We start from the raw sequence: 71514 nt of genomic DNA, 5'->3' as shown, positions 1-71514 counted from the left end.
ACTTCTGGGCTGTGATAGGAACCTAGAAAACAAACTAAAATGGTCATAGGGAAAGGAACATCTTCATGTTAACCTTTGAGATGATGATTTCCAGTTGTGAGTTTGCACTGAAGCAGAAGAGAGCAGAATTTATGAATCTGTTTCTTCAGTATTGACATGGGGCTGAAAGGACCATAGCTACACCCTTCAGCAGCAGAAACTTCTGTTTTCTCTTCCCCTTGTGAGGAAAACTGAGCAAGCAGAGAGGGGAAATGGCCCTGCTTTGGCTCTTCTGTGCAACCCTCAAGCCCCAGTGAAGACTTGCTCAGGTTTTTGGTGCTGATATACTGAGGACTGGCAGGCAGTTCAGTGTCCTGTTCTCTAAGTAGGTACAATGGGAAGGAAGAAGAGGCACTACTGCTTAGTTAATTGCTCTTTATGGACTGGCAGGGCTGTACCCCTTTTTAGTGGTCACAGGGATAAGAGCATCTCAAAGTTTTAGGGGAAAGATGGTACCAGAGACCCACAAGTGGGGAACAACAAAGCAATAAACAGTGGTGCAGCTGCCCTTGGTTTTTCATTATCTCCACACTGGCATTAGATGCAAAAAGAAACCATGAGAACTGAGCCATCAAATAAAAATGCTCATTGATGTAAATTAAAGCACAATTAACCACAGGTGAAAATTATGCTTTTTAACTGTCCAGAGAGTACTGCTATTGATGCCTAAGCAGTTCTTGTGTAAAAGCAATAATGTCCCAATGTGTTTGATTAAAGAAGGAATGTTTGCCAATAACAACAGATACAAAAACTGAAGCCAAAAGTTTTAAATGGTCACACAATATTTTCAGATATGAGAGCCATGTTAAACTGTGACTTAAAATTGGCAACAGCTATTTCTTAAGGACCCTGTCTCTTGGTGACATTACTCATTAACTCAGTCCTTCACTGTTGACTCATTCAGACTGTCTAAGCAGGGAGAAGCTTATAAGCTTCTCTTTTCAGCTATGAAATGTAAACATTTTCATGAAGGCAGAAATTGTGGTTAACATGCTACATGCTTGAAATTACATTAGAAGTCTCATGACTTAGCTGAAAGTAGCTGACAGGAAGCAGAAGAAAATGAGAGCTCCCTCAAGGCATTAAATATCTATCTCTATACCAAAGGTATGCTTGTGTATAGAAGTTATTCAGGCATGAGGTCTCAGAAGAAAAAGCCAAGTGATGCCTCTTCAGTTCAGCAGAAAGCTTTAAAGTAAGTAGTAATCCAGTAATAAGGACCTCACCTGAGAGATGAGGAAACAGCCTAATATAGAGAAGGGACAAATTGTGTCTTCCATCACTTAGTGAGTGTCCTAATCAATAGGAAATAGATGATTCTAGGATTGGAGTTTCTCCTTCTGTAGCAACTTCTGTTGTGATTCAGATAGTAAATATGGAATTGAGAAAGGCAGAAGGAGTCAGGCCTTAGAGCTAAGAGTGGTCTTCAGGAAGTCTGAGACTGATGACACTCTGGCCTTCTGGACTCTGGATGCAATCTTGCACAAAGCTCTCTTGTAAGCCAGGTGAGTACTTTGACTACCAGGCCTAGACTTACCAGATTCACCTGGAACATACCTATCCTGTCCCATTAATATTGCAATATTGCAACATGGGATTTGGTTCATCTGCACCTGCATCCTAATGGGCTGTTTTCCCTCTGACCTAGTTACCAGACCTAAAACTTTGATTGTCTAGGTCAAGCTCAGATGAAATTGGAAAATCTAAGCATGCCATTAAAAAAAAAAAAAAAAAAACAAAAAAACAAAAAAACAAAAAAACAACAACAACAACAAAAAAAACCCCCTTGCTTTCTGGAAAGTTCATGGTTCCTTTTGATACAAAATGCAGAAATACCTTCAAGACTTCAGAAATTTTAATGGCCTTTTAATGGCAAATTATTTCCTTACAGTTATAGTGCAGTTGTGGATAACTGTAACAGAAACACTGAGAGTGGTATGAATGTGAATTGAGTATGGAAATTCTGAAAGGGACCCAGCCACCACACTCCCAGCCACCATCTTCCTAGGGCAAATCAGGAGCACTCCAGGAGCTCTGTGTCACTATTGCAGTGAATGAAGCCTGCCAGTCCTAGGACTTAGATCCAGGCATGTCTGCAGGCACCCATTTTTCAGTCATCTTGGGCATATTCATCTCTTCCTTTACCTTAGGAAAACATTCTGGCCTACTTTGGCCAGAAAATGTGTGCATCCATTCTCTATGCTGTCCCTCAGAATTCCAAAAGCAAAAGTTTAGGTGCTTGACTGTAGTGAATCTAAAAGAAGACAACTCTAATAATCCAATGGATGACTAAGGACTGTCTTAATGTAATAAATAAATAATGTCTTCAGTCTTAGCTCTTTGTCATGCACAACAACCAGTAGATGGAGCTTATTTACCAGCACTGGAAGAACCAAAAAGCCTCAATTCCAGCATTTTTTGGATGGTAAATAGCAGCAAGTCACACCAATGACAAATTTATGTACTGTGCCTTACAGTGCACATCTTAATGTACAGCACTGGCCTTGGTTGTGGTATTTTGTCAGTCCCTGAGTTTAAGAGACAACCCCTTGTGTCATGGATCTCAAGGTCCCCAATACAACTGGAAAAAGAATTACTAGATTAATGTACCTTAAAATGGCCTTATTTATACACTCAACAAAAAACATCTGTCAAAGATGAAATGTGTATATGGACTAAGACATCTAAGCACTTGTGTGCAAAATTTTTAAAAATGTGTTTTTTAAATGAAGTGTTTCTTCCCTCTTACCATAGTTTTCTGGCTTTCAAGAACCCTTTTCTTTCTAAATTTTCTAATTCCATTTCAAAAAAGAACTTGTATAAGAAAATCTGTTTAAAAAGGAAAATGCAAAATAATTAGCACATTTCAACCATCTCATCTAAGAATTCTGCAGATTTTACTTGGGCATTTCCTGCCTTGAAATCTGCTTTGGCATTATCACACAGAGGTGAGTAATCTGCTGACAGCACTTCCTGCTCCAAGAGTCCCTCTGGGCTATGAAGAACTGGTTTAGGACTGACACATTGGCTTTTCTCCCAGCCCCAGCACCCAGGGAAAATCAGAAGCCCAGCCAGTAGTCACTAAGCTTGGGGTAGTCTCTGCTTCACAGCACCTCAAGAGGGGCAACACAAATGACCCCAGCCCTGGGGAGCTCCAGCTCACACTAAGAATTGTTGTGGCCCCTGCAGGACTCCAGAGTGTGGCCCCAAAGGTAATTGGACAATTTTGCTCCCGTGCCTGCAATCATTCACCTCTTGCCTGCAGTGCACAAACTGAGTAACAGGGTAAAATTCTTTAGGTTCCTCTGCAGCATTAAGCTATAGAAACAAATTTTTTTTCCCTGTGAAAACTGGATATACAAATCAAAACCAGTACTGCTGGCTCTTACAGATTCTATTGTAAATCACAGCCATCAGTCAAGCAATTACACAGTAAACACTTTCAAGTTTCCAGCTCTCATAGTGATGAAAACTCCAGAACAAGAAGCTCAGAAGACAGATAACATTTTAAAATGCTCTAAGGCTCTTAAAAAGAAAAATCCCATGAGTTTTAAGTCAATCATGATGCTAGGATCTGAGTCATGATTTTTGAATATTTAGCACAGGTGGGGAAATCACTGGTTTTGTAGCACTAAAAAATGGTGGGTGCAGTCCTGAATAAGAGTGGAGCACCAGCAGCCTTGTAGGAGCAGCCAGAACAGTGAAGGACAGCATACTTTGTAGATTTTTCAGCCCCTATGGCACTTACTTACAGAGGGTTTTGAGAGTGGCAAAATCACGTCCACCTCATAGCAACAGCACATCTGTGGAGAACTTCATCTTTGCTCCCTTAAAATTCCTTGGCTGGGTCATTGGTATCCAAGCAAAGTTTGCTTGACTGATGTATCGACTACAAGCTCTTTCAATGACTTTCAAACAAGGTGCTTCATTTTCTAAAATAAAACTGTTTCCAAAGTTTTGGTTAGAGACAGTTTAAAAGTTTTAACTTATGAATATTGAACCAGAAATTCCCGAGGACTACAAGTACAGTCTTAGAGATCTGTCACTTTCTGCTTTACATATAGGTACTCACTGGACATATCATCAGCTAGAATATCCCAAAGCACACTCTTGAAAGTGACACAGTAACAGACTGACTTGGATCTTCACAAGTTGTCTGGGGTTATTTAACCACTGGCATATAGCTTTGAAATGGAAAGTTACCTGTTACCTACTACAATTTTACCAAGGAAAGAACTTTGGTTACTTTGAGGGTCTCAATAGCTGTCAGTCACTAAAGTAAGAATTAGAAGAGAGCAAACATCAGAAAACCCTCTCCTTTCTCAAAAGAATGGCATTTTCTCTAAACATGCTGTGTTTTGAATCCTTTTAAGTTTTCCATTATTTCAAAAGCAAAAAATCCTTGAACTGCAAACAAAACAAATTAAAATTGTCAAAATAACCTTTGGAAGAAATGTGTATCTCTCTTTTCATGTGATTATGTGAGTGCTCACTGTCAAGGACCAGGAGTTCCTCAGCCAGGCAGTGCTCAAAGTAATCAGATCCTTTTAGGCATCTCAGCAGGCTTTAGCAATTGAATTGTTTAGTCACTGGAAAAGAAATATTAACTATGTGTGAGATGGTGTTGTGTGGAAAATCACACAGTGAAAGGCCAGTGTGCACAAAGGAGACAGAGGAGCCCTACAAGAATCAAGTTTATTCCAATTAAGGGAGAGAGGCCACTAGGCCATACCCCCATGGGGCCTCTCCTGAGTCTTTGGAGGATGCAGCCTCCTTTTATCCTACGTTCCCAACTGCATGTTGCCCTCCTCCTTTCCCCATTGGCTGAGGTTCTAGGAAGATACAGCCACCTGCTATATATTCGCCCTATAATATGTATCTCCCCCATCATGTATTCTGTAACCATTAAAATTTGTTCTAAGCCGACCCTGGGCAGAGAAGTTAATATTCATAAATCTCTTAAATCTGTGCATTTCCCCCCAAAGTTCGGAAGTTCAGCTTGTGCTCAGTTCTGCAACAAATTGTGCAGCTTGATTTTTATACAGACACAAAAACACATTCTTCCAGAACCTAACAGGTTCTTTCAGATCAAGTCACTTGTGAAGATATGAATACCCATTTCTCCTGTCAGTGTCCTAATGACTCCCTACTCCATGCTTTGTCACAAGAGGAAGATGATCCTGGCATTTCAAAAGCTATTGCATTTTTTCTTTGATTGAGGCATAGATACTTTCTTGGAAAAGTAGTCTCTCTGGAAAATAGTCCCAAAAGGAGCTGGCACTCTCTTCCATCTTTATTAGTGGCCATACATAAATTACAGATTGTGTTTCTGTTGCTTGCCTTCAGAGACACTTTTCACTGTGGCTGACAGTAGTTGCTGTAGTTTATATAGGAAAAAAGATAGTGGCATTGATGTGATTTTGGCTTGATGTGGTGTCTCTAGATCAGAGTTTAAAATCTGTGCCTGAGATTCTTCAGCAACGTGAAGAGGACAAGAGATTTCAGAAATGGGTGTTTTGTCCTCTTGGTTAGCATGAGTTAGTGAGAAGCCTCATTGTAGAGAGTGCTTTGAAGCTGGAATCATTACTCTGAGCATGAAAATCTGTTGAGAACTTTCCTCTGCCAGCAGAGGTCATGACAATATTTCCTTGCATGTGGAAATCTTTGCTGCTCATTTGCTAATTCTCTAGCATGTGAACATATGTAGTGTTGGTATCCATCTCCAGAAAAGTGTTAATTTCCTGGGATTCTCCACTGTCAGCCACCTCCTGCTAAGGATTTTTACATTTACTTAAAGGACAGATTTCATACCTGCCATGTGAGGTGAACTCTGGCTGCCTTTGCCTGCCCATATTTGTGAGGTTGCTGATGTTCAGTAGTTGCTCTTTTTAGTGTCTAAAGATGCCTGAGAAATCAAGGCCACTTCCTCACAGCCAGGTAGTCCTTGCCCCAAAGACCTTATGAAGCAGAAACTTTAGAGAGAGAAGAAAGAAGTTTTTTCCCCTGTTCTTGCTGACTGACAGAGTTTGGCTGACATAATACCTTGCTGTGATACGGACAAAGGGGAGCAAGAAGCTTAAAGCACAAACGTGGCTCTGGTACATGTAACTTCTTTATTGTGGGCAACCCCAAGAGTGACCCTGCCCTTCAGCACTGAGTGTGGCAGGACATTCACTGCTAACCACTTGTGTGCCTGTCAACAGATGGGGGTGAGAAACAGAAGATGGAAAGGAAGGCATGGATACAAAGACAAGGTAAAGAACAAAGTGAACTGCTGCAGAGCAGCAGCATCTTATGAAGTACTCCTGCACTTTCAGGGACACCAGGAGATACAAGTTGGTGGCCTATTTGTGTTATATAATGTGCACAGTACATCTAGGAAGTGACACTGTTGAAGTTACCACTACAGGAGCACTGTAGTTACCAGTACTTTACCAGCACATACATACTCATAAAACCCAGAAATATGGATGCCTTATAATTTATCAATATTTCTTTTTGGTCAAGTTTGACAACTGTATTAGGATGAGGGCTAGGAATCCTGATGTTTCTGTCAGAAAGAAAATCTGCTCACATACAAGTGAAGCCACCTGTCTTTTGTGAAATTCCAGTGCAAACTCCAGTTTGTAAATTGTGTAGTTGAATTTACACAAGATACCAACACAACCTTGATATACTGCTCCATGACACTTACCTTGCTCAATATGTTTTTTCAAATCACTGTGGGGAGCACTGAGAACACTGCAGCAAAAGGGAATAATGTCAGGAGAACTGCCTGGGTTTTGAAGGAACCTAGTACAGTATTAAGGAAACACTGGGAATATAATGACTTTTCTGTCCTTTGGTGTGATTAAGCACATAAATGCTCTGGGTTGAAAGGCACATTGGTAACTCAAATGTCCTGGTATTTGAAGCTGTAGTATGTATGTCAGTTTAAATCCAGATAGCCAGGGATTAATATCAAGGCTTATTTTAATACAGAAACCACACAGGATTAAATGAATTACTTGCTTTTCTTCTTGTACAGAGAGGGTGAAAATAACTCCTGAAGAGCTCAAGATTTATGCATCATTTAAGTCCTGTTCTGATGCTGCTAAGTAGAGCATTGTGATGTATGTCTGCATAAAGGTGACCTTAGCACAGCAGGAGTACCCCAAGGTGTTTATCTGGCCCCTGCCAGGACATGTGAGAGAACTGAAACTCTTCTTAAAGGCAGATTTATAGCACCAGTAAGAACCTGATTAGACCAACAATTCTCCAAGGGTTTTCTGGCAAAACCTTCAACATAAGTGTTTTATTTAAATATTTATTGAATTCTGTGTCTCATAAAAGGTATTTGTCTTATTTAAATGTCTTCTACATGACTACTTTTAAATCCTGCTTCTAATCTAACCTCTTTAATCAAGTTCTTTTTATTTTAAATTAAACCACTGCATTGGGATTGTACAGTTTATTGCTGATTTACAGCCTAAACCATTGGTTTTCGACAGTTTTCCAAAATAAGACCCAGGCTGCCAGAGACTGGCATGATGGAGCTCTTGCTGGAGCCTGCCCGCCAGCAGATGTATAGCAGTCTTCCATGGACAAATGAGATTAAATTCCCTTTAAGGTCAATAGCATTGTTCACCTGTGCTATTGAAACAAAATCTCAGTTTCAAAGAATTTAAATTCATATATATCAATTATGATGCTCTAGTCTGGTTTCTTTCAGACAACTGACCAAAGTAATCCAGGAATTCCTATTTAAAGTCCAGAGGTCTCCTCTGAAAAGTAGTCAAGCTTCTAGGAAGACATCCTTTCTTGTCACAGAAACTATGAACAACAGGGAATTCAGTAAACCCAACTATCTCTCACTGTTAAAAACATGCAGATACGAATGCACGAATTGTATCAAGAGTTTCAGATATTCATAACACACTAGGTCACTCACTTCTAGCTTTTTTGAGTCTTCCTTCCCATGGGGTTTATTGCAATCTTTGCATGCACAAAGGCTCTGATTTATTTTTTTTTTTACTTCTTATGGAAATTGTATTTTGACCAGCAATCATGACACAATAAAAGCACAGAATCTAGACACTCTGAGTTCTGTGATTCTGTGGGAGCAGAAAAAGGATACTTGTGGCTATGAATGACAATGTGGGACATTCAAGCTACCCTTCCAGTCACTGCTGCCTTCTATGGGTCCAGAGAACCTAGAGTCCATGGGGAAGAAAGCAGGAAGGAAAACACCACACATGTTAAATCCCCAGCCTTTTCTATCAGCATAGAAAATAGTCACAGACTAGCTCCTGACACCAGAATGCAGGATCAGTGCATTGCTGCCAGTTTGAGGGATGGATAAATGCCACACTTAAATATTCACAGAAGAGCTGTAATGATTTAGCTAAAAAGTATTGCAGCACATTTCTTTAGTTCAACGAGCGTGGCAGTGTGTGTACCTACATACTCTGTACCAGGATCAGGATCAGGAAGGTTTAAAGGGAACACAGAGTTAAACTGGTGCAATATCATCCCTCTAATGAACCTGATCCATTTCCTCTGTGTAATGAACTGGTTTTCAGACCCCACTGCCTTGTCTGCACCACCACTTACACTGACAAGAAAAGGATACCTTACCAAATCAGCGGGGGGATATTTCTTATCAGATCAAAAATTATCAAGGCAAAACCAAGGCAAATCTAATAATGACTTAATGTCTTTCCTGTTTGGTTTTTTATTTATAAATCAATCCAGGAAATGGCAGGGACTATAGGTCAGTATGATTGATCTCCCAAAGTCTATGAGTATGGGGGTAATGGCCTATTTGACATGTGTGTGTGTGTCCAATAGGTTTCTTTGCTAAGCAAATTCCTCTGTAAATAATCTTGTCAAATGACACAGTGACAAATTCTGTCCAGCCTGTACTTTATACACAAGCTGCTAGCAATTCTAGGACTCTGTTTCTGTAGATCCTAGTGAAATGAAGTCTTGTCCAAGAGTTCACATGACTACTACCATCTTACCAGGTACAGTGAAGGTCCTTGCTGCATCGTCCTGTATAACAGTGCTGGAGCAACTCTGGGATGCTGCAGCACCTGGATGTCCTGCTACTGGAACAGCTGACTCCTACCCAGCTCAGAAAGCTACAGTCCTTAGAGGCTGGCAGCCTGAAGAGGCAGAGAGCACTCAGAGGATGCAGTATTTCACAGACTTACCCCTGGAACACGGCAGGGATCAATTATGCGTGTGACACACACGGGTAATGCACCGCCTCTGCAATTGCTCTGTGCTGCACTGTTAGGGAAGGTGTTAAGCTGTGGAAAACAAAAGGCAGGAGGAGGTGAAAATTGAATGAAGGTCTATTTTATTTCTTTTATACGATGCCAGAAAGGTCTAGTTCCTGGCCTTTGCTCCTTTGAGACCTCCCATCTGAGACATGGGCTGCATGGAGAAGTACATGCCCCACAGACAGGCAGCTAGCTGTGAATAAGCAAAGATCTTATTTGTCTAAGAACTCTCCTTCCTAAGTAGCACCAGTGTCCTGTGGATTGGGATTGTACAAGTTCTTGCCCTGCAGTCTCTCTTTCGCCCCAGGAACAGGGAGCCCAATGCATCTGCAAGATTTGAGGTAATCAGAGGCCACAATGCCATGCACAGACAGATGAGAGGAGCTGGGATCTGTCACAGTCCATTTGGTTGTCATCTCTATTCTGATACATACAAGAAATATTATCCCTTGCTTTGTAAGAATAAGCTTATTTGCTCAGGATTTGTATTTGAGGCATGACTCTAACGCTGTCTGCCTTAGTCATTCAGCAGGAAATCTGCAGTCTCTCACTGAAATTATAGCAAGTCCCATATTTGCTCTGTATATGTTATGTAAGAGTTACTATTCTGGGCTATGCTAAATTTAAAAGAGAAATCTATCAGGGACTCCCACCAGCAACTTGGGCATTGAAATGTTCAGGAGAATCTCCTTCTTTGATTAGGCAGATTGTGAGCAGAAAAGCACAGTTTGAAGCTTAATTTACATCCCAGTTCAAGTCAAAAGAGAAAATTGTAAAGCCCTAGACAAATTGTCAATGATACTGTAATTTAATTTACCCCCAGAATAAAATTTCAGTTACAGTGACACACAACATTTATAAGGGGGCATATCCTGAGGTCCCTCACCAATAGATTAAAATCCTTTTCTAGACTGTACAAGTGTAGTGTACAAGTGATACAAACCATGGATAGCCTATAGTCAAGCCATGCAGGCTTATTAGAACCTTGTGAAAATAAGCTCTCTTCACTCCTGAATGTTCATGGCTTAGGTGGGGCTCACACACAGACCTTGTACTGCTTTACCTCCTAGAAGTGATTTTTAACTACTTTTAAGTAGTTAAAATGTCAAGTGAATGCCACAGAATTTGTGATAGATTGTTTGTTCCTTTCACCCTACCCACATTCTACTAAACAGCAACAACAATTGGATAACTTCTTAATTTACCAGCACTAAGAAAATTATAAGAGGGAAGAAATAGATAAACACTAGGAGCTACATGTTCAAATGTTTACTGGCACCTAAACGTATGGCATAAACCTGTAGAAACCTAGATGTTTTGATCAATGTTTGTAACATAATGAATATACATTGTCTCTGAAAATTTTTCATTTAATGATATAAAAGAGTAGATTGTAAAAAGGCTTGAATAACTCTTTTTGGAAAGCTTTAGCAAGAAGGCAGATAAAGTGAGACTCCCCAGAGGATGATGTTTGATGTGACAAACAGGTCAATACCTAAAACCATGACTGATCCCACTCTGCTCTCTGTCCTACTCCAGGCAATCTCATTCAGTTCAAATCCAGCTCCAAAGGCTAAGAAAGGCCTCAAGAGGTGCACGAGCTTTCTGTCCAGCATTTCCTGAGGTGCTCTGTGCATGGCAGAGGGGGAAGCCTGTTCCAACCCGGGCTAAGTCTGTTTGCTCCACCAGCACCAGGGTGACACTCCCGACTGCCACCTGCATTTGAGGAATGATGGAGCTGGCCAACAGGTTATTTTCCCCAAATACTCGCTTCCAATTCAACGTTTTACCGTTAAACACCTTATCATGGGCCAGGCTAGGTGAAAGAAAGCCCCTGAGGTTTTTAAATCTCGGCGAAACGCTGAGAGCTGTGTTTTTAGCTCTCATTCAGGAGGAGTTGAGCGCAGGCTCACCGTGAACAGGAATGGTTCATATTTATCACCATGGTTTTTCACATGTTTGGCAACGGGTGTGTTGCAGCGTGAACAGCAGTTCTCTGCCGCTGATGGGTTTCCACCGGGAAGGTGCCTTCCCACACGCTGGGAAGGAGCTGGGGCTCATTGAGACACCCGAAAATCCCCATCTCCACCCAGCACAGGGAGGCATCACAGGTGGGCTACTGAAACTGCTGCTTGCTGTGCCGAGAATCAGGCGGCCGTACAACACTTTGAAACGCTTGTACTTCTCCCCATAACAAGAAGGACAACGTTCCCCTCAGCCGGCGCCGCTCCAGGGCCGGCGGTGCCCCTTCCCCCCGCCCGGCTCCCGCCGCCGGCCCTCAGGGGCCACAAGATGGCGCCGCGCCGTTCCCAACATGGCGGGCGCGGGCGGCGGGGTGGAGGTGCTGCGCTGCCGGGCGCTGCTCGTTTTGCCGAGGGAAAACGCGGAGCCTCGGGTGTGACAGCCCTGCCCTCGGCCTCAAGTGCTACGGAGGGGAAAACGCGGGGCCGCGGGTGTGACAGCCCTGCCCTCGGCCTCAAGTGCTGCGCAGGACACGCAGGGGAGGAAGGCTTGCTGGGGATGAAGGCTCAACCACCCCAGCACACTCCAAGGGACTACAAGACCCTCGCTTGTGGTCAAGTAGTAATACTTGACACATGTGCGGCACACATGCACACTTCTTCCTGTCCGCTGATTTTCAGATTTTAATTTTCCTTTGTGTGAAAAACGCCAATCACTTAAAAAAAATTTATAAGTTTAATGGTAATAAAATGGTTATAAAAATAGTAATACAATTCGAGTAATAATAATTTGAACAATTTGAATTAGGACAATATGAGACAATAGAAACAAAGAGTTATGGATGTCCGGGTACCTTTTTCTGGGCAACATAAGCCTGAAAAAGGACCCCCGTTAACAAAGGATTAACCCTTAAAAACAATAGCCTGTTTCACACCTCATACACGATGCATAAATTCCATTCAAATACAGGATTCTGTCTGGTCATCGTCAACTTCCTCCTATTCCTAATGGCGTCTCCTGAGCGAAGTTCGTTTCTCCTGGTACTGGGGCAATAAAGTCTCTTTCTCTGAAAGATTTAGGTGTCCTGTGACTGCTATCTCAGTGTGAGTCCTTTCTTTTAAAAACGTATGCTACATATATCATAGTTTCTATTTTAACATTTTGTTATAACCTAAAGCTATATTTAACACACTACTTAAGAGAATTAATGCAGCAGTACTTTCTAACACAACAGATATAATATTAATTTTAAGGTTTGTGAAAAGCCAATCCTAAAATACGCATTTTTCACACTTTGTTTAAGAAACTAAGTAATTACACAAAGATCTTCAACAAAGTCCTGCAATGGGTCAGGGACAAAGCAGGGCAGGAGCAGCAGGGCGCTGAGCTGCTGGTCCTTATGGGAATGCTCGTGCTTCAGCTGGGATACTCCACATAACCACTGCTCCATGCAGCCAGAGCTTTTCAAGCCAAGACCTTCATGGAGCTGAAAGCCAAACGTGACTGAAACCCCCTGTGTATCAAAAGTGGAGAAATCCCAGCCAGTTCTGGTGCGCTGTCAACATTAACGAGGCTAAGTGGGGTACTACAGGTCCAAAGAATCACCACTGCTCTTATAGGTGAGAATAATTGTACCACATTTCAATCCAGCACCAGGACAAAGAAAAGAAGGCTTAGAGGCAAGTAGTTGTACAGAAAATTCTTAGTTTTTCTCTTTTGGTGAAGCTATATGGAAAATTTCAGGTCTGTAGTCCATGAATAGCTGCTAAGTGCAGCCACATTAGTGAGAAAACTCTAAAATACACAAAAATCTCTGCACTTTTGGAACACTTCCCATTGGTGTAACTTGTAATGGGGATCAGTGCCAACTCTGGGATTTTAATTCAGGACTTCTCAGCCAGCTGGGTTCCTGTGTAACAGTGCTGTGATAGAAAATTATCCCCATGGAGCCAATTGCACCTTCAGAAATTTGGAAAAGATGGGCTTCCCCTTCTTGCTGAAGTGGTGTACAGGCTGTTGAGAGAGTATCATACTGGGTTTTCCTCCCAGGACCCTTCTGGGAATTGCATAATTCAGAATCTATGCCAGAAGGAGTGGATGTACTTAGGAGTTCACTCAGCACCCCTGGAAAATCTTCATAAAGTTATATATTCTTCCTGGATGTTCAATCCTCCTGTGAAATCACCCTGCCAGAGCATCCGGAGTGGCTTCTGGGACAGCACCAGGGCAGAGATGGCCTCCTCGTGGCTGCAGCATCTCTCCCAGATCCCTAGAGGACATCAGAGCTTGCAGCAGCTCCACTCTCTGCAGGGTAAACCTGTGAGGAGTCATGGAGGCTTTTCTTCCCTCTGCTGTGCCTCCTGCAGATTTTTCCTTGGGAAGGGATGATCTAAGCCCATGTGATTTGGGATTCAATGTTTTTACCCTAACAACAACCGTAGCGCACCTCCCAAGCAGAGCTAAAGAGTTTTGCTTCTCTGCCACTGTTGAGCAGCTGTTAATAGCCTGTACAAAGTGTATCTCTGTGCCAAAATTCAGGCTTCTCCTTTAAGTAACTTACAAACTAGCCTTCTGGAAATGCCTTCTGCTTATTTAAGTGCCAGCACTGCCCTCATCACTGGGGGAGGAGGGGAGAGAGCTGAAATATGAGGTCATGCTCTAGTCATGTGACTGCTGCAGCATCTGTCAACTGTGATACAAATACTAAGCCATAACTGTGCATTTATGACATTCAAACCTGCTCAGCAAAGCCTCTCCTCCTGTCTGGTGCCTTTGTCCTTTCTCTACTTAGGGATCCTCTTAAAGTTGCCCAAGCAAACTTGCACCACAAATCACATAGCATACATTTTGGTGGTCCTGTTGTACTGAATATTGCATTGTACTACAAAAATCACATTCTAATTAAATCCTTTCCCTGCAAAAACCTTCAGGGCAGTCTCTTGGGTGGGACAGTTTGGAGTGGCAAATTTAACCACTGTGTTTCAGGAGAGCTCTGAGACTGTTAGGCTGAGCAGGAGTGAATGCAGTCCCCTGCCTGGAGAAAATGGGGTTTCTGACCTTTTTCCAAACTATCTGCAAGATCCTCACCTCAGCTGCAGTGTGGCTGTGAAGGTTATGCAATCACTGGATAAAGTAGTTCAGGATTTGGTTTTTTTTTTTTCCAGTGACTGTATTATGACTACAGGGATAGCCATATCCATTGTGGGTTACGTCAGGAGGTGCAGCAGCACACCACTGTTTTCTCTCTCTCTGCAGCCTGCCTTCTGTATTGCAGACTCAGAAGCATTGCCAGCACAGTGTGGACACATTCCCATTGTTTACATGTTTCCATTTTTATTTGGTGAGCCATGGCAGAGAAGAATGAATACAGATTGTGTACTGGGTAACCCATGAATTATTAGAATCACTGGATTTAATTTAATGTAATTTGATGTATTTAATTGCACAGGATCCAGCAATATCCAACAGTATTTGTTGTGAGTAGTAAATTCATCAGAACTGTACAAGGCCCTATAGATTACCCCTGTATGACACAGATTACTCCCTATGTTAGCCAAACATAGATTTTTTAGGAAAAATATAAGAACATTATGCCAAACCAGAATTCAGCCATCTCAGCAACTTAACATCAACAGAGGCCAAGGTTGATGCTTAGGGAACATTTATCTCAGAAGACTGTTTTTTCTCCCAGAACACTGTAGCTCTTTTTGGCAAAGTTGAACGGTTTCCTGAGTCAGAGGTGGCATTTGGATCATCATATTTAATAGCCAAGGGTGGAATCATCCTTCACAAATCTTTCCAATCATTTTAAAGCACGCTCACCCATTTCTGCAGCTACAACTGGTGGTTATGAGTCACAGCAGCATTAAGCACCATGTTAAAGCATTTATTTTCTGATTGTTTAAAACCTGCTGCCTGGTAATTTCCTTACTTTTCAGTTCACATTTATCTCATCTGCTAAGCACCATAAAACCACTGGTCACATTTGATGAGTTATAAGCTGATTCATGATTCTCTCCACACTCAGTAGAGAATCAGAGAGAAAAGTAAGCAAGCTACTGAAGTGGTGGGAAGAAGGACTATGATCCTGGCTGGCAGCATTTGGGCTGTCTCTGACAGCTAGAGGTGATGTGGGAGAAGAGCTGTACTCTGTAGCTACCCTACAAAAGTCCTCACGTACCCCAGAAGAAATCTGATAAAGGGCGAATGCAGAACCTCTAAGGCTCTTGTAGCTGTTCATTGGAAAAGGCGAACAAAGGAGAAGAAAAGTTCACTAACAATTCCCCTCAAAGCTTTGAGTCCCTTCTGTTGCTGCAGAAAGAAACCAGACACTCAGCTCTATGCTCCTGCCCATATTCCCTCAGCTGAAGAAGATGCTTACCCAGGTGACAGTGATTGTGAGGCTAAGGCAGCCTTAAGATCCCAAGTAGATGAACTCTAAAGATGGATTTAGATGGATTCTAAAGCATTCTGAGAATGTGTTGGCCAATAATGCTTCAAATTGAAAATCACAATCTCTGGGAAATTTGTGATCCATGAATAATTTTTACAGAGCTTACAAAAATTGGCAGATGCTAATGCTAGCAATGGAGAAGTTACATGGATCTTGAATGTAATTTGCTAGCAGAATCCTTAGTGACTAACCCAGCTCTGGCACAAGTATCAATAACAGCAAGAGTGACACCATCCTTTAGATATACTCAAATTTGAATTGGCCTCATCCCATGCTTTAGTGTTATAATTAATAGCTGTGCTATGAGTGTGATGTTTGTAACCAAGTAGGGACGAGACTTATATCATACCCCTTGACAGAAAATGGAATTGTACGTCTGACATTGACATATGAGAAAATTCAAGGGAAGAGACCAGTAGAAGACAAGGGCAGGCTTCACTTTCACTCCTAGGTATTTAATGAGTTAGGAAGTGCTGTCAGGCCCAGCTTCTCACTTTGGAAGGTGCAGCACAAGCTGAAGGCTGTGAGTTCTGACTGTCAGCTGTAGCAGTTCAGGTGCACTCTGCCCTCTGCTTCTCTGCTGGTACCTTCTGACTCTTGCATTTGGCATCACTGCAGGAGCTAGGCTTTTCAGACTGAAATCTCCTTGAAGACAGCAATATCTTACTGTAGGCCATAGTATGACAGAGCCTCTAACTGCAGCAGGAGCTGTGTTACTATGAATGTCTTTGTTTGTATATGTCATATTTTGCATTTGATAAATAAGCTCTGCAATGGGAGAGATTTCCAGATGCAAGAAATTCTCTGAGAGCTTCCTTAATAGAAAAAGCATTTGATGCTTGAAAGAGCATAGTAACAAGTTGGCACTGCATCTAAGCCTTTTATAACAGTTTAATTCACACCCTCTCTCCAAATGTAAATTAATCCAGATTGGGAAATGTTGAAAATCTGAAGCAATGTATGTAATTTGGTACTAGCATAGGGGTGGGGAGGGAAGAATAAGAGAAAACATCCTGCTCAAATCCTTGTATGAGCATTAAGCCAATGTTTTTAAGCTGCCTGGTCTTGAGACTAATAGCACTGCTGACTCCAACAATCAGAAACTGAACATCAGCTCCAAACTTCCCTCCCCGGACCTGCTGAAAACTTTTCTAGTATTTGAAACTTTACAGTTCAGCTTTCAGTGAAAAGGATTTTTGTCCTTTTCAAAATCAAGAGGGCAAAATTTTTAATGAAACCAAACTAAGTTTGGAAATTATTACTTCAGAGCATGGATTTTGAGGGAAAAAAAAACCTTCCAATAAAAACAATATGGCAGAAAAATATGATTCTTGCAAAAGAAGTACCTGCTGTGCATGTGTGGGAAAAACACACAGATACAGACTGAATCGTGTTTGGAAACACTTTTGTTCAGTTGCATGGCTATTCTGTAACATGGCTCCATTTTTTAAAAGAAAATTTTCCCCTCTAATTATTGATTTTTTTAAAACCAGGTCAACTCCCATTAAAACGTTCCTAGGCACACCGTAGCAGAGCAAAGGCTGGCATCCTGCAGCCAGTCAGACAGGTGGCAGGGCGCTTGCATTACAGCTGCCATTAGCATAAGCACTCCCTGGCTGCTTCTGCTTTTAGCACTTAGCCCTTCTCTTTGGAAAGGATGGGTGTATCAAGCCCTGAAGGTGGGAACCCTCTGGGGGGTGAGTCTGTGTTTGTGGAGGTGATGCAAAGGAGGTGGAAGGTGTTTTGGTTACTGCAGATTACCGCGTGAGAGAGGCATGACCTCAGGAACAGGACTTGCTCGCTGCAAGAGAATTCATGGAGATAGCAGCCTTTGAGTAATTAATGGAGATGGCAGCACCTTTGCATGCAAACACACAAAGCTGACGTCCACATAACTGTGCTGCATCCAGCTCTACTGCCAGGAAAGGACCTGAGGTGGTGATGTTATCTCTGATTTCAGAGTACAGGTTGTTCAAAATTAAGGGTGTTCATAAACACAGCGGTGTTACTATCTAAGGGGGAAGGTGGCCTGTATAACTTTCCTCTGATGACTTTATAATGTGCAGTTATTTCTGCAGATGCTTATGTCCCTATGTCTGTCTCTTTGCATTTCTTGTGGTCAGTAAGACAGGTTCTAGAGACCCCCACACAGGAAGTGTGCAGCATCTTTATCTTTTCCAGCAAGAGGATAACTCAAAGAGTGCAGTTCCATGTCTGAAAACATGAAGGAGAATTTTCTACTGGCTTTTGGGATAACATGAAGCTCGATGGTAAGTAAGGGAACTGGGATTTGTCTGGTGCCAACAGACAATTCTAGAACAACTCAACCAGCTTGAAATTAAAAATATTTACAACCATTACTCCCAGGATTTTGGCAGCCATTCTAGTGAACAGATGATCATATTACTTATTTCTGGGAAAGGAAGGGGGCACACATTGTAACATGTGAGGAGGTGGCCAGTTTCCTTTAGAAATTTGTGAATTCAAAAGCAAGCCTGTTTTGAACTGAGAAGAAACAGCTCTCTGAAAATATTTTGCATGGCTTCAATCTCACATAATCACTGGTTGCCACAGAAATCTTCCTCAGGGAGACCGTTGGAGTTGTCTGTGCTTGAATACCTTTTTTCCTCTCCTGCACCGCTCAACTGCACAAAGGCTATGTAAAATTTATTTCTTAAGCAAGATTTGCTTTGTTTGGATTCATCCAGTGACCAAATTCAGATATCACAGGAGCTGATGCAACTGGGCTGATTCATGCCACTGCTGAATTCGTTTCATCTATTACTATAAGCTGAAGTCTACATCAGCTTTTATCTCCTTGAGCTCTTGATATTGCCCAGCATAAATCACCACTTTTTGATGATAGTTTCATGCCTGGAAGGAGTGGTGAGTTTGGTGGCAGGTGTGCTCCTGCACATTCCTGAATATTCATGAACATCTGAGGTATTTCACCATTCTTAAGTTGGCACGATAATGTCAGTTTTCCCACGGAAAACATTTCTTCATGTTATTATTTGAAAATTTCAAATGCTTAAATTGACTTTAAAAGATTTTTTCTTTGCTCTTTCCACCACAGTGTTTTCCAGCCATCCTGGAAGAAGAGTTTTCACGTTGTGGAAACGAAAGGTCAAGAAGGTTTCAGTTACCCTCGAGAGGCAGCTGTGGTATACAAGTTTACATCAGAGGACAGAAGGGGTCAGAGGTGTGCATCCCCTGCTTCCACTGACACCGCTGGTCCTTCCTCTCCACTCTTCTGTCTGCATGAGTCTTTTGCCACAGCATTTCCATCCTTTCACAGAGCTCTGGAACTGAAAAATTCAGTAATGAGTTTGTGGCTGAGTTTTGACAGAACTTGAACTAAAGGATTGGATTATCTGGGGTCCTAGGTCAAGACTTAAGCTTCACTCTATCTATACACAGCTTGGATCTGTTCATGTACCTCACAAAGAGCTCACTCATATACTTCTCAAAACCCAGCTGTAAAATGTGCCAGAGAGATCCACCAAGTATTTTGTGAAAAGTATCCTTTTTCTTTTTATTTTTTTCCCTTAAGAGATAGAAGTTGATCTTATTTGAAAACTGGTGCAGTGTTTTAGGCTTCAAATACATACATTTGTAAAAGCTGGTTTCTCTGTATATACCTGCAAAAGGGGGCAGCTCCTTGCTTCTGACTCTCATTAAAAACAGATCCCAGGAGATCAGTAAATGAAATAGCAAAAAGGTGGTGAACACCATTCACCTGGTATAAAAGAGTTAGTCAGCAGAAAAGTGTTCAAACCAAACTACCATCCCCCACACAGAAAAAAACCCCATCCCAGTCTACCAATGCATCTAGTCCTTACCAGAAACTTCAGGACTCTTCAAAATTTTTTTCTCATCCTGAATCACAGACTGACACATTGCAAAGATGCTCTCTAAATATATTTTAAGAATCAAGGAAATAGTGAATATCAGATCTTTAAAGCATCTTTCTTTTTACTGACTGACAAAACCCCTTAATTAATGCCAAGTTAGGATTTCCTGGCAGTAGTTGGAGCTCTTATAAAATATCAGCTTCAGCAAAATTCAGATTTTTGAAGCCAGGAAATACAGAGTTTAGGTCAACATTCAAGCAACCTTTATTTTTCCCTCCTGGGAGCTGGCAGTGGGAACAGGGAACTGGCAGTATTTGCTGAGCTGATTAATGCTGTGTGAAATGGTAGAAAACTTAGTAAACTGATAGTAGGGGAAATTGGAGTCCATGCCTTCAGATGGGGCCTCAGCCCCACAGTGTTCATCACTTCTGTGGGTGGGATCAAAAGTGCAAAGTAAAGTAGGAAAAATATTCAGTGGGCTTAATATTATGTGTGCGACTAAATGGTGAGTCGGGGGAAAAGATAAAATTTAATTGTCATAGAATTTATATCTAGGAAATTGGGTCAGAGCATGCATGTAAAAGAAGTGTCTCTTTGAATACAGTCCACTTTTCCAAAGACAAGAGGTGCCTGAGCTACAGTTGTTATATACTATGTTCTCTGAAGTCACTCACTGAAAAGGTGAATTATTTCCATTGCAGGTATATAAAGGTTGAATTGAATATTGCTTTGTTATCCTCTGTATTTTCTGGTTTCTGAGAAGTTCAAATTATGCTGATATTGACTTCATGGAAGCAACTGAGGAGCTTTAACCATATGTCAGCAAAGTTTTCCAACAAAGTGATGTTTTTAATAAGGACTTTTCTTTTTAGATCCTGGAAGTTCTTTAGGTGCTTGTAGTTAATATTGCAGCAACAGCACTAATGAAATAAAATAAACATGTGACTCTGAAGCCCTGTTCTCTCTATGGTTATATGGAAGGAGGTTGTCACCACTCATTGAAATCTTTGGCATGTAAAGTTATCAACACCATGATGAGAGAATCCTCAGAAATTATGGTTCCTCTTTTATTCCTATACATACCTAAGAAGAAAATGATCTCTTCTCCCTCCCCTCCATTTCCCATCAGGACATATAAAACTCTGCCTGAGAAAATTTCCATCATGTTCTTTTCTTCCAGCCCTATTAAACCATCAGCTTTCTAGAAGCTATTAGCACCTAAGGTGTTTCTAATGTTTCACAGTGAGCTGCTTACAGCCCAAGCTCCCCTGCATATGCTGGATTCCCCAAGCCTGGATTTCTGTTCTCAGGTCTGTTTTTAATGCCCTCCAGCTTTCTCCACATGCCACATTACATGACAAGTTGTTGAAGAGGACAGCCAAAGAAGGAGCTATCTTTCCCTAGCAGAGCAAGGTGTGTTTGGGTCCCAAAGCAGCAGTGGGGGTACTGTGGGGTTGCCTGCCTTTCCACTTGTTTCTCTTGTTCTCCACCTCCATTTCCCAGTATCCCATCTACAACCATACCAAAGATGTTTGTATCACCATTTGGCTTTACAGTTGAATCTTACTGGTGTACAGAAGATTAACTCATTTAGGGACTTGCTTCTGTCTGTCAAGCAGATCTAGACTCAAATTCAGAGAACCTGTTGAAAGAAGTCCAAACTTCATGAAAATTCAGACTTGAATCCAGACTTTATCAAAGCTTGGGGCAAATCCAGATGTCGGTTTTAGGGTCAGATACATTTATAACAAATGGAATTTAAAAGGTAGTTTTTCATGCATATATATCTAGAGCTGGAAGATTTGTTGGTTGTTTTTTGCACAAAGGGGAATATTACCAGATTTACCAGAATTAATAAATAATAATTTCTGGTAAGAATCAAGGGAAATAAATTGCTTTGAATTAGTGGAGCTCAATAAAAATGAAATTTGGAACTCATAGGCCTTGCAATGCCTTGCAATGATGACATTTATCCTAGTAAATTAAACAAAGTCAGAGTATATTATCAAATGTTAAAGCTCAATTGCCAGGACTGTAACATCCCTAGAACATTCTTTGGGGTAGTTTTGAGTGCAGCAACAGCATGATTCTCCCAGGGAACTCACCAATGCCGCGTAGGAATCAATTTTAACTTTCCAGATTGAGATATTCTGGGGATTATTTTTGTTTCAAAACACAGGAAGGAGTCAATATTCCTTTCTCACATCATCTCCCATTCATGTAACAATATCTCTTTGGTCTCTGGCAGTGAACCAAGGTTTAAGATTTTATTTCATTCTCCTTTTGGTACACCAGGGTACGTAACAGCCATGCCAGACTATACAGTCTTGAGTGCTGGGATGAGTCAGGGATGAATCAGAGGTGGGTATTTCGTAGCACCTGTGAAAGGGATGCTCTGATGCTGTGGGGGTGTATGGAGCCATAGAGGTGGCATCAGCTGAGGAGGTTGAGTGCTTAGTGCTCTCTTCTGTGCCTGGGAATGGGGGTGACTTGTACAAAAAGCCCCATCATGATGCAGGTTTTATTTCCAACAAAATGTCTGGTGAACTGCAAGGCATTGTTATCAGGTTGGCCTGAGGAAAAGAATTGCTGCTTCTTGACACTTAACCCAGTGCTAAGTAGCTGAGTAGAAATTTAATTCTGCTCAGGTTCCTTCACTGAATATGAAATAGCACCAAGAGAGCTCTGGCATAATTTATTTTTTATTTTAATACTCTATCTTGAAATGCAAGATTTGTCAAGAGACCTGTGGGAGGCAGGTGCCCTAATCTCACCAAGTTTCCAACAGATTTATTCTCTCTGGTGCTTTAAATCCTTGTGTAGAAAACTGAATTTTATGTTGGCCTGAATAAAACACAAGATTAACTTAAGGCATGGGCCTGGATCTGTGGACTTTCATATTTGAAATTTAGTACCCTCTCAGAAGCTATCTGAACCAGACACTTTTGTTTCTTTTTTTGGTTGGCTGTTTCTTTTTTTCTTTTTCTTAATATCTCTTTTAACCCTGCCAGGAGTATGAGGAGAACATAAGCTGTTTAGAGGATTAAAGTTCACTTTTATGAATATTCTCGAGATTTGTCTTTGTTCTAATTAGCAATGCAATCTGAAAATTTTGCAATCCTTAAAAAAAAATCCAAAACTTCTGCGAGAAAATAAAGCTGATGGAAATGTTTAATGATGGCACGTTTTCATTTATGTTACACCATATGCTAACACTATGCTAACCTGAATTGAAACATAGTGATTTAGAAATTAAAATGTTTTACACTGAAAAAATAAAAATCGAATGCTTTGAAGCTGTCAGAACATTTGTAGGGCTTTCTTAAAACATTTTTGTGGAATTGACATGACTTCAAAAGGTATTCTTCTCAAAAGATATGATTTTTCAGAGAAGGTATTTCCACTGATGTATTTTCTTTGACCACTTTTAAAGCTCCTGTACTAGAGTTATTAAGAAAAAGCACAGAGTAGTGATTTTGACACTTTGCAGTGGGAAGTGCAAATTTATTTTTGAAATATTGTATCTCGTTCCCAGCAATGCATTCTAGTTTTGGTCTTGGTGCTACTATTTCACATTTGCTATTTTGCTACTATGTTGCTTTTGTGAGAACTCTCATCTCAGTTACATCCATGCAAAAAAAAAAAAAAGAAAGGAAATGTTAATACAGAATCACAAGCTGAAACGGAATAGCAGAATGAGACCAGACCTGTGCTTGAGCTTTCCAGGTAGGGAGCACGCTAGGTTGCTCCCTGAAGAGAACAAGCGATATTTCCCCTGTGTGCAACCTTCACCCCATTGGGACAAGGGGACCACTACAGATACAGTAAAGAGCCAGTGTGCTCTAGCAGATGACCTAAAATGTGCCATCCTGTCATTCTGATTTCACATAGTGCTTGCCCTTGCTTGGAGGTATCACCATGCTCTTGAAAAACATGAGGAAGGCAAACTCACAGCTGTGACCGTTTAAATTAGGAGGAAATTAGAGTGGAAACTGACATTCAGAAGGAATTAGATCTGCAACTATCAAATTGCCTATCCTTTTCTGGCACATTAGAAATATGTGATTTGTTTCCTCTGTATTAGCTGAGATACAGATACATTCTTGGCATTACCTAATCTTGGGCAGAAAAGCAAAACTGTAATGAGTCATAAACTGTAAAAGTGGTGTTCTCACCACTTATGAAAATTATTCTGACTAAAAACTAGGCTTGTGTTATATTCACTGAGGTGTAACCTTCTGCTTAGGGACATCTCTGCTTGAGGATGAGAGATTGATTGTTCTGAAAGACAATATGGTGCAAACGGGGCGTTCCGATGGCATCGCCCTTCCCACTGACTTTCCTAAAGACTTAACATTCCTTGTAAGTCTAGAAGGTTTTTTAGAGAACTAGAGAACCATGGCTGCAATCCTCCACTGGCAGGGATGCCTAGAAAAAAATTAATCCTCTGATGGACTGCATGGGAGTAATTTGGGTGTTTTTCATACATTGCTTTGAGCTTTGACTGGGACCTGGCATTTTCAGGGGTCTTTCCTCAAATATTGGCTGTTTCCATGAAGTCATTTCAGCCAGCATGGAAAGATGTCCACCTCTGTGGTGAGATGCATGGCCACATGCTAGTGGTGCACAACACCCCCTGACAAAGAGAGGCACTGCAGTTTATCTGGCAGCTGAACAGGGGAGTTGGGACAGAGACTTGCTGGAGTGTACTCACAGCACAGAGTGCACACAGTGGCAGCACAGTTGATGAAAGTAACAATATTGTGTCAATTTCTAGGTTAAATTCATAGATGGGTTAATAATGGACATGGACACATCCATATTTTCAAAATGTGTTTGATTACATGATTAATACCACTTATTTCCTGGTTCCATAGACCAAACAGGTCTTTTGCTGCTTGCACCAAGGCCTGGCTCCATTCCTTTCTCTTCTATGATCCCTGCTGCTGGTAACACAGATGAGGGATGTTTTGATCCTGCCTCATTGTCCTGTGCCAGACAATGTGCCTGTGCCTGTTCTCTCTTGAAAAGTCGGTGTACCCCAGAAAGTTCTACCAAGAAATGTTCAGCTGCACAATCATTATGGAGTTTCACTAGACTTGTGTCCTCATAGGCTTCCCATCATTCTTTAGACCTTCTCCTCTACATGCTTCCCCCCATTACTGACCTGAATTGTTTGGAACAGGACCTCTTTCTAAGGATAATCTAGTTAAATTTCTTCCTGTCAATGAGAGCTCAGCCTCATATGCATATAGTAACCTTACAGAAATCCTACAAAGCAAAATTTTAATTTCTTAAATGAAAAAATTGGCTGTTTAGTACTCATATGTGATACTAAAGTAACCATTCAGTGCATAACCTAGAACTACTCAGAACGTGTCCCTTTTGTGAAAATTAGCTGGAACTGTTTTCTCATTTCTGATCAACATTATAGCAAACAATGAGGAATAAAAATACATTTTAAGTATCACTAAGATGATAAGAATTTCTTTTTAACATTTCATACCATTTTATTTTACGACCTTATGAAAGAAGTTAAGGGGGAAAAAAGCTAGATTGGGAGTCTTTAATAAAGATATTTACAATAATATTTGTTATAGGCAATTATTTTAACACTGTATTTGTACTGCTGAAAAATGAAAGCATATTACCCAGAACAGATTGTTAATCTATGAGAAAGAAGGATGTGATAAGGTATCTGTTGTGCCAGTACAGCTGAATTGAAAACCTCCACTGAGGCAGTTGGTTGACACTGAGCAGATTCTAGCACATTCTTGAGGAGCTGCTGAAAGCCAGAGAAGTTTAAGACAATAAACAAATTCACAGGAACTTTTGAAATGTGTATTCTCTGTAGAACTGCGCCCTCCTTATCCCACTGCTGTGGGTGCTGGCTGGAAAATGATATCTGCAAAGGGTGAAAAACAAACCAAGTAATTATGCTGTGCATGAAACCAACAGTCCTACACCCCTATGGATGGTTCCATAGAGCCATATCTCTCTTGTTAGAACTCTTGTTAGGTTTTTCAAGGTCCCAGTCCTTCAGCTATGTGATTCCCTGGCTGTACAACCAGCCAAACTACTGAGGAGAGAGCCAAGGTGAGTGTTTCAGTTTGCCAGCTCTGTATCTTCATCTTCTCTAAATATTTAGTGCAGACTAATTGGCTATGCATTGTGTGAGCAAGATGGAGGACTGGGTGAGAATCATTTGGCTGAGATTGTGCAAGTTCCAAATGATGATTGCAGGATTTGGGAAGCAACACTAGCAATTAAGCAAGCAGCAGAGTGGAGGAAGTATACTTCCCACTGAATTGTGCAGACTGCAGCCTGGGCTGCTCTTGCTCAAGAATGTTTGTGTGGGGTACTCCTAAATGTATACATTGGCAAGCAAAGGGGAAGTGGATGTCACCTGGGCCACTGAGTATCTGCATGATTTCAAGTCCCTCATGGATACCTGGAAACCTCTAAAGCAGTTTTCCTGGATGAGGTGCCATAACTCACCCTGAAACAGCTACTCCTGCAGGACATATCTTCTCACTAGGAAAAGTTGTTGTCTGGGAGACCTGTGTGCTGAGTCCTGTGCTGGCTGCCAGTTGACTGACTTCTGGGTAAATCCAGCTTCCTTTTAGAGCTGGCATTTCCCAAGGGCTCAGGAAATACCTCCTGGGGCAGCTTCTGTCTCTTTATTGGTTTGATGTTCTCTGGATGAGAGAGCACCAGAGCAAGCAGTCTTGGATGTCCTGCTCACACCCTCTGTGGTCTGAAGGCACGAAAGCTTGATTGACTAAGCTGAAAAACTTGTAACGTAATAACTTTTGTATTTTGTCCTGGTTTGGAAATGTGTTTCATTGAATATTCAGATAAGCTTTGTGCAATGTGGGATTTGCATTTATTTTCTCCCTGAAGCATGTCAGATCAAATAGAAACACAAACTACACAACATAGAGGTCTCCTTGTGGCTTGCACTGTTGTGTGCCGTTTCTGTTGTAATTGGATAGGGCTTATAGCATAAATCTGGAAAAATTTTAAACTAAAAAAGGCAATTGTTTCTATCTGACTGTAGACATATTTCACATCACTTGAAAATGTGAAGTTGGAAACAGCTCGCTAAGGTGACAGCCTAGTGCCACTGAACAGTGGGACTTCTGCCACTGACACTAGTGGGAGCATGATTTCACTCATTTTTTCACGCAGCATTTCTTTCTAGGTCTTGTTCTCTGGTCCTTTAGCCTTGACACCGAGTATTCAAGCCTGTTCAAATGACACACGTTGGTTTTACTCAGTCCGTTCCCACTAGTGAATTTAGACCCAAAGCCAACAAACTCAGCGCAGAACAAAATCCTTTTGCCTCCCCTTGATTATTTTCACGCTTACCGGCACAGCTAGGGGCTAATAGCAGGGGATGCTGCCGGAGTTTCCTTTGTACGCGCAGGGCGATGGTGGGGGATCACCACAGAGCCAGCGCTGCTTGCGCGGGGCAGGGGGTGCCCGCAGCGCCCAAGTAACTTGCGGGGCGGGGAGGCGCGGGCGGCTGCCGTGCATGCGTGTGCGGGCAGAGGGGCCGGGGCAGGGCCGCTCTCCACAGCGGCCCCGGCCCTGCAGCCCCGCCGCCCGCCCGCCCCTCCCGGCCCGGCCCCGGCCCCGCTGCCGGGCGGGCGCTCCCTGCGCGGCGAGCGCGGCCGGGGGAAGGCGGCTCCCGCCGGGCCCAGCGCGGCGGCGGATGGCGGGGGGGCCGCGCCCGGCGGGGGCCGGCGGGGGCGCCCGCTGAGCGGCGGCGGCGGCGATGCCGAGGGGCCCGGCTCGGCGGGGCGCGCCCGCGGGGCCATGAGGGCGGGCTCCGGCCATGGCCCATGGCAGCGCGGCGGTCATGCTGAAGTGCGTGGTGGTGGGGGACGGCGCCGTGGGCAAGACGTGCCTGCTGATGAGCTACGCCAACGACGCCTTCCCCGAGGAGTACGTGCCCACCGTGTTCGACCACTACGCAGGTGAGCGGGCGGGGGGTCCCGCTACCGCCGGGGGCGGCAGCCGCTCTCTGCCCTCCCTCCATCCCCCGGCCTTGCCCTGCCGGGGGGGGCGGCACAGGGGTCGGCCGGGCTTGCCCCCCCTCACCCGCTGTGTTTCTCCCCTCTCGCAGTCAGCGTTACCGTCGGCGGCAAGCAGTACCTGCTGGGGCTCTACGACACCGCCGGCCAGGTGAGTGCCGAGCGCTGCCCGCGGATCCCGGCCCCGTCCCCCCGCCCGCCGGCGATCCCGGCGCTGAAGTTATTCGCAGGGCTGTGGTCCGGGCTGGGAGCTTCAGAGGAGGCTTGGCGGGGGTGGGGGGCGATTGATAAAATCCGGCTTTAAAAGAAAGCCATCGATCCAACCTCGATTCCCGAGGGCGGGCAGGAGGAGACGGGCTTTATTTTTAGCGGTGTTGGGGCCGAGGCGCCACGGCATCGCCCGGCGCTGGGCTGCGGGGATGCCCGGCGCCTGCGGGGCACTGCTCGGGCCGGGCATGGCCACCGGCCAGACTCCCTTGCTCGGGATGCCGACCCTCCCGCCGGCTCTCGAGGGGTAAATGTGCCCCGTTCGGCACAGAGGGCACACGCTGCCTCCGCCGCCTCGGGTCGGATGGAGAGCTAGGCTGCCGCAGCTTGCCTTGGTTGTGGTTTACAGCACTCAAATAGCTACTAAGAGTTGTTCGAACTAAAGGTGGAAAATAACAACATGTAATTCTCAGCCACTGCCTTTGAGATAACCTGGGTTTATTTTGCTGTCCCGTACAACTCAAGCGATTAATTTAGTTAAGATCATTACAGCCAGTTGTGAAAGATGCTGTGATGTCAGCATGGCTCTTGAGTAACTTTAATGATGGATAAAATACTGGATGTTTGGAGGGGTCACTGGTCTAGTGGTTTCTAAAGGGCTCCATGATTCAAATCATCTCTTCCTCAGCTTAACTTGCATGGCACCAGCCACGAGCCAGGTTTGGTCTCCAGGGTTAGAGTACTGTCTGGGGATCGCTTATTCGAAACCGTTTGTGAAGAGCCTGAACCCAGGAGGTGCAGGGCATATACAGAAACGCAGCATGGGTTTCGGTAAAGTTGTGTACTCCCTATATTAAACTTCTTCTTGCAGTGTGAGCATGTGCTTTGGTCTCACATGACCTCAGACATGCTTCCTTGTTGTAAAGAGCAACTCGTAAGACAATCTCGCTGAAGTCGCATAGACTGAGGCTGTAAATTTTAACCATGTTGTTCCTGTACTTAATTGAACAACTGCTGCCTGAACTAGTGTACCTTTTTAGATCTATATATAGCCTTGAGTTAGGGAATCAACATTTAACCAGTTTTATATCTCTGTTAGGCCTGAAATCAGTAAAAAAATTAATTCCATGAGAATTGTAGGAAACAGCGCCATTTCCAGAAAGATGATACCCTGAAGGATCAGACTCTTCCTACAAAGACTGACTTCATGCTTGTCATCTCCCTGATATAAACACAAGCTAGTCAAATTTATGCCAGCTAAGTGCATTTCTTACTACTATCATAGTCCTGTTTTTGAATAGTAATTAGTTCAGAACACAGCTTTAAAATGTTCTTTAAGTAGGTTGCAAAGTGAGGATCTAGTGCTCAGACAAAGCAATTGGTTAGTGTGCAACTATTTGGTTTTTTTTATAATGAGCATTGGAAAGTGTGAAAGTGAGCCTAGCACTTCTGTACATATGCATGGTTTATTTGGGGATGCTTGTTCTGGGCTTGTTGCTGTTAATGTATGTGTTAGCTCTGTGTAACCTCAGCTAAGGTGGCTTTGTGGTACCCACTCTGCCTGAATGTGCTGACTGCAAACACAGGTGATCTTTGGCCTCCTCAAAAGTCAGTAGGGCAAACTGGCCAGTTTACAACAAACAGCAAATTAACGTGTTCCTGTTACACTAAGAAAAACTTTTCAGTGTGAAATTGTATATAGAGAAAGTTGAGGTAAGCTTTTCCCCCCAGTTTTTGAAAAGCTGAAATCTTAATTTTGAATTCCAGGGCAGTTTTTCAGGCACCTAGAAATAGATCTTGTTGGCCTGATTCAGAGGACCCTCAGTTCACATAAGGTGTTTTAATGAGGCTACCTTTACAGATATATCTGGTCTTGGCAAAACTCCCCTTTTAGTCAGACCTGTGGTACTGATAAAATCTTTACCACTCTCCCCATCCCACTTCAGCATGTTTGGGGAACTGGTGGGTGCCAGAGACTGCCCACAGGAGCCCCATCCCAACGTCCAGTAAAACTAAAGCAATTTCATGCAGTCAAAAGCTGCTTTGTCAGAGCAGCTGAGAAGCCTGTCTTCCCAAAGCCACACAATAATAGAAAGCTTACATTAAAACATAAATATATAAAGAGCAGAAAAGACATGAGTTGATGATGTCTTCTCTGTGTTGGGGAAACGGCATGCTGTACCTGGTACATGCCTGCTGCTCCCACAGACTTCTGTATGGATTGGATACATTGCTGTCCAAAGCTAAAATTTCTATGCCAGCATGCATCTGTGCTTTTGTTTCTAATTCTGTCAGCCCCAAATAATTTTACTGTAAGATTTTGGCCTGATAGTATAGTTTTATAAAACTTGGCTGTGTGTGATCACTGTGGTATCTAAGCAGTTCACAATCATCAGCACGTTTGTGCTTCCAGCCCTGGACAAAGTAAATAGGTCCAATCTACAGATGTCAATTCAGGGGGAAGAGGAGTGAAAGGGGTTAATGAAAGTTCAGATAGTGACTTACTCCAAATGCAGAAAGCTGTTAGCAGAAGAAAGATTAAAGACAAGATTTTGATTAATAGCTGGTGCACAGCAGGCTCATCACCCTGAAATACTGGCTTATCAGTGTGTGGGTCTCTTTAACTTGCGTGGTTATGTATTTAGCAACTTGTGACAGACTTTGCTTTGGCAGAGCAGTTGCAAGCTTTTGAGTTCATCCAGTACTCACTTCTAGCTCGCTTCCTCACAACACACACAGGATCACATGTAGTAACTATAACGATGACATAAGGCCTCGTATCTTCGTGAGTTTAAAGTACGTTGAAAACAAACCTATTAAAATCCCATTTTTTCCTTGGTAATATATATATAGCAAGGAAAAATGCCACTAGTGGTTCACAAAGTTCAGTTTACACACAGGCCTTTGAGTGTTTGTGAGTTCAAGAAGGCTTTTCTCTGTCTGAAAATACTGAGGCCCTGGTTCAGCAGAAAATAGCCAGTACAGCTGCTGGGCTGTGGAGGCTCAGAGAGCCCATTTGGGCTTGCAGCTGTGGAGGCAGCCTCCCATAGCAGGGAGGTGGGTGGGAATTCAGTGCCATTCCTCCAGCAATTCCTCCCAGAGGTGGAGCTAGCAGCTCCTTTTAGCCTTGCTGTTTGCAAGGGTTTAGAGCAGGTCTTGGTTTCCCCAGAAGATGTGAGAACTGTGGCACCTACCTACACTGAAGACACATCAGTGCACTTGATATTTAAACATGAGGTGCCTGTGATGCCTCTGGCTTTGCAGCAGCCTCTTCTGAGAGACTGTGGGTCAATACTGCTCTTCATTGAACAGGGGTGCATGGCAAAATCAGCTTGGGAAGAGAACCATGGCTTCATCAGGGGTCTGTTAAGATCACCATGTTGGAGAGGTTTTGAACTGCTGGCAAGTGATTATCATTTTGCTATTCCAAGATATCAGAAGTAATACTGCCAGCTCTCAGGAAGTTAACATTTTTGGAGGATGTGGCACCTCTTTGTTAATCCACAAGCACTAACAAAGAGGTTCCACATGTCCCTTTGCCATGTCCCAAGTGGTCAGAATAAGTGGTAGGACACACAGGAGTTGCCTTTTGGGGATTTTGCTCTATATTCAAGGCTGTTGTTTAAAATGACAGCTGGAGTCTATCCTTCTGCCGGTTCCTTTTACTGCAGGATTTTAATTCATAGTGTGCCTTTCTTCCAGTGTGTGCCGAACACATACAGGAGGAAGCCTTGCTCTGCTCCTGTGTCTTTGCTGTAAAGGACGGTTGGGATCTAGAGGAAGGATGGGGGAGGCAGTAGCAGAGCCTGTACTGCTTGTGTTGCTCTGGGAAGAGAGATGCTGAGGCATGGCATGACTGTTTTGTGCAGATTTGGCACCAAGCCAGCATCTGGGCAGAGCAGGGTATGGTGAATCTTACTGTGGTGCAGTGCCTCATAATAACATTTATATCCCTCAGCATCACTTACTGTTGATACTAGAGGGGCCTGGTCAGACAAAGCTGAGGTGAACTGTGTTCCTTGGCTCTCTGCTTTTATATCTCTGCCCTAAACATGCTAATACAGGGTCTGATAAAATGAAGCTCTTGGTGCCTTCTCACCTGTCCCCAGAACAGTACCACAACACATGGTATTCACAAGCACAGAACAAGCCACTTCTTTGCACATATCAGCCCAGATGGTCACACTGGTTGCAGCCAGAGCCATCTTAATTCAGGTAAACTGATTTTTTGGCTGTAACAGAAGCCCTGATGCTAAAGCAATTTTATATTTAAGTTGATCAGGCTGCTGAAGTGTAAAAAGCTAACTCAGTTATTAGGGAGATGAGTGTCTGCATTAAGGAGAGGTGTAGAAACAAATGGTTATAAATGTGAAGGTGTCTGTATGTGAGGTGTGGTTATTAAAAATGGATAGTTCCCAAACCTGTGGTGGTTGCTATAAATAAATAGCAGTAATCCTTATACTCCTTCCTCTTTGTCTTGGCTTTGGTAAGTAGCCCTGGTCTAGCCCTAGGTACCACTCCAGTATCTTACTGAGAAGAGAGGCAGCTGCTGCTCTGTTGCAAAATAGAAATGTCCCTCCCCAGAGCACACTGCTCCTTCTGAGTTGCCCCTACCAGGCAGCCGTAGCTGCAAATGTCAGCCTGGAGTGAAGCAGTCTCACACAATGCAAAGCCTGCCACCCTTTGCTGCAGAGGTGTAAACACCGAGCCCTCCAACACGATTTTGGCAGATCTAAACGTGAAATGTCAGCAGCCAACACCCTGTCCCCTTCCTGCCCCCCCTGTGCCTCCCTCCTCCCACATGCATTTTGCCTCACTCCCTTTCCATGTCCCAGCCGAGCTGGCAGCTGGCACTGGGGAGGCTGGGAGCTCATGAGCTCACTCCCAGCCCAGCGTGCTGGCCTATGAATAGCTCAGCCTCCGCTGAAGCTGCTCTGTGCCTCAGGATGTTGCCAGCCACGTAGATTTAACAACTGGATGTATGCAGATAAAATAAAAACATGCCTAGATTCTCCCTTTGGAATTTAAGTTTTTCAGTGTAAGAGGAGGTGAAGTGCCTGAGCTAACAATCTGTGTTTAGAGCTCTCTAGATAAGGGTTTAAGCAAAGACAGACTTTCTCTTTAAAAGGAAAAGGACTTATACCTTCAGATTGGTTATTAAAAATGGCCTTGCAACAATAATACTGTCAGTGCAAAGCCTGCATCTAAACGCCTCTGCGTGAGCTGTGACTCATGCTTTGAAAGCACAGCAGCTTTCCTAGAAGGATAGGTAAGCACTGTTATCACCAGATAACAGGGGAGGTGCAGAATGGGAGATGGTGTTCTGAGTTCCCAGAAGCATCCACTAGATAGGTGCTGGAAACTCAAGACAGTTAACATTTCATTTTCAGAGTGCCGAAAGCCCCACGGTACTTCTGAATAGTGACACTGAGTTATGTTAAAATCAAATCTAAGGGATCCATTTGAAAATGTAGATCCAGAATATCTTTGCCACTTTAACAGCAAGTTAATGGCAGAACAAAATAAAGAACACAAAGCAAACCAAGTTTGACAGGTTCTCTGAAACTTCAACTTTTGATATCTTAGAAGCACATTTTTATGAAGACTACTGACCTAGGATGGACTCCTGCTAAATGGTTACATGGCCAAGTAAAAAGCCCTTTTTTCCCAGGTTAAGATATGCTTTAGTTTGTGACAGAGAAGTGTCTGAATTTGACCAATTTTTAATTTCTTTGAAACACAATGGCATCTTGCAATGCTATCTAAACATGACCAGCTAAAAAGGCAACACTGAATACAAACAGTTACTGCTCTTCCAGCACAATGTTATTGCGTATCCTCTTACTTCCCAGAGTTCATTTTAAGATTGTGCATGCACCTGCACTCAGCTGAGTATCAGATAATCTACAGCTGTGCTGCAGGAGGCAGGGGTGATGGAATGGGACAACTGGCTAAGGTAGCATGACTTGGGGAGTTTTTCTGATAGAGAACATATGAGACCCTGGGAATTTTTGTCAGGTCCATACTCAGACTTCTCCATTGAAATCTGTTTTCTTTGCAAAGAACTCTACATATTTTGGTAAATAGGAGAAATATAAAAAAATGCAGTTTTCATTTATAGCCTAACTCCTGATTCAGCCTCCAAACTACATCTTAAAAGAAAGTAAACAAAATTAATGGACCACTGTCTCCATAGCATGGACGTGCAATGTAAAAGGGTGTGTTAGGGTCTAATCCAAAGCTCTGTGTTAGCTGGCACTCTACTGCTGATTTCAGTAAACTTTGTTCCAGTTCCTTATTAAGAACACACGGACAAAGTGGATGTAAAACCTACTTCAGCAAAGTTTTGTTAGTCCTGGGCATTCAAAATGATGAGCCAGTTCCTCCTACCCACATATACCACTACCCCAAAAGTCTAGGAAATTTAAATGGTTTTGCCCTTTGCTGCATGTGGGTTTTCTTTAAATCTTTGGCCTTCATCTATCTTCATGTATCAACCTTTCTCTGCATCTGTGAGGTACTAGAAATTACTCTTTCATTTAAAGGTGAAAAGGATGTGCTTTTTCTTTATAGAGACTCCAGGAACCTGGTAATTAAGAAATAATACAAAGCACACTGGTTCAAAATCCTGCAGTTCTATTGTGAATAATAAACTTCAGCATCTCAAAAATGGATGCTTTGGGGCAGAACTTCAGGACTTTTTTTTAAGACTCCAAATTAGCACTTGCATTTCTAACAAAATTGCTCCTGCCCTAATGAGAAAAAATGCAAAATAAGAACACAGAGGAGAAGAACTGTGTCTTTTTACTGCTCTGTTCTGGGGTTTTATAAGCAGTCTATTTGTTTGAATTGGTGATTGGGTGAGTTGTGTTAAGAAAAATGTCTGAGTGCTACGTGACACTTTCAGCAGCTCTGAAGAGGTTGTGTCATTTGACACTTTACAGTTACTGTCCCCAGTCTGTTTTAATCCTGCTCCATGCTGCATCTGTGCTGTGGCACGTGTGCAATAATTCTTTGCTATGCCAGGCACTCGCTGGTGTGCACATAAAAATGCAGGTGGCAGCATTATTCTCCAGAGCAAAGCAACATCTGTCAGCATCCTAGGTGAGTATATTGCTCCACATGAATAAAACACAGATTCAGAGTACCTCAGGCAGCTTGTGCTCTAAATTAGATGTAGTCACAAATACTTTAAGATCATCATTAGGACTTAGTGCTACTTCCTTGTTGGTCCTATTTCCAGTTGGGATTCAGTGTTGGAGTCAACGAGGGATGGATGCCAGGTGTGACCTGGGATGTGTCTTTAGTTATGACCAACAGATAGGCCAGCCACAGGCAGTGAGATGGCTCAAAAATTCCTCACTTAAGAAAAACTGCCTGTGGTTTTTCTTTCAATTGCCTTAACATCTGCTAAGTGTTTTATCACATTCTTCAATGGGAGCTGCTAGCCCTAGCAAACGGGACTTGATATAAAACAAGGTGCAGAAGACTCTTAGGAACTCCTTTCATTCCAGAAAATCTTTCACTGTGATGTGTTCATTCAAGGTGCACATGATGGCCCTGGCACTCTCCTGAGAATTTGTGTGATGGGAGCTAACCTTGAGGAGGCAGCAAAGCTGTAATCTTCTATGTGCTCCTCAATACTGGACTGAAGAATGTGCTTTTGGGGTTCATTTGTAAAAGGTGAAAGGGAATGGGACACCTAACTGATCAGTCTTCTTGTCTGATCAGTCTTTATACAGGTAGCAAATGAAAAGACATATCTGATATTATATGGATAACTGTACTAAACCAACTCTACTCTGTAGGCTGTCTTGCCTGTGGCAACAGGTCATATTCTTCTGGGAAAATAAAGTCAGAGAACCTATCTTTCCAAAGAGCAGATTCTGCAGAGGATCTGTCCAGATCTCCTGTGTCAGGGTGCATTTTATTTTTTAGCTTTATTTGCTGCATCTATAAGAATAGAAAATCCTGATTGTTCATGGCTGCAGACACAACTGGGGTGAATTCCCTTCCTGGGGAAAATGGAAATCTGGTGTGGAAAAAATGCTGTTCATAAAGTCACTGACAGTGAGAAAAATGCAGAGCAGGACTGAAATTTCTTACGGACAAGGAGTGAAAGGGTTTGTCCATGCCAGCTACTCTGCCATTTCTTAGGAGCTCCATAGTGTGTAAACAACAGGTTTAGGTGAAGGTGTTCAAGTGAAACTGTGCCTGCAGTCAGCTGGATACATGTTCTGTTGATACAGATGCTAAAATAATAAGCCCTATAGGGAAAATTCAGGGACTTTCACTTTTAGAAAACCAACCAGCAAGTTGAAGTTCTCATGGTGATGGAGAGAAGGGAGTGTGCTATTGAGACCATCTAGGAAAGTACTTTGGCATCACCACATGGCAAGATGTAGCATTTGGACAGTACTGAATTCCATATTAAGTCTAGGATCAAATCTGATCACTTAAAGGCAATTTTGTATATAATAAAAGAAATATGCTCTCCTTCCTGTCTCTAATGATCTAAAATCCATCTTAACTAGGCTCCATCTTCCAGCTAGTTATTTCTGTCTATCCAGAAAAGCTTTTCAGAGATGTAAGCAGTTGCACAGTTCTCAAATATGCCAGGGGGAAAGTTTTGTTATTAAAAAAAAAGGTAATTCACAAACCCTGGGCTTTTTCAATGTATAATTCATATGTCCTTTGAACAGTCCTCCTCACAGGAATTCAGAAATGGATTTAGATCAGTTTACTTCATTTTTAGAATACAATGGAAGAGCACTTACTCTGCATACTTGCAGACTTTTCTATAAATTAAAAATAGATGCTGGGCCCAAACCAACAGTTTTTTGCACTCTCTGGGAATCCTGTGCTAACAAACCACAACAGGACAATTCTGCTTTCTTTAGCAATGCAAGCTATATCCTCAGAAGCCTGTGAAGAGACAGAGGGTCTGTAGTGCACTTTTCCCCTGCAGCCAGGGAATAATCACTGCATCTTTCTCGTTTTGCATGTTCAAAAGCTAGGGGCTACAGATGTAGACAACTGAAAAATCAAATGCAGTCATCAACATAGCAAAGCCTGGGTCGTGGAATTGGCTGAGCAGACAATGCACTGTCAGTCCAAACTGCAGCTTTATGCCAAATGGTCCTGCATTAGTGGTGCCTTGTGAGTGGCAGTGCCAGGAAACCAGCATCCTGGGGGACGCTCCACCCTCCTTCCTTGCAAAGGGTTACAGTGTTACACAGCCCAGACTGAAAAATCTGAAGAGTGTTTTTTAGCCAGAGAAGCAATTTATGCTTGGCATGGGGCAGTACAGGCCACTTCCCTCTCTCTCCTCCCCCACCAAGTGTCTTGTAGAACCAGAAACCACAGGGTGATTCAGCGCAGTGAAGTCTGGTTCCTGGTGTACTTTTGCAGCAAGCAGTTGCTTTCAAAACCTTTAGATAGAGGCTTTGCCTGGTGCTTATGGCAGAGCTGCAGATCAGCATTTAATTCCAAATAATTTGGGGGAGATGGCGAGATGTGTCCAGAGGTAGCTGTGAGTTGTTACTAAGTCCACATTTATGTACATCAGTCATTATGGTTCGCTGGTTATGCTTTCCAAAATATTACAGGGGGCCTTCTGAAACAGAAACTTATTTTCAGGGAGGAAAAGTAAAAAATGCAGTCTTGAAAGACAGGTTTGAAATGCATTTCAAAAACTGAAATACGGCAATTCATAATAAGAGAAGACTTCTGACTCTTGTTACTATGAAGTGGTTAGAACAGACTTTTACCAAGGATTTTACTCCGCAAAACTCTGCCTCACTGCACCCCTCTGAGCAGTAGTGATTACCCTTTGCTGCATGAAGGTTGGATTCCTCTAGCAACTCTGCCTGATGTCTATTTTTGGCTTACCCTCTAAAAACAGATGGCTGGGAGTGAGAACCTCTCCTTACGATTGCTGTTGTAAGCTGTGAAAGCAACAGATGGTTGCTAACACAGAGATCACAAACGCAGAGGTTTTGAGCTCTGGTTTTTCTTCCAGTGGTGCAAGCTTTATTTTGTTTCCACCCATCCACTTTATACCTCTTGGAATAGAAATAGGTTTATCAAGGATTTGTCAGTATAATTGAAGATGCATTGTTAAAATTTCATTCCTAAACTGCAAAACACATAAAATAATTCATTGCTTTGGTTCTGTCAGAACAAGACACCGACTGTGAATTAAAACATGATGCATCTTAGGCTCTTGTGTCAGTGTTAATGATACACCATAATTTGGTTTCTCCTATTTTCTTAAAAACACTAGCAAAGAAATAAAAATCAACCAGACAGATCTAGGTTAGCATTGTCTTCATGACTTGCAATGGCAGGTCTGAGAGGCCTGGACTTCCTCAAAGCGCTTGGTCAAGGTGTGGGAAGGTAGTGGCTGCAAAGGACTAACTGCTTTCCATCTCTCCAAAGTGGCCAGAGAGCCCCCAATACCATTCCAGATGAGCAGGAGGCCTGTGCTCTCACACTGCTGACAGAGGGGTGTCTCTGCAGACAGACTCTGTGTGTCCATCACTTCCACTGGAGCTGGGAGGAGCATGATACCATAAATCAGGGGAGCCACAAGGTCTCTACACACAGAACCTCTGTATGTCAGCGCCTCGCACCTCAGTGTTCTAATAAATATAAAGAAATAGTGCTTTCTGTGGGTCAAGAAGGTTGTCCAGAAATTATTATACTCCACTTTGTCTGAGTTTATTTTTTTAAAATATCCCACTGCACATAAGCTGTGTACATCAAAGGCTTTTGGAGTGCTTTGCAAAGACTAATGCATTATTAAGCTAGCAAACCCCTACAGATGGGAGGATGCAAACAGAGAGAGGATAATGATTTGCTCAGGACTACATACTGTGTCAGTGGCAGAATCTGGAATACAGTTTCCTTTTCTTTAGCTGTGTCTCAGCTGATATCCATAGAACTGGGCAAAAGTATCACTTCAAAATCAAATGCATGACTTGAAATGGGACACTGTGTTCTGCTTTTGGTCTGAGCAAACCCATGAAATGAAGAATATTTTAATGCTGTGGAACTACAATACCATTCTTCTGTCTGCATCCAAAAAGTTTCCCAAGACCTGTTTCTGGACACGTAAATGTTGAAAATAGCCAGATTTTGGACATGTTAGAGCAAATCCTCTTCACCATCCAAAATACAGTATTCAAACACAAGACAGCAAAAAATCTCAGGCAGATGATTAGGTACTGTAACATGGAAAAGGAGACCTAAAGGATAGATTTTAAGGAACCAAGATAAAGGCAATACTAGACATACCTTCAGCCTACCATAAGAAGACATAGCAATTTTAAAGCCTGAATTTCTATTGTCCACTTTAAAAACAAAACCCCCTGTTTGTAGTTGAGAAGCCAAGTCCTTAGCTCCTTCATCTCATCTCCTTCTTTATGTCTGTTGTGTACTAGCAGCTGTCCTGGCTTTCCACAGGGATACTAGGGAAATTATGAACAGCCCTGCTGTAGTGTCACATCCTTTAGAGGGATCACAGCTCCACAGAACATTAATTAAGTCAACATTCTTGTGTCCAGCTTTGTTTGAAGTTAATATAGCCCTCATATTTTCTGTATTCACCTGCTTCAGCAAACAATTTTTTTTAAACTATATAGTATGTTGGAGAATGAGCTGTTTCACTATTACAGCCTCAAGTTTTTGAGACTTATACTGACTATTTCAATCCTTAGGGGCTTTCTTGCCCATCTTATTCACATTCTTAAAATATTCCTGCTAATATCCTAAATATTTTTAAAGTCTAAATATATATGCAGTGCCTCCCCCAATCAGATTGTCTAATTAGCTAATTGCTGTATAGTGTGGTATGTACATACACTCAAATTGGAATCTATGTTGACTGGCTAGTATAATCAATTTTGCCATTGCATTTCAATTTAGAATAAACCACATTTATTTCCCTTACACTAGATTGAGGAAATAAATTATAGTTGAAGCAATAAGATTTTTCCAGGCTTCTGTAACATTCAGTCTAAATTAATTTGGTATTTCAGATTCTTCTACCAGTTGTAGCAGTTATGCTGGCCCAATAAATCAGAGAAAGTTTACAGGTTTTATTGCTGTTTTTGAGGGGCTGTTGGGAGGCAGAAGGAGTCTTTAAGCCCAGATGTCCTACTAGGTGCTGGCAAAATTTAACCAGGGTTTCTCCCAGGAGGACTCAGGACCAGTCCAATCATGGGTGCAGCTATTGGTGTCAATGCACACCTGATGTTCAGAGCACACACAAGGTTCAAAGGAGAGCCTGAGAGCACTGTCATGTTTCAAGCAGCAAGGCTGGTGGGTATAGCCAAATTCTCTGATAATTTAAGGAAGCTTAAATGCAGTGAAGCCACTGCAGCAAAGAGCACACACATGATGTATCCAATCACATTGTACCTGCCTTCTGTTTAACTCTTAACTACACTTGCCCACAGCTGGCCCAGTGCAAGTGGAACAGGGTATAAATCAAAAGGCACACAAACAAATGCAGGAGCAGGAAAGGAAAGGAGTTCAGACCGGAGAGTGGCTTTAAGAAAATGATTAATATTTGCTATGAATAAAAGGTCCATCTGTAATTTGAAACGGATTAACTAAAGAGCTATTTTAAGTTTAATGGACTAACAGTAATTTCTGGTGACAGTGAAAGGCTTTCTCCATTCCAGCTTTTATTGCAGGAAGTATTCTAGTTACCCTAATCCAGATATGAGATTTTTAGAAAAAGCACAGTATAGAGATGGCAGCTGTTTGGCAGTAGGAACAAATTACAGCTTTTAAGTAGATTTTAAAAAAATATAACTTATTCACTAATACCCCACATATGATTTAGAGCTGAATTTCAGAGCAACTGATGGGTCCACTGTGTATTTTCATGCAGATTTTGTACTCCAGAGAACAGAGTAATTGGTAGTTGAGAAGTTTCTTTTAGAATTTTAATCTCCACCCCAGAAAATAAGAGTGCAACCCTGAGCAGGATCTAGCTATATTCAGCAGTAAAAGTGAAACATAAAATACACTCTAAAAAATCTAACTGCATGCTAAAAGAGTTTTAACTTCCTGTGTTGGTGTTTTGAAGTTATTTCTGCTTTCTATGATGAATGTCCACACATTTGGAAGAGACATGGTTACTGTTTCTTTCTTTCTGAATCAGGGCAAGAGCATGACACTGGCAGGGAAAAGACCTGTCAAATGTTGTAGCTTCAAAGTGGTGTCAGTTACTGTGGTTGTGAAACTGGGAAGCTCTATCAACAATTAACATGCTCTAGCTAATTGACAAGCCTGTTTACAAAGCTAGAGTGGATACTCAAAATGGCATAAGAGTATGACAAGGAATGATCGCCTCCTTGCTACTGCAGAATTTCTGCCTGTGCTTATCTTTCCTCCAGTTCATGAGAATAACAGCTCTCTTCCCACAGCTGTTGACTTCCAAATGGAAAAATGAGCCAAGCAGAAAGGGTTCTGAGGATGTTCTCACAGTTTTTCTGAAATTCAAGTGACCATGTTTAAAACCTAACAAATCAATGAAGGGCGTTTCTGAGGGTGTGACTATAGGTTAATAATCTGGTAATGTGGCTGTTCCCAAGGAAACAAAAATTTAATTTTCTGTCTCATTTCAAACATGGACTTGAATTACATTTCTGCCTCTATGTTTAATGAATGAATCATTGCAATATTTGTGAGATTTAATTAAGATGGGGAGTTTACATGGGAAAAAGGGAAACTGCTGCAGCAGCCCTAATAAACTGGTGTTTACTGTGGAAGGTATAAATCCAGCATTTGTTAGTGTCACTGCAATGCCTGGCCTCAGTCTTAGTTATCTATGTTGCAAAAACCACCAAAACTCTATAGTAGGAATGGTAAGGCATTGGTTCACTGCCAAAGACCAAAGGAAGCCTTGCAGAGAGAAGCTCTGCAGAAGGGCATGCTCCCTCTGGCTGTTAGCTAAAACATGGGGCAAAAATCCCTTTCTCCCTTGCTAGAGAGAACTCTGATTTACAAGAGGGGCAATGCTCCTAGGTACTTGTCTTCCCACAGTGTGGTATACCCTGGCAGTAGGACTGCTGACTTTAAATGCTGAGGCTCTAAATGTCCTAAATAACCTTTTCACACTAACTCCTCTCCCACACTCCCAACAAACAAATAAACAAAGGCATTAATATTCCATAGTGTTCTTGATTCTGAATTTCTGTTCCATCTAATCCTTTGCTGGGCTTGCTAGTAGAAAGCACAGTCAGACAAAAGAGGTCCCTTCAGATCCTTCCTACTGCCCTGAACACTAGGAACAGGACTGTAAGGTTTCTAAGAAACAAAATTCTATGGAGGGCTTTAAATATCACCTCTGTGTATGATCCAAAATAGAAGATTTAAGTGCATCAAACAGCCTTAATCTAGTCTAGCTTTGTATAACCTGGATGACTCTACAGCAGTCACACCTGCTCATTTCTCTACAAATAGTAGTCTTTGATCTGCAAGTATGTTTGAACCATAAGTCTTTTGTTTTTTTCCTGAAGTGAAAACTTTTTGAACGGTAATCATCTGTATATTCTCACAGAGAAGCAAGTTTCTATCAGTACTAACACATTTTTCAAAATATTTACATTCACATATAGTTATCTTCATATGTAAATTTTGCTCTAACAGCGACACTAACTAGCTTGGAATAGTTTTAAACATTCAGAAAGTTTGCCTCAACAACCTTCATGAAATACAAATACAGTTTCTGAATATAACTGTTAAAATACAGGCAACAATTTAATATTGCAGATAACAGAATTTTTCTTCCTTAGGAAGACTATGATCGTCTGAGACCTTTATCTTACCCTATGACCGATGTCTTCCTTATCTGCTTCTCAGTGGTAAACCCTGCTTCATTTCAAAATGTGAAGGAAGAGTGGGTACCGGAGTTGAAGGAATATGCACCTAATGTTCCCTTTTTACTAGTAGGAACACAGGTATATTTGGTTCTGTTCTACTTTTATTTAAGCAATTAGGATCATTGTATGGTGCCTTTTCTCTGGGCTGGAAGTTGAGGCCCAACAGGACCTGAGCAGCACCTCCTTCTGCCTTTGGAGGAACAACCCTTACAGGTGGCAGAAAAACACAGATACGTGCTGTTCTCCAATGAGCTATCCCCATTTGTTAAAAAAACTTATGTCCATTGTAAACATGGTGGCAAGATGGGCTGCATGTCTCCCATGTGACTTTCTAAAAAGTCACAGGACTTATTGAATAAAATTGTCTGCTCATGCCCATGTTATGGAATTTCTTGGGTTTACAACTATTAGTCACATGCAATATTTGCTGAAGCAAAGGAAAAGGGGAGAAATGAGACAATTTCCTCTTGCTTCTCACGGGTAGTGGACTGGGCTTCATTTATGAAGTGACCCACATGTTGGTGTTACCTATGGGTTAATCTTTCTGCCACTGCATTTGGTGTTCTAAGATGATCACATCTAATTGAAGTGATGAATTACAGAATAAATGTTTCTTCCTTCTAGATTAAAGGTTCACAACTTAAATTGAGGGCTCTTGAATCAGGAAGGGTCCACAATCTGAATCATGCCATGACTCCATTTTTATAGTGATAATATTCCATTGAATGATTCTCCTTTAAAAAGAGGGTATCATTGCCTGCTGACTTTTGTTTAGAGAAAGTATTCCAGAATGACTTCAATCTTTCTTGCTAGATTGATCTCCGTGATGACCCAAAAACTCTGGCAAGACTGAATGATATGAAAGAGAAGCCCGTATCTGTGGAGCAAGGACAGAAGTTAGCAAAAGAGGTAAACTGGATACTCCTAAATGAAACCAAGTAACAAAGAACAAAACACCCCTATTTCTACTTGACTTAGTCTTCCTTTACCACTTTTTGCATATCTTTTAGCAGTCCACATATGAAATCTTGTGACTGCTTACCAGTTAACAACACTTACATTAATGAGTAGACCTATGTAATTATACTTTCTTGTCAGTAACAGTTCTAATTTTCAGTGTAGACACTTGTAAAAGCTATACAAGCTATGTAAATGTTACTCAAAGATAATTAAAATCCACAGACTGGTGGAGGTTGGAAGGGACCTCTCCTGCTCAAGCAAAATGTTGGAAGCATCTTTTAGACACTATTTGAGAATGTTATACTACCACTGTAACTACTGTGTGGATAATGCTTATCAGGACACTTACAGAGCATTTATTTTTGAAACACAAATGAGTAATGTAATAATTTTTTGCTCTTTAATTATCAACCATATCTTAGGCACCCACTGCCAATCTAGAGAACTTACTTCTTTCCCACAGAAACCAATCAACTTAAATACCTTCCAGATCTTTGGACAAAAGATAAATATTATTTTCTCCTACAGCGGGGTGCACATTCAGATAACTTTTTTCAGATTGCAGCCAAACATTGTAATGTTGCTATGGGGGGAGAAAAAAAAAGCAGAAGTGCTCAGATGGAATTGAACAGCTGAGACATACTGCTATTGAATTAACTTATTTTCTTGACAGATAGGAGCCTACTGTTATGTGGAGTGTTCAGCTTTAACACAGAAAGGACTGAAGACTGTTTTTGATGAAGCTATTATAGCCATTCTAACTCCAAAGAAACACACAGTGAAGAAGAGAATAGGCTCAAGATGCATAAACTGCTGTTTGATCACGTGAGAGACATTTGACAATGGCCAGGCTTACTGTGAAATTCTACTGATTTTAAATACAATGCATTAAGTACATAGTGAATTTGTTCCAGGTTTGAAAGTTAAACCTACGTTTCTGCCTTCTACAACCAGTGAAATCCAGAGGAATAAAATCAAACTCAATGAACTTGTAATAAGAAGCCACCACATCTGTTACAAATATTTTATTCAGACTGGAAGGTACAATCTCTCAGGGTTACACAGTCTAGAGGAAGCAAAAACTGCACCATGCTGAAATGGCATCTATGTGATTTTACTGAGTGGAGATGCTTGGCCTGAAATACTCTAACTGAATTTGGACAGTCTTCTGCTTTGACTATATATATATATATATATATATCTTAAAAACCCCCAACTTTTGCACAGCCTGTATGGAATCTGCACAAAGAAATACCTTGTCTCTTTTTGCTCCAGTTATCTGCTTTTGTATGTAAGCTGCTTCCGGTTCCAGTGTATCCACAGAGGTGCAATAATCAGACCAGCCATATAGCCAAAGGTAGCTCCGAGGGAACAAGAAATGGGCCATACCTGAGGGGAGAACACAAGGCAAAAGCAGACCATGAGGAAAAGGTCTGTGGTTTTTGTACTTCATGAGCACAAAGTGTAGGTACTGAAAGACAGTAGTCTTATTCTACTTTAAAGCTTGATGTGCTTTCCTAAAAATGCCAAAAGCATAACAATCATCTTCATGAACACTAAATGCTGTTGTACAGTTTTTAATTAATATGCATTAAAATGTAAGCAGGCTTCTGGCTATTGCAGACTTTAGTTTGATAGTCCAAAAGCTATGTGGAAAAAACCACCCCTTAGAAGTATTTATATCCCCAGAAGCATTCAGCTGACCTGACTTCCTACTCTGCTGTACACATTTGGGTACCTACGGATTTCTCAGCAACCTCTCCTTTCAATCTCTCATGGTGTTTTGAAACTTTCAGGTGTGTATAAAGGAATTAGTATTAAAATAAGGCCAGAGACTGAGATAGATAGAGGTTTGTTGGCTTTTTTTCTTGAAAAGTATATGAAAGGACAAATTTCCCTCTGGCTAGCAGTAGGGAGGGAACACAAATTTGGAAGCTGACTGAACATCTTGCACCTAGATCATCAAACTTGTAGTAAGCCAGTTATGTCAAAGAGAGCTTTAATTATATGCTCTATTTTCAACTATAAGAAAAGGAAGCCAACTCAGTAGATCTGACTCACTTTACCAAACCATCTATTACCCAGAGTAGTAATAGAATTCTTCCCTGCTCTTTTTTTTTTAATAATTGGTATTGATTTGCAGGGAGCAATGGCCAAACCAAGACTTAACCAGTTTGTCATCAGATGTAGCTTATAGTACCAGTCCACTACATACTGCATTTGATGAAAGTCTCAATTAGGGCAGTAATGAATTTATTTATTTTCGAATAAACAGAATTCCCAGGCCTCTTTAAAATTCTCCTTTGCTTTTCTTTTTTTTTTTGCAAGGACAGGTTTGTAGTTCCTGCTCTACAGAGCATATTCCTAAAGCAAGTATGGACTGGACTCTCCTATTCTTTTGTTTTTTAAATTAAGGGGGATATTTCTCCCCTCCCCATAGTACTTGAGACTGAGAAATGCACTAGACAATACAAGAAACATCCCTATCTCCAGCCTTCTTTTCTACTTCACTTTGACTTGCAATTCATGAATATCAAATGAACTTACTCTTAATGGTACTGGTTCCTCCTTTCATTCATTTTCCTAGCTCTGATTCTTCTCTTTACTTCATTATCACTTAAAAGAATATATTTATTCACATCCTTTGATCATGGGAATTTTAACTACAAAAAAGAATAATGTATTTTGTCCTCTGCTCTTTCATCTTCAATCTCCTCAGTTGTTTCATCTTCACATTCCTTAGCATTTACAGCTTTTATTTGTTATTTGGAGGTCTTAAGGAGTGTAGCAAAGATGATTACTAAACAAGGTGCCTTAGGTACTCTTTATTGACCTTGTTTCATTCTTTCATACATTCTGTCTCTGCTGCTTTTGTTGCTGAGTATTTCAGCAGTTGCCTCTCAAGCCAAAGATTTGCTTGTTTTCATTCATTTACTGTGTATAGTAGATCATCTATAAAAAGCCTTGAGAGGCTTTGGCATGGTAAGTACTACATGCATTTGAAACTCACATAAGTTTGTGGCCTTGGCTAAACTTACACTTCAGGTGGATCTTTTCAACTTTTAAACAAAATGTAATTATTTCTAGCATTTTGCATATTACACTTGTCTAAAGGACAAAACAATAAAAAAGTCTCTGAAACCCTTCTGCTCACTCAGTACTGTTCAGATGGAACACAAGTCATACTTTTTTATCCACTGATGAAGTCAAATACCACTCCAATATCCACAAAACTATGGACAAAGGCTTCTTAACTCGGTGGTGCTTTTACATCAGATTTGCTGAGTGATCAATGATCAATCCTTCATCAAATTTTTACCTACATTAGGTGAATTTGTAGTTGCCTATTTGCTTTCCAAAACTATAAGTAGATGATGGACTCTGAATTGATCATATTCCCCTAACTAGAGAGCAAATATCCCTGATGACCCAATGACCCTGTATATTGTGCTATTTTGTGTATAGTGGGTGATTATTGGTATGATTAAATACATATCTGATGATTGTTGTAGCCTCTTTCACCTGACTGAACTGCAACTTGGGACGTGTTTTTTCAATAGCTGTGTAACTTTTAATACCAATTATGCCTCTGTCTGTCTTCTAAAACATTCAATTTTTGCTTTGGTTTTTAAAAGTCAGTGTTACCTTACAAAGTTTCAAGCTCTCTCTCTTAACAGTTGAATCTCTGACCTCGGAACACTCACAAATGGCAGGTGGAAAAGATAGGGAACAAAGGGAAGAAAACATAAAACATGCCATCTCCCCATCCATGAATAAGACAGAAAGAGACACCACCTCATCCCTTCTAGTGGCATGGAACAGAGGGGTACTAGGCCAGGCACTTATTCTTACAGTGCTGCTTGGACAGCCCAAAGTAGTTCTGAGGGCAGTTTGGTCTTTTGAAAACTCCCTCAGCACAGCAGTTAAAAGCCTGGACTTAAGAGTGTTGCTGTCCTTCTGCCATTTTCTCTAACCCTCAAGACCTGGCAAAACCCCCTAACAAACAGGTAATAATAATAAAGATACCACCTCTGCACCTTTTGTTCTTGACTGATGGCTTTTAGGCTACATATAGCCTGAGGCACCCATGGGTATATCTAAAGCAGCAAGTTATCAAAGACAGATTAAGATATGGTTCTTAAGCACAGCAGCTGCACTAAAATAACACCACTTTCACATGATTTTGGCTGTCTACAAAAATGGGTTGTTTCTTTCTGTGGAAGTGGGTTGCTTTATTTTGTATTAGCTGCTGGCCTCGTTTTTCTGAGACCCAATCACTTTCTTCTGGACCTCTTTAAATGACTTTGACTTACTCAATTGGCCTGCTTTTGCCCCCTCTTTCATATTATCTCAAACTCGTCCTAAAGTCCTTGACTTGGTATGAACTGCCTGTAAGTGATAAAAATCTAAGCAGCAAATATCTGTCTGCCTGTTCCAAGAGATTCCATTCTGCTCGCTTAAAATATGAGACTTGTAATACACCCCTCTCATCCCCTGAGAACTTTCCAGCTCAGTTCCTCCTCCTCCCTTCTGCCTTGAGGAAGCTGACATATCCTGCCCCAGTACTGATGTCATGTCTGGGCTGGGTCAGCAGCAGGGGAATAAGATGTTAGGCCACATGGCCTAGCAAGAGTGCAGGAGATAGAATAGAACATTTTTCATGAAACTGTCATGAAATGCCTTATCTGTCTCAGCAGCTGGGAAGCATCAGCTACCATTCTCACAGCCTAACACAAGAAGAATCAGTTTTTTACATATCAAATGCATGGCGAAAAGGGCAATTTTAACAACCTGTAGATTATTACTAGGAACCTGAACAGCAGCTTGGCAAAAACAAATCTTACCAAGAACAAAAAATGTATTTTAATGGACAGAGCATGAGGCAGTGTTAAATGCAAAGCAATTCTGACTTCTGCTATTCGTTTAAATTCTCTTTTTGCCTTTTCATCAGGCAGCAGTGTTAGGACTTCACAGGAATTTCTTCAAGCTAGCTTAATAGACCTGCAGAACTGCAAGGTTTTTAGTGTATATTAGAACTCATTTTAAGAATAATGACCCAAAATAGGAATTGCCAACCTTTCAGGACATAAATGAGCTAGTTTTCCTCAGCACTCTTTAGAACAGCTAAGATTCTATGATGTGAGAATGCTTAGCATACTGCATGGAAAGCAGAGCATGTTGCAGGATCCCAGCAAGGTACCCAGCTCTGCTGGACTGTGCATGCCGCTGGCTAAACCAGAATTCTGACTGCATGACAGTTTTGTCATCCATTACGAGTCTTGCATCCCATGCAAGGGAATTACATAGACATTGATAAGGACACAAGGGCCAGATGCTTATAGACCAGAGAAGCAACACAAAGTTTTTAAAGATATTATGAAGTAAGCAGCTGCCTGCTGGAACTTTGGTTATACAAATGCAAATACAGTGGGGCAATCTACTGTACTTACTTTTCAGTAAACTTAAGAGTGTTTTTCTCATATTCCTAAACACAATTTTTTGTATGCTTACTGTTTCAAAAAACTAATTTCTGACTGTCAATTAGAAGGCTATGTAATAATTTTTGTTTCATTTTAAAACTGAATAAATGAGCACAATTATTTTCCCTTCCTGTTTCTAACATGCCTTAAATTCCTGATTGTTTAGTCTGTACTGTCTGAAAAACTTCAGTACATGCCTTTAATCTATTTTGGTTGCATGCACATGTTAACTACAAGTGTCTTATCACATTGTACAGAATGTGTGTGTTGACAAGCACACACCAAGAAGAAAGTGTGAGGCTTTTTTCAGGCTGGCATTTGTAACTAGAAGTTGATTTCATGGATTTGTGTTCTAAAGTTATAGCAAGCATAACAGCCTTTGATCTCACCATTAAGGTTTACATTGAGAAAACACATTATTAAATAAACAATGATAACCACACTAAAGTGGAACAAGCTTCTCCCTCTGTTTAAAACAACTCCAATTGTGTATTATCCCTTGTTCTCATATTAAGCAACTTCTCTTATAAAAAAACTTTCATAGTAGGAAGTAAATGCAAAAAGGAATACAAGAAGGAAACACTGTGAGCCGTGTTAAGAAGAACCAAAGTAGAGTGAAAGTTTAAAGTCCCATTTCAGCTTACTTGAGTAAGCACCAAGAACTGTACCCAAGATTCTCAGGATTATTTTTCAGGGTACAAATGTCTGAGAGCTATCTAAGGCTAATATTTACAGTCATATTGGCTAAATTACATGGCAGTCAGTCAGCTCAGGTGAGCTATATCAGCACTACCTATTATGCTTGCAGTATCCACTATGAAGTAGGAATATAGCAATTTTACTTCTACTTAATGATAACACTGTAAGCAGAATATTGTTTCAAAGTCACTTTTTACCACTAGTAACAGGTACTACAGATCAAAATTATGCTACCAAACAACCCTGGATGTATTGGAGGGCACGCACAGAACAAACACATTATTTAAAAGTCTGCTATCAAAACATGCAATAAACCCAGCAATTTCCCCAGTGAGCTAAATGCAGTTGTCAGTGGCAAATGCTGTACCTGAAATAATAGTTCCACCACATATAAAGTGTGCTGATAAAGTTGTGGTCTTTAACTCTACCACGTTGTTCTGCAACTAGTTTCCTCAAGCTGAGTAGAGAAAGCATGTGCCTAGTAACTCCTACATCATCCCCTCCTGTTTCAGTGGTGGTGTGTTTTGAGGTTCCACTTCTCAGTGACACATGAAGCCAATATCCTGATCACATGTGGTTATTAAAAGCACTCCATCAACGTGAAACAGGCAATCTGGAAAAACTAAACAACTGTAAGAACAGAAGTTATTTTCTATTTCTTTGTAGAACTGTCCTGGCTAACTGTAACCCTTACATACCCATTGCGCTTCAGCAGCCTAGAGGCATCTTGAGATGGATGTACAACTCTAAATTGTCTAGAACAGCCTTACTTAAATCATCACAATTAAGTATTGCAAACTGCTTTAAAAATTGCTGAAAAATAGGATAACAATCTCAAAACACTGGCAAAATTAGTCTACCAGTCTAACTGAAACATGCCTGGCAGAACAAGTCCTGGAAAGTTTTTTGTTTTGTTCTTAATACAGAAATGTAACTACTGTAGTGCCTAAACTGCATTTCTGTAAGGCATTTATCTTTACCTTTGTCTGAGATAAGCTGAATTCTAGACCTACAAGCAAGAATAACAACAGACTAGGCATCCCTGACCAGCTGTTTTGCATAGTTACAAAATTTTTCTTAAAGCTAGCAGAGGAGTAACATATATGGCATGCTTAAAAGATGCTTTAAAAACAACAGAATAATGAAAAAAACCCAAATCATAGGACACTCAAACTGACTTTCAACAATATATTTTATAGTTCTAACAGAAATGCTTTATATTTTTTTCATCTCCATTCTCAAAGATTATTCAGAAAATTAATGTTAGTTTATTTCTGAAACAATATTCTGTTCCTGTTAAGTAATAATTACTTAGCATAGAAGTTGTTGTATGCTTAAAAAATGCAATTAACATTATTATTTTTAAGGGTAGAGAGGCACATTAATCTGAATATCCCCTGTATGCAATATTTTTCAAACATAAACATGGAAAATAAAGTGAAGATTTTCTGAGACATCTGTATTTATCTCAGTTTTGTTGCATGTCACAAGATGTATGTATAAAGAAGCAACATGTTTCCTTTGCTTTGTAAATAACTAAGGATGAAATAGCATTTGGGCTTTAGTCATTAGCAGATGAATTGGAATTCTTCTTATGAAATTCATCATCAGGTTTACTCCCCAGAACCCTGAAGTACTTGGAAGTAAAAACAAATTCTAGTGAAAGACAAAGGATGGTGACATCTGATTTTCTGACCAGGTAAGACCCAGGTAATAGTACAAAAGTACAACTTCTACTGATACATCTCAGCCACAATGTAAAGCAACGACTACCAGGTAATTTTTCAGTTCTTCTATTAAGTTTGCAGGAAAATATGATAGACTCAAAACAGACTGCCAAGGGCAGGGAAACAGTAGCAAAAAATGAAACCAGTGTTGCTTTTTCTTTGAAGGACACAAAGCAGAAGAACTGTGGTAGGTGTGAGCATGGCAATTCAGATAAGTATCTTACAGAATAGTGCAGACAGCTTTATTTAATACTCTGCTGGGATTCCAGCATTCTCCAACTGCCTCCAACCTCTTGTTTGCTTTAGGTGAGTCGCTACAGACCACTTCCATTTGAAGACCTTTCTATCAACAAACCAGACTTCACAGAAGCAGCTTTACATTCCCCCATTTGTGAATGACTTTTCAATTTAAAAGTTGACTGCAGACACCAGATTTGATTAAGTGCTAAATTCCAATTAAGTGGAAAAATATGCCAATTCAAGACACAGTGAGTTTTTCTTATAGCTTGTTTCATATTATGTTGCTGTACCAAAGCTAAGTCAATAGCATTTTTCATCCCAAACTCACAGCACATTTCTGTACCAGCTGGATATTTTGTGGTTTTGACAACTTTTGACATTCCAGGGCTACCAACAGAGCCAAAGGTCAAAAGCAAAACCCCTTTGGTTTGCTTTATCAAGCGATATTTCTCAATAATTGCAGATCCATCCAGTTCATGTAGTACCAATCTCACCTTTTCTGTGACAATCTGCCAATAATGAATTGTCTGAAGCTACAGGTAGCAATGCAGCTGTATTTCTATTGCATGTTGTTACACCACAAATACTAACAACAATCAATACAAACATCAGAAACAGATTTTGGAATAAGCAGCCTTAAAGGCCTTAACACTGCTCTCTAAAATAATAATATCACTTCAGTCTTCCCCAACGAAAAAGATTTAAACCACATTTTCTGCTTTAAAGCAGAACCACTTCCACTACAGATCAAAAAACCAATTGTTTACAGCACAAAGGCTAAAATACAAAAAGGAAAACAATCACTAATGAAACCTCTTTTGATCTCAGAAGCTGGTCTTGAGTTCAAAGACTAAGCTGCTCCATTTAAGTCCATTTTTGGACAGGAAAAGGGTAAATCCAAAACTGTAATCCTCAAGCTCTCTGTTTTTAGGCTAATACGAGAAACAGCTGATGTCAGAAGCACAACAGCTTAATACTTCACTCATGCAGATGTCTAGAAGTAATTTGGTTTTGACTGGGTTCTGATTACTTCTAAGTCACATTAAGGTCTACATTTCTTTCAGACCTTGCTTGGGACTTAATCTGTAGGTGCTCCCCTAAACATTCCAGCTGAAGTTCTGTGGAGTTCTATGCAAAACATTAGTCCTTGTATTTGGGGGAGATTAAAAATATTATTAATAATAATCCTGCAGCTGTATTATGTGCAGATATTTTTATGTTCAGTAAGTGGTTAGGTCACTCAGGGGCAATCAGCACTAAAGATCATCTTCACAAAGTAAACAGTTATCTGCAAAAACAGCAGACTCTTTTATGAGGATCTTTCCTCTTTCCCCTGTATGAGGTTGAAGACAACACAGAAAGCACTTTTCCTCTTTTATTGTTATAGTGAAAGAATTCACTATGAGTTTCTGTAATCACCCGACATCAGGCATTAAAAGGAATACTCTTGTAAAAAGGGGCTTCGTGCCAGTGCCCTATGAACTTCTGAAGAACACAAAAGTCTCCTGGTTCTGAAGATTTCTGAGACAGCCATGCAGCTACTACATGCAATACCTGGGTTGCTGAACCCATACTGTTCAGCAGGAAGAGAAAGACAAAAGACATCAGCTGTTGCATGAAGTTGTGCTTCCCCAGAACCCGATTTACAATATATCTCTTGCCTGAGCTGGGCAAGCTGGGAAGCAGTGTTTCCTGGGCAAATACTGAAAATGCCTAGGCAGGACCCTGCCCCCACTTCTATGGTTTAGTGACCAATATTTAAGAGATCACCTTCACAAAAATATTAGATTATTAATAGGTCATTGAAAACTTCTGAGAGTTGTGAGCAGGATCCTTGACAAGCTATTTTAAAGAGGTTGATTTCTGCCTTGAAGATCTGTTACAATTTTGGTGCTTCACTGTGTTGCTCTGCTGAAAAACTGGACTTGTAAAAACTACATTACATTTTAACAAAAACTTTTTTCATCTCCCCTAATACAGCAGATCTCAAAAACTTAGCCTTTAAAACTGCAGTTTCAGACTGTTGGAGTGGCAGCCTGCAGGACTGATAAGCAAACTCTCTATGGCTGCTCTTGAACTGCCCACATCATTAAAGATCAAGCAGGTCAGACTCAAAGTGGAACCAAAAATTTCTTCCTCCATCCCACTATTCAAAACTCTATAATGTGTAAGATGGAGAAGTGAGGATGGGAAAAATGAGGGGAAGGGAAAGAACAACAGCAAATGCTCTAGATCTAGGCAAAAGATCTTTGATGTCGAACTTGAGTCATAAACTCTCCCCTGCTAACTTTGGTATCAGGAGTATGTCAGAAATGAGGGTGAAGGAAAAAGGAAATTGCAGACATACAGGGAGCACTGGGGAGTATTCACACCCAGAAACAGCCAGTGACAAGTTCGGGTATCTGAAGTTTCTGCAGATGCTTTACTGTTCTGAGGAGTCATTTAGTATCATTTCAGACGTTTAAGTGTAGATTATAGAGCTAAATTTTCAGTCATGTTTGTCTTTTATTAACTTGGAAGACTTTTCAAAGAGCAAAAGTTTTCAGACCATTATCAAAGTTGTGTCTCCCACTATTGGAACATGTGGGAATGGACCAAAAGCTAAAAACTAACTCTACCTAAAGTATCTGTCTTCAGCTATTAGTGTCTTTGTTTTGTTACTCAGAGCCCCCTGACCTAAGTTTTCCTCGTATCATTGGTGCATAAAAGGTGGAGGTTTTATACACAGCACATTAGCAAAGTCTGAGATTTTTGGGAATAAAACAACACCTGCCAGATGAGACATGCTATTTTAAAATCCCATCTGATTAAGGAAAAAGTGAGTGCCTCTCATCAGCACAGGGAAGTGAGAAAGACTTGGAAGGAGATTGCATTTCAGTGAATCCCTTGATTTTTGGGTTACATTCATGTCTGTCAACAATTAATTAATGTCAACACATACATATGCCAGATTGATGGTCAAATATCTAGCAAGAATAAACCAAGTGTTTTCAGGGAAGAAACTATTTTGCTTTAAATATTAACTTACTCCTCCATTATTTTTGAAATACAAATTGTACTGTCTAATTACACTACTGCAATGAAAGACTAATGGCATAAAGGCTGTGAGCTATTCACAGAAGACAAATTTTAAGTGCAGCTGTAAGCCACAGCATCCGTATAATATCACAGTGGAAAGTGTGCTGCCTGTTACACTGATTTCTGGAAGAAACCTCTGAAACCATCTGCTGAAGAACAGGCCTGTAGACACTACTCAGCCAAGAGTGAATGAGTTTGGTATTCAGACGAAGTTACAAAACACTGAGCACATGTAGGAAGAAGCTGTTACTAGTGCCATCATTTTATGGCAATTGCAGACTTCAGTTATGTTTAATTGAATCACTTCTCCATGCCAAAAAACATAGTAAGAAATTAGCATAAACACTGGAATTCATAAAGATAGAATTGCAATGCCAGCTTCACATTTCTTCTTGTTCAACTAAAAAGCTAATGTTTGCCTTCCTTAGAAATCACAAGTGTTTAGTACAGTGCTTTGGCTACACCATTTCCACAAACTGATCCAAATCCATTTAAAATACCTTCTGTTAAAAGCTTTTATGGAGGACAGGGGGGAGCTAAAACACCAGGAAAGCATTTCTTTCCCTACCTGTGAACAATAAAAGCTACTAGACTGAAGGCAAACTTGAAGCCATCTTCATCATCTCCCATTTGTCCTCCAGCTTGTCTAGCTGCTTCTTATCCAAATCATTAGAGCTCTATTCCATTATAAAATTTGCATGCAACAGACACTCACAAGCATGTAATAAAGAATCTATTTAAACTGGAAATAAAAATAATGCATTTTACTTCCTTACACCCTAAGCACAGATGTTTCCAAAGAGTTGTTAAAAGTTTGGCATAACTGTAGGAGCCGCTTGTGACCAAGTACAATACACCTGAACAGCTTCAGAGCAATTTTGTATAGTGTGCCTCTCCAGAAAATTAATATTTTGTACCTTTATGGTAAGGGTGCAGATACTAACCTGCCAAGGCCGATCCCAGTCAAGAGGAATAGGAAATGCTCCAAACCAAGCTCCAAGTATACTGCACACAGAAGTAATCTGTAGACTGCTTTCCCATATGGACATAGCTCTGTAAAAAGTGTGTTAGAAGTTTTCAACAACAGCAGAAGTTACCATGGCAGAGAGTTAGATCAGATTTCTCTCCAAATTTTTGAGGCTACAAACAGACATAAAAATTCACATATTTGATAAATAGCATGCAGGTTTCTCCTAAAACATACAAACTGGAAGTAAAAATCTAAGTTGCATAATTTATCTATAATTACAATCTTTTAATACCACACTTTCAGGATTTGTTTTTCCTTGAGATGTTTACTGCAAAACCTAATTTATGTTACTTTGAAACCATGCTAGACTGAACAAATAGATCTATCTCGATAGCTGTGTGCATTGCAGGGAGAGGCAGACATGGAAGTGTACTGTGGGACTGTACAGAATAGCACAAGCATAGTCACAGAGGACTCTGTGGTGTAGACATATTTGATGACTACAACAATTCAAAATTTAACACAGAAGTCCACTATGAGAATATTTCAAAACAAGTTTTCATCAACTGAAAAGAAACACTGCAAGTAAATGTAACTGCACATGGGAGCCCTTTGGTAGCAGTGCATCCAAGTTCAAGTACACTGGCTGCAGGATAAATTTTTTGCACACTAAAGAACTCTAACACCACCAGTCATGGCACACATTGTAAGAGATGTTAAATTACTGCAGTCCTCAGTTTATAGCCTTCTGCCACTGCTGATTTCAAAAGTTTTTGAAAAGCTGGATTTCTGCTAAACAGATGAGCGCTTACTACCATCAATGCACCAACTGATCGCTCTGCTCAGGCCATGAGCATTTGGGTACTTGGTACCAATTAAGAAAAGAGCAGCAGTAACTCAGAAGGCAGTAGGGCACAGTTTCAGGACAGCAGAACCAGACTAGTAGAATCACTACTCCAAATCAGTACAGCAGGAGAGCTGAGCTGAGTTTAAAGTTTGCTACATCTCAGATTATAAATGTACAACTGTTAGCTTCAGCTAACGGAGGAAAAAAAAAAGAGCATTTTTATAGCTCAAAGACTAGAAGCACAGTAAACTCTGAACTTTGCATGTGCTGTTTAGGTTGGATGACATGAACACTTGGTTTTGAAGAGAATAAAATTTCTTTACTTCCAAGTACACACTGCTGCACTTGCTATTGACCAAACAGCTCACAAGTTTAAAGCAAACATTTTTCAATATTTGCAGTAAAAAATGTCTTACAGGCTACAGTACTGACAGTGCAAGGTTGACATTTTGAGCAGAACTGTTTCTTATACAATAACATGAACCCTTTAACTTAAAATACTCCAGTTCACAATCCTACCAGTTTGAGATTCTTTTTACTGAAAAGTCCTGATGTAACTGGAAAACTGTTTAGGAGTCTGCACACAGAAAATTCTTTTGAATTATCAGAAGCTGAATAACTGAGCAGAGAGCTGTCAGGCAGAACAAGAAAGAGAACATTCACAACAACCTTAAAGCAGCAAAAGAGACAACAGAATACACCAAGGACTGACTGAGGTACAGTTATACCTCACAAGACATCTTGTGTGTGTGGCAGATTCACCAGAGACTGCTGTACCATATGGAGAGATCAGACCGAGTTCCAAATGCAAAACAACAGAATTAGCAAGGCACGGTGCCCAAGTGAAAAACAGCCATTGGCAGTTTGGCAACTATTTCAGCTGCTAATTGAACCCCTCTGCAGCAGGGACTGGCTACCCAAAGGCAACCTGACTTGTCCTCCAGCATCATCCTGAAGGAGCAATTACTTTTTAAAGTCATTACTTAAGTACTCACTTTTCTTCTTGGAATGACTGACACTTATTGGGATTTTTGAAGCTATAATTTAAACCATCACATAAACTCCTCATTTACATAAGACTGACAACTGCAGCAATGTCTATAAACTTTGCATTTTCCACATTTCTTTCATTTAAACTAAGATAATCCTGCAGACAAAAGTAGCAATGATTAAGATAATAAACGAACACTAGTGGCAGAAAGGTCTTTAAAAGCCTAAAGTAATTATTTAACCCCTTTAAATTACACAGTACATTCAGTTCCACATCAAATAATGTTTGAATTAAGAGGTTAGCTGACAAAATAATCTATTGAGACAGCTCCTTCATAGACAAGATTTGGAATTCTTGGCTGTAGTAGGACTAAATACTAAGGAGCCCTTGGTGTGTGATGATGGCCCTACATTTACAAGGGGCATTTAATGTCTGTAAGAATAAGTAGCTCACAAACAAAGTGATAAAATAGGCATAATGAAAACAGGAAGAAGCCCTAATGATGTGGGTTTTTTTACTATTTTTTGGCAACATCCAAATAAAATCTCTACCCTGATTACACCTTATAATTGCTATTATAATTTCAACACACTTTCTCAGAGCGGTGATTTGAAACAAACAGTGTCCAAGAGGAGAGAGAGGAAAAAACCCCAAAAACTGGTTTCTTGAAGACTGTTATGCAGGAGGCTATTTCAGCTAAGTTACTGAAACACCATTTAAATAACAGCCACATGCTGCCACGAATGCTGATAACCCTTTCTGCAGCTCTTACTTCCCTGTAACCACTCACAGCAGCACATGACAGAGAATGATCAGTGCCATGACCCTGACATCAGTCACAACTCTCAATGTCAGAGTAAGGAGCCCAGAGATGCTGGCGTGGGCCCACCCCTTCCCAAAGGCAGAATTAGTGAAAAGGGCCCTATTTATAGCTAACTAAGAATGGAAGGCTTTGTCATGTAGAATATACAGACTTTTTCTCACACATTCTATGTGCACAGAGGCTTAAGGTTACTTAAGTCTAAAGTGCACTCAGGTACTTAAAAACAATTTTTTTTTCCATACTAAGCTATACACCTAATCAGACTTTCAAGCTAAATGATCCAGTGCAATTCAATTCCCTAAATTCTGCTTTCAAGGAAAGCAGCTCTGTTCATTTCACCTAACCATCCTTTTCTTTCATTTAACTAGTCCCACCTCATTCCACATGGTTAAGTCAGAGACAACCTTTTAATGCATGTCTACACTCATCTTATGCCCAAATCTAAGATGTTCCAATTTCAAATGAAAAAACAGAAGATTATTTTTAAATGAGCAGCTTGCTACAATCCATAAAAAACCCTGCTACAATATTTCTTTGTAGTGCATATTCACTAAAAGTGTAAACAAACATCATTAATAATAAACATGTTTCTCACATAATGTCACATGGCTCACTAGTAAGAAGTACTGAGAAATCCTCACAGCTAAAGTGTCAAAACAAGACAACTGCTTCCAATGCAATGATTGTGCTGAAATTGCATTAAGATCTAGACAAGGAAAGAAAGAAATCAACAGGCATTCAAAATCTACCTGGCACAAAGACAGACTGATATTGTCATACATCTGTTCAATTCAGCTGTTATTTCACATGCAAAACCTCCAAAGATGACCAAGTGAATCAGCAAAGATTTATTTTGGCTAAATGACTCCTTGCTTTTATTACAGTATATTTACACTTCCACTGAAAATAACAAGTGTAAATGACTTGAATAAGGATTAAAGATATTTTTCAGTGCATTGAGAACTGAGATAAACCAAAATTTAATACCTGAAAGTAGCATTAAAGTCTCCTCCTCTAAAGGAGTGCAAACCAAAAATAATTCCATAGGTTAGCAGTGTAATACAACCTTTTGCTGTCTTCTGAGATGAGACTTCACCATTACAAACTATTAAAAGGGAATGCATACTAAAATCTCATTGAATCGCAAGCATATGTGAAGCCTCTTTATGTTTCAGTGTTCCATTCTTTCAACCTGCTATTATTTATGGAATGACAAAAGGCAGAAGAAATGGAAATCTTCTGAAAAATACATTATCATTGATAGATGCTAATGCCATGGCCACCACTGGAGGTGAAAACACTGTTAGAAGGCTTGTTTTACTTTAAACATACTCCTGAAAAGATTAATCCTTGAAAATTCTGACACTCAAAACAGCTTTCTTTGAAATTGAAAAAAGAGCATGCGTTAATATTACATAATTAAGAACAGAGCAAGTTATGTGTAATTTTCAATATTGTATCAAAATTTAAAACAGGGCTTGTTTTGACTTCCTATCCCTACTTTAAAAGTCATATTTACAAAGGTACTACTGGATCATGTGCAAGATTCCCCATGCACAGCTCAGTGTCAGGTCTCCCCTTTATCTGATAACCATCATATAGAACTGCACAATGTTTTTACTTCAGTAGAATATGTGCTGGAAACTTTACTTCCTTCAAACACATATAAAGTGAGATTTAGCATCTGAGCACCAAAAATAAAAAGAAGCTGTTTTTCTGAATCAGTGTCTTCAAATAAATCTTTCTTTGTCAGAAAAGCTTCCATATGTCTGTAACCACAAATACAAAAACCACCCATCATCCAGGAAGTTCTTTGCTTTCCAAAAATTCCATTATATATTTTTTACACCAATTCTGTCCGTTTCTATTCAGAGAAATATCAGAAACTTTAGATTAGGACTTACCCATTTTTACTAAATACCCGTATCCATGCCTGTATGTTTGGTCCCAGCAAACACAAGCATTGTAAAGTAGTAAATGTAGACAGAAGAACTGCAAACAAAAATGTCTCCGTCACTAACCTACAAAAAGAAAAAGAATATTACAAAATTAAGTGAGGTGGTTGCTAATGTTCTAAAAGTTCCAAGATTCAGGAAGAAAAAAGCCCCTCTAACACAACTTGTGAAAGCACGTGTGCTTTCTTAAACCCCATATTAAAGAATAAAATATTTTCTTCTTACTCTGTAGAATAGTAAAGGAAGCTGGAAAGAGTTCTGCTGTTATCTCAAGAGTGAGATGTAGCAATTTTTAAAAAACCACAGTTGTACTTCACACAGATCATTAGTTCTAAATTGAAGTGTGCTAGGATACTTACTCCCTTATTCCATTTATTTTTCCAGTTGTGACAGCAACCATGAAACCAAACTACATGAAACAATTGTTAGCCAACTACTTAGTGTATCTCTCAACACCCAGGTTGCTTCACACTTCTTTCTTTAAACTTTCATAACAGTTAGAACACTAATATCAAAAGGATGAAAAACAGGCAAGATGTGTGGTTTAGAATCTTATAGGAAAAATGACTAAATGAAGCTCCAAAAAGTGTTTGTGTCCATATGTTCACCATAAAAATTAAAGTAAACAGTTGTTTGTAACTGTGTTACAATTTTTATTTACAGAAGTCACATTTAAGAGCTGGCTTCCAAAAAAACCAACTGAACAAGCAAACAAAAAAAAAAAAAAAGCCCAAAACCCAAAACCAAGAGAAAGCTTAAACAGCCACCCTTCTTCCCCCAGCTAGGAGCTGATCCCTTAACTTCCAGTGTACCAGAAAATTCCCAAGTACTTATACCAACACCTGCAAGGAGAGCTGCCCCTTAGAATATTTAGAGAAAGAGAGGGTCTTCTCACTTACTCTATGAGAGGTGCTCCATAAAGAACAATAATCGCATGAAACAGTATGCAAGACATGAAAAAGTATATACAGCATTTTAGAAATCTGGATATCTAAAAAAGAGCAATGAGGTATCAGAATAATGCTTCAAACCAGAACATAAGTAACACACACATATCTTATCAAGAGCGTGGTACTCTGATTACTTCTTTCATTTCAGCTGCAGCACAATACCATAGCATGGCACATTTCAAAACAGTTTTCCTGATATTAATACTTTAAATAAATAATTAAAAAACATCACACTCTACCTACAATTTTTTTGGTGCATCCCATTAAGCAGGGCAAACATACAAAAAATATAACCAGAAATTACAAGATAACCACAAGTAATTTTATTGGACATTTTTACACTTCTGTTTTACATCTGACTCTCATATCCATTCATTAAAAGGCAACTCTCACAAAAAGTGAAAAAAAAAATTTAAAAGCAAGAAAACCCACAATATAAAAAAGTCTGCTATGTAAAGAATCAAAATTACATTAACTAAAACTACATGGCATCTCTTGAACTTGGCATCTTAAATTCTGAATATATTTGAGAAATATCCATAACTTTCTATAAGTCTGCAAAACACATAATATTCAATGAACTTAAACGAGTTTCTGGGTACTCACTATATCATGTAGAAGCACAAACACTTGATAAACAGTTCTGATCAGGTCACCAATGCAAAATCCGTAACTTTCCTTGAACCCTTATTTTTCTATATTTATTCCTTTCTATATTTATTTCCTGGGATGAAATCTCACCTAGAACATGAAGTGTACTTCATTTTCAAATCACAGATGGTTAAAATGCTTCCTTCCCATCATGGTTTTGTGCATTTCACATCCTCCTCAGTCAGCAAAACTAGACAGGAGCTTTGCACACAAAGATATGCTGGCAGGGATGATTACTTAAATGCTTAAAAACCACCTCAGAGCATTACATCTTGCCTAGCTCAGCAAGTCAGGAGTAGAAGACTATTACCCCGACTTCAAAACTCTGGGGAATTCCCTCCCTGCTGGGTAAGTCATGTGCTGCTCCAAAATCACTCTGTTCCAAAGCTTTTCATTGGGATTCATATCTTTAATGCTCCCTGTTGCAAACTGTAACTACAAAAAGTTTCTCCCAACTTTAGATTCTTCTGTATGCAAATGTCATAATTTCATCATACAAGGAAATGCAGACATTTTAATACCTTTTCATATGACTTTTAGTTGTTGAAATGTAGCATAGCATCTCTTTTATGTGTCAGATTACAAAAAAATTTTTTTTTTCCTTTTAAAGTCATTACAAACTTACAACTACACACCAGAAGTGTGTGATGACATTTTTTCCTGATATATCCACTTATCAAGAAGATAAGCCAGGCCTGGACTGCAAAATGAGTTTTGAGCCAGGTTTAATTTGAGCCAGGTTTAATTCAATTTTGCCAGGTTTTGCCACCACACAAATTCTTGGGATTACAAACAACACCGCACTGACAAGAAACAGGAAAGCACAGAATCACTCACCTGAACAGGTTATTTACAGGTAGAGAAAGTTTGACATCATGAAAATACTGAAAAATTTGTTTCAAAAGGTGCTGCACTCAACTCACTAATGGAAAATGAGACAAATCAAAAATTGTCTTCTTTCTCATTTGATTACTTCAGAGAATTTGCCTCCCCTCTGTATTGCCTGGTAACAACTTAAGAATTTAAAAAAAAAACAAAAAATCTTACCTTGTGACCAAAGGAACGTCTCTTAGGAGACTGATTAGGTTTAAGGACTAAGTGCAAGATTATATTAAGGGTAGCAACACAAACAGAACAGACACACAGCCACGTGAGGTGCGTTCCCAGCACGCTGAATCCGTCCAGGACGAAAGCGGGGCCCAGCGTGGCCAGGACGATGGCCAGGGCGCAGAGCAGGTTGGCAGCCAGCAGCCTCCGCACCTCCACCTCCCTCATGGCGTCCGGGCAGCGGCACCTGCAACACACCGAGCCCCGCCCCGTCACCGCCGCGCCGGGACCGCATCCTCCCCGGCCGCGGCGCGCAGGGCAGGGCTCCGGGCCGGGCTGGGGGCCAAGGGGGGGATTTTGGGGCAGGAAACAGCGTTTGTTCAAAATAAAACCAAACCCCGCGCGGCCGCGGGCGCCGCTCCCGCCTCTTACCGCGGAGCGCGCGGCGCCGCCCGGCTGCGGAAGGCGGCGGGGCCCGGCCGGAGGCGCTTCCGGGGCGGTGCCGGAAGCGGCGGCGGCTGTGGAGGGGCCGCCATGGTGTGCGACAAGTGTGAGTACGGGGGCACGGGGGGCTACGGGCGGCTCTGCCCGACCCGGCGGGCCCTGCCCTGCCCGCGGGGATCCAGGGCTGCCCTGAGCGGAGCAGCCGTCGCGGGTCCCCAGCTGCTCAGGGCAGGCCGCGGGTGGCAGTTGCCGGCAGGGCCCTGTGTGAGCTGTCGTTCTTCCCTATGTGAGCTGTTGTTCTCCATCTGTGGAGTGTATTAATGTGCATAGTTTAAATGGTTTTGTCCTGTATCAGCAATAGCGTGAGCGGCAGGACCGGGGAAGGGATTGTCCCGCTGTACTCGGCAGCGGTGAGGCCGCATCTCCAGTGCTGTGTTCAGTTCTGGGCTCCTCACTACAAAAAGGACACTTCTATGGAGCGGGCCCATAGAAGGGCAGCAGTGCTGGTGAAGGGTCTGGAGAGCAAGGTTTGATGAGGAGCGGCCGGGGGTGTTGGGGTTGTTTAGTCTGGAGAGATGGAGGCTCAGGGATGGCCTTATGACCGTCTTAAACTCCCTGAAAGGAGATTGTAACCAGGTGGGGATCGGCCTCTTCTGCCGGGCAGCGAGCCACAGGACAAGAGGACATTGTCTTAAACTGGGCCAGGGGACGTTTAGATTGGACATTGAGAAGAATTTCTTCCAAGTCATGGAGATGAGACATGGGGATGGGCTGCCCAGGAAGGTCCCGGGCTGCTCCGGGCGGGCCGCGGGTGGCGGCTCCCGGCAGGGCCCTGTGTGAGCTGTCGTTCTCCGCCTGTGGAGCGTATTAATGTGCACAGGTTAAATGGTTCTGTCCTGTATCAGCAATAGCGTGAGCAGCAGGACCGGGGAAGGGATTGTCCCGCTGTACTCGGCACTGGTGGGGCTGCATCTCCAGTGCTGTGTTCAGTTCTGGGCCCCTCACTACAAAAAGGACACTTCTATGGAGCGGGCCCATAGAAGGGCAGCAGTGCTGGTGAAGGGTTGGGAGAACAAGGTTTGATGAGGAGCGGCCGAGGCTGTTGGTGTTGTTCAGTTTGGAGTGTTGGAGGCTCAGGGATGGCGTTATGACCCTCTTCAACTCCCTGAAAGGAGATTGTAGCCGGATGGGGATCGGCCTCTTCTGCCCGGCAGCAAGCCACAGGACAAGGTGACATTGTGTTGAACTGGGCCAGGGGACGTTTAGATTGGACATTGAGAAGAATTTCTTCCAAGTCATGGAGATGAGACATGGGAATGGGCTGCCCAGGAAGGTGCTGGAGTCACCGTCCCTGAAGGTGCTTCAGGAAAGTCTGGACATGGCACTCGGTGCCAAGGTCCAATTACATGGTGGTGATAGGTCACAGGTTGGACTCGATGGATTCAGAGGGCTTTTCCCACCTAATTGACTCTTGTGCTTCTGAGTTTTTTTCCTTTGTAATGTTTCCTTATGTAGGTGAGAAGAAGCTTGGAACGGTGATCACTCCTGATACATGGAAAGATGGTGCAAGAAACACTACAGGTAACCTCAGCAAGGTTTAGCAGCTTGCTTTTGAGGTATTAGAAAGCCACCTGAGCTATGTTACCATCTTAAGACCAAAACTTAATATTACTAATCAAGTTAAGTATTAAGTCATGTACTTTCCCTCCCATGCTGATTTAATGCACTGGGAATTTATTTGCCCAGAACTCTTTCATATTGAATTTGTCTGGTTTTGTTCTCTGTTTTTTTCCTTCTTGCATGGGAGGGCAATACATAGAGTATTTAAATGGGGCATAAAATGTTCTGTTACCCTGTCCCCTAATGCTGTGCTGAGTATTTTATCTCTCTTTGTGACTTTATTTGCATATGTGTAAAAGTTGTAAATGAAGATTTTTAAAGTATTCTTGGAAGGGGATAATTGATTTTGGTTTTGTTTTTTTTTTTTTGTAGAAAGCGGTGGTCGTAAATTAAATGAAAACAAGGCATTGACCTCAAAGAAGGCAAGGTTAGTACTTAACACTGATTTTGGCTAAAAACATCAGTTAGCAAACTAACTGAGGTCTGTTTCTTGCATAGCTGGGCAACCACTCCAAACTTGTCCAAAGTACACTTCATGAATTAAAATTGCAGGGATTATGGTATTTGATTTGTTGATAAAAATACATCCATACATATTTCATGGGTGATTTCTGCTCAGTCATAGAGTATTTTATTGCAGTTCTCACTGGAATTGCTAGGATTTGGTGCTGTTGTATGAGAGAAGATGAGAATACTTATTTTCTGTGCTAAGATTGCCGGGATTATCTCTTGAGCATTTCCTTCATGTCTGCAGGACTTTCTGTTTGCAAGGGGCCAAGGAAGGTGTTTAAGTTCAAAGTCATGTAGTATCTTAATAAAAATAAACATTTTTTAGTTCTGCTTTCATGAAGTTGTTGTCTGTGATGGAAGAAATGTCTCTTAATAGGGAAAGTGGGAGCTTTTCTGCATACTTTGTGTAGCCTGTTAGAAATAATTATTGTATGTCCCTTTTCTAAATTACAGTTTTTGCTGGAGTTTCTGACTGCACTCTCTAGCTTAGACTTTTTAGGATGAGGCAGAAAAAAGACTTCCTTTCAGGATGCATAAATAAAATATTTTTCCTTTTTCCCAGGTTTGATCCTTATGGAAAGAACAAATTTGCAATATGTCGGATTTGTAAGAGTTCTGTCCACCAGCCAGGGTCCCACTATTGTCAAGGATGTGCCTATAAAAAAGGTGAGTTTCACTGAGTGCCAAAATACCACAGCTTGGCTTGGGACAAGAGAGGAGGTACAACACTTAAATTTGTATTTATGAGGAGAAGTACAACACTTAAATATGTATTTATTTATTGAGATGAGATTTAATTGCTATCTTCAGCTACTGATAGGCAGGCACAGGGAACATGGAGTCGGACTCTTAGGTACACAGTAATAGAATAAGAAATAAAGTACACAGGTTAGAATGTGGAAAGTTCTAATTATATACAAGGAAAGCAATTTTTGAGTCTGGGAGTGATCAAATACTCTGGTAGCAGGAGCCATCAGAGATTGTGGAATCTTTACTGCAGGTATTCAGAGAATGGCTTGAACAGTCCTGAGCCAGGACTGTTCTTTCTTATCCAAGTTGGCTGTTTTGAGTGGGGCATGACAAGAGACTGAAGGAGATTCTTTTAAACCGTTGTCATTCTGTAATTCTGCTCCTTTTAGAATGTTTCTGGTGTCTGAAGCAGTACATTTGGAAATTTAATCTTGGCAATTGCTTAGAGAACTGTCATCTAACAAGTTTGATTTTCCTCAAAATCCCAAAAAAACCCCTGGTCTTCTAAAACTCAGTTGCTTGTTGCAGTCTCTTTTCTCGTCCCTTCTCTCCTCTCCCATTTTTATAATAACTAAATCTAAAATTCTGGATGGAAAAAAGCATCATGAAGTCAGTTATGTGATTTAATGCTAAAGAGTTCTTATCGCATGAGGTGAACTGATTTTTAGGTGTAGAGCTACAGCTCACCAGCTTTATGAAATTAATTGTACAATAAATATATGCTGTGTGACTGTGTCAGTGGTTTAGCAGCCTGCTGTAGGAATGTTGCCTGCTGAATCCTCCCCAGACAGCTGCCTGAATCCCATACTGTAGAACCTTGTACTCATTCTAAAATTTATGTCTGGTTTGGGTGGGCTTCGGGATTTGATCTTTCTTTGTGTATCTTTCCAGGCTGAACCTGTTATCTTCATAAAATTAAGAACTTTTTAAATTGAGGTTCTAGCTCTGACCATCAAAGATGTCATTAGGGCATACTTCTTGAAGCAAATGCAGTCATACAGCTCAGTGCTTCAGCTTTTGCATATCTCCGAAATTGGGAGGCAATCTCAAGTTAATTAATCTCAGTTTAAACCTGAAGTCAGTATTTAGTGGGCTGAATTTTGGTCTTCAGAGTAAATCATGTGCCATGTTGTCTGCTGTTCTCTTCCTAATGGACTGCTAGAAACGTGTCCAGTCATGATGTCAGTATATGACACAATTTGGAGAAAGCAGCAGTAGATCCATTTTTTGTCTGTAGGTGAATGTTTGTGTAAATTGAGGTGTGGTCCTACCAGATAAAAGATTTAGCACCTTTCTGCTTTGAAAGGAGAGGGAAAGATTGAGACAACCCACCTTGCTGCCCAACTTGTGTACATTTTGGTACTCTGGTCTTTTGACTTGACACTCTTAGAGTTTAGGACAAGTACTTTGGGACATCAGTGTTCAGCACTTCAACTCTCAAGTATTCTTGGTGTTCATTGTTTTTCACTTCTGCTCTATAAATACCTTAATTCTATGAAAACATGTTCTGAACTTCCACAGTTCTCCAAAGCACCCCACCTGTGAATGTCCCATTTAGCAGTCAGTTTGTGGGTGACTGTGTTTTCTTAGTCGTGCTGCTGTCTGCCCATCTCAGGCCTCGTTTGTGTACAGGACTTAAAATGATTAACAGTACACCATTTCTACCTTTTGGTCAGAAGTGAGCCTTTCCTGGCTCTCTTCAGGCATTCCAGCAAATTATAGAGGCTTCCAGCAGTATTGTGAATGATAATGCTCTCAAAATAGAGCTTGTTTTCTTCAGAGGAAGGATTACACACAGGCTGCACATACTAATTTGTATTAGAAGTTACAATATTACTTCTAAGTTTGTAGTATCTATTGAGAACGTGTCTGAGAACAGATAGATTGTTACTAAGAGCTCATTTGAACAATTTCTTGAGAAAAATGCTTACAAAAACATAGTAACTGTGTTTTTGAGTAAAGATTTTAATAATTTTAAAATCATTGACACACTTTTTGTGTGCTTATAGGCATCTGCTCAATGTGTGGCAAGAAGGTCTTGGATACGAAGAACTACAAGCAAACATCTGTCTAAATGTACTGACTAGTCTTTTTATGAACTTTACCTTCTGTGTCTTTGTACAGTAACTTTTCTCTAAAATGATTTGTGAATATTACTTTCTGGATGAGAGTACTTGGAATGAGAGGTAAAGACAGCCTGCTTGCCTAAAATGTACATAGTATTTGATTATTGTTGTTTTAGCACTAATATTGACTGGTATTTAAAGGTAATGGCTTTCAGCAACTGTTAGAGCTCAGAGGGAAGGAGAAGAAGCAAGTGGATGGGTTGAAACTAGATTGCCATCAGAACAGAGATCTTTGAGATGAAGACTTTTTTTTTCCCAATCACAAGTCTTCTGCTTGTCTCATGGTAATGTTTTGTAGATGTATAAAATACGAACTTGCATCAACTCATTAAAGTATTTTCATTTAGTTGTATGTCTGTAAGTATTTATAATTATTCTAATCCCAAAGTATTGTGACTTTGCTCTTCAGATTTTAATGCAATTGTCCTGTTGTATTTTGTTTCTGCCTACAATATGGTTGGTTAAATCACAAATTGTTAAGCTAGTGAAATCTGGTGTGTTGCCCTGCCAGCAACCAAGCCCCACTGCTGCTCCCTCACTCTCCCACCATCAGGATTGAGGAGAGAATTGGAAGGGTAAAAGCCTGAAAATGTGGGATAAAGACATTTTAATAGGGAAAACAAAAGAGAGAATTAATTCACTACTTCCCATGGGCAGTCAGGTGTTCAGCCATCTTCAGGAGAGCAGGGCCCCATCACCCATTATGGTTTCTTGGGAAGACAAACTGATCACTCAGAGTGACCCCCTTGCCCCTCTTCCTCCCACTTTATCCACTGAGCATGGTGTCATATGGTCTGGAATGTCCCTTTGGTCAGTTGGGGTCACCTGTCCTGGCTGTGTCTCCTCCCAGCCTCCCGGGCAGCCCCAGCTTCATTCCCATTGTGGCAGTGCAGAAGGCAGAAAAGGCCTTGGCTCTGTGTAAGCCTGCTCAGCAATAACAAAAACATCTTTGTATTATCAACCCTGTGTTCAGCACAAGTGCAGAACACAGCCCCAGTACCCCACTAACACTGAGGAAAACGAACTGCCCCCCCTCCAACACCAGCACAGGCTTCAGGACTGATCAGCTCTTCCCTTGTTAGCCCCCAAGGAGACTTTACATATGGTATCAGGTGGCCCAAGGCAATAAAATAATGAGCATCAATTTCTAAATATCTCAGTCTCATAATATTCTAAGGTAGTCTGTCTTTTAAATACTGGGTTTGAGTTCTGTGATGTAATTGCCTATATACATGTCAAATTTAAAAGATCAAAGCAGGCTGCCTGCTTTCCAGCTGTGGTTTGATACAAGGAGTCAGTCTCTGAACATGAGAGGCTGGCTGTGGCTCTGCAATCCTTTTGTCTTTTGCTTAGTTTCTACATATTAAAGCAATTCCTGTTATGGAGCATAATTATTCCTCTGCATGTATTTTAAGAAAATTATTCATTCTTAATTCATGGTTAATTTTTAATTCATTCTTAATTTAGGGCGAAGAATTATTAATTCTTAATGCATGGTGAAGTTTTTACTAGACCTATTAAAGTGTTTACTCCCCTGCATCCTCCTCTTGGCAATTTCATGCTTCTGCAACTGTCTTTCAACTGTAACAGAAAAACTACCAATGAGAATTTCCCTATCAACAGATTCTGTTTTGGGTTCCTTTTTGTTCTCATATGATTACAGAGGAAACTACATGACTAATGGAAACTGAAAAAGTTGCTGTTCCTACTGTAGGGCAAAATGAAGAACACTGGGTTACAGTTATCCTCTTTGTTATTGCCTTCCTGCCTTGCAGTTGCTGAAGAGGTAGTTATTTTTTGGCATTTTATGTTTGCTGAGAAGCTTTGTCAGGATAGTGGAATGAGCTGGGCCTCCCCAAAGAGAGGAATGCTGCTGCTTTTTATTGCAAAAGCTTCTCCTACTGTAACAACTGCATGGAGATACATGGATTAGCTGGTGATAGCTTGGTGTTGGCCACTTGTTTCCAAACACATCAAGGAATTCCCACATTAGTGTATATGACACATCCTTTATATGGGTGAGAAGAAAATGTCTGTCATTGGCTTCAAGTTTCACAGCAAACTTGTCAGCAGTGTGTGTGACAATTTCAGGTGGCAGGTTCTCCAATAATCCCTGAACTCTTCACCCTTAATAGATATGTGCTATTGGATTGATTTTTGCTATTCTGTGAATAAAACTTCTCTTCCTAAAACTGGCCAGTATCTCTATTTCAAAAGCATGGCATCATAATTCTTGAATGAATTGAATGTTTATTGCACTCCATAAATATTGGCATTGAATGAATTCCTCCTTTTGAAGGAAGTATTGAAGATTGAAGAACAACAGGAATTTAAATAATGTGATGCTTGGTTCATATTTTTTTGTGAATTGAGCTTTTTTACATTTGTTTTATTACTGGACAGCTGCTTTTGCATGTTAGAATCTGTTTTTGTTGAAAAAGGACAGGTTTTGATTTGATGGGGTTTTTTTAATCGTGCATACAAACTCTTCTGTTTTTTGGTGGTTTTTTACACACTCAGGATCTTTCATCTGTAGCTCTCAAAGCTCCTCAGCTTCATGAGAGTATCACTTCCAGAGATGTGTAAATTTTGCTGATATAACACTCAACTTTCATGAAAGCTCATTTTCCAAGCAGTATTTTGAAGTCTCACTGCTTTAAATGTAGATCTCAAGCCATCCACCTCCTGAGCCTCAGAGATGTACCACAGTTCAAGGCAGCCTTGGCAGAGGAGCACTTAAGGGTAGCTACTAAACTTATATACACCCTCTGTATAATTGAATTGTCATATATAAAAGCGTATTGTTGATGCTAAAATGTTTTGTAAGCATGGGATGTTTTTCTTGAGACAGTATGCAGTGAAAAACAAAATTTGTAATGAAAAATTGCCAATTTTGTTTAATGTACTGAGAAGAACACAGTAATATTCC

At 40.9% G+C, this 71514-nt stretch overlaps 3 protein-coding genes across 4 annotated transcripts; 2 read left to right on the top strand and 1 right to left on the bottom strand.

Moving 5' to 3' along the window:
- The first annotated feature begins 27375 nt into the window (after positions 1-27375).
- RHOQ (ras homolog family member Q) lies at positions 27376-51310 on the top strand. Of its 2 annotated transcripts, none has more exons than XM_063152053.1 (5): positions 27376-27556; positions 27706-27764; positions 42631-42795; positions 43531-43626; positions 44355-51310. In XM_063152053.1, exons 1-5 carry the CDS (start codon positions 27415-27417, stop codon positions 44385-44387), a joined length of 495 nt encoding a protein of 164 aa, XP_063008123.1. In that variant the 5' UTR covers positions 27376-27414; the 3' UTR covers positions 44388-51310. The 2 variants fall into 2 exon arrangements, with proteins under 2 accessions (XP_063008123.1, XP_063008122.1); XM_063152052.1 differs by having other exon boundaries at positions 44351-51310.
- On the bottom strand, positions 39129-63390 carry PIGF (phosphatidylinositol glycan anchor biosynthesis class F). Its single transcript, XM_063152051.1, has 6 exons — positions 63136-63390; positions 61387-61478; positions 60437-60553; positions 55846-55954; positions 44933-45066; positions 39129-43594 (listed from the first exon to the last, which is right to left on the bottom strand). The coding sequence occupies exons 1-5, from the start codon at positions 63361-63363 to the stop codon at positions 44953-44955; spliced, it is 660 nt and encodes a 219-aa protein (XP_063008121.1). The 5' UTR covers positions 63364-63390; the 3' UTR covers positions 39129-43594; positions 44933-44952.
- Positions 63391-63630: 240 nt separating this feature from the next.
- Positions 63631-68937, top strand: CRIPT (CXXC repeat containing interactor of PDZ3 domain). Its single transcript, XM_063152055.1, has 5 exons — positions 63631-63685; positions 65095-65160; positions 65572-65626; positions 66272-66375; positions 68469-68937. Exons 1-5 carry the CDS (start codon positions 63670-63672, stop codon positions 68531-68533), a joined length of 306 nt encoding a protein of 101 aa, XP_063008125.1. The 5' UTR covers positions 63631-63669; the 3' UTR covers positions 68534-68937.
- Positions 68938-71514: the final 2577 nt, after the last annotated feature.

This window comes from Melospiza melodia, chromosome 3 (assembly GCF_035770615.1).
Source record: "Melospiza melodia melodia isolate bMelMel2 chromosome 3, bMelMel2.pri, whole genome shotgun sequence".
Taxonomy (NCBI): Eukaryota; Metazoa; Chordata; class Aves; order Passeriformes; family Passerellidae; genus Melospiza; species Melospiza melodia.
This window is presented reverse-complemented; position numbering and strand designations above follow the sequence as displayed.

Excerpts from the sequence above, each read along its gene's own strand:
- RHOQ (XM_063152052.1), top strand. The coding sequence starts at position 27,415 with ATGGCCCATGGCAGCGCGGCGGTCATGCTGAAGTGCGTGGTGGTGGGG. Across the intron at positions 42,796-43,530 it reads TTTTACTAGTAGGAACACAG|ATTGATCTCCGTGATGACCC; the intron begins GTATATTTGGTT and ends CTTTCTTGCTAG. Across the intron at positions 43,627-44,350 it reads GACAGAAGTTAGCAAAAGAG|ATAGGAGCCTACTGTTATGT; the intron begins GTAAACTGGATA and ends TTTTCTTGACAG.
- CRIPT (XM_063152055.1), top strand. Across the intron at positions 65,627-66,271 it reads TTGACCTCAAAGAAGGCAAG|GTTTGATCCTTATGGAAAGA; the intron begins GTTAGTACTTAA and ends CCTTTTTCCCAG. Across the intron at positions 66,376-68,468 it reads AGGATGTGCCTATAAAAAAG|GCATCTGCTCAATGTGTGGC; the intron begins GTGAGTTTCACT and ends GTGTGCTTATAG.
- PIGF (XM_063152051.1), bottom strand. The coding sequence starts at position 63,363 with ATGAGGGAGGTGGAGGTGCGGAGGCTGCTGGCTGCCAACCTGCTCTGC. Across the intron at positions 55,955-60,436 it reads CGGGTATTTAGTAAAAATGG|AGCTATGTCCATATGGGAAA; the intron begins GTAAGTCCTAAT and ends CACTTTTTACAG. Across the intron at positions 45,067-55,845 it reads ACTGGGATCGGCCTTGGCAG|GTATGGCCCATTTCTTGTTC; the intron begins GTTAGTATCTGC and ends TTCTCCCCTCAG.